The sequence below is a fragment of the Myotis yumanensis genome, unplaced genomic scaffold (genome assembly GCF_028538775.1).
Source record: "Myotis yumanensis isolate MYYU_CA2020_CCGP unplaced genomic scaffold, mMyoYum1.0.hap1 SCAF_2, whole genome shotgun sequence".
Classification (NCBI taxonomy): Eukaryota; Metazoa; Chordata; class Mammalia; order Chiroptera; family Vespertilionidae; genus Myotis; species Myotis yumanensis.
The window spans coordinates 186,466,393-186,538,481 of NW_027223753.1; the positions used below are offsets into that span (position 1 = coordinate 186,466,393).

Sequence of the window (72,089 nt, forward strand, 5' to 3'; positions counted from 1 at the left end):
AGAGAATACTGCCTGGCCCAGGGTGCTCTACAAATGTAAGCTATCATCATCAGCATTAAACCTCCAGGAATTCAAATAGGACCCATTATATGCATCTTTTGATCGTGTAGAGAAGTCCTCCTTAGGCCACATTTATATTAAACAGTTTTAACTTCCTTTGAAACAAAGTGCTTATCTTATTATATCTCTCTATCACCGATCATGAGATTTAAAGATGTGAAAGATTTCATCAAGCACAAAAACTTCCTGCTCAGCACTCTAAGATACGTGTCATAAATCATGGGTACTGAGCTTTCCTATAGCTATCCCCAATGCCAGGGTCAGGGCAAATCACCGTGTCTTCTATTTCTAGGGAAGACTGGCCTGAAGGAGACCCCAAAGAAGTCAAGTGCACAAAAAGAAAAGGCTCTGTAATAGATGACAGAGTGTCAAGTACAAGGGCCACCGTAATCACTAAGGAGAGCCCCAGGGTCAAGAAGGAAAGCCGGGGTGTCTGGGTTCAAACCCTGGCTCCACTGAACTAGCTGTGAGACCAAGTTACTTCACCTTTCTGGGCCCCAATTTCTTCATTTGTAAAATGAAGATAAAAAGAGTGCCTGCCTCATAGGTTTCTCGATGATTATGTGAGTTAATATACAGATAGCGCTTAATACAATGTCTGATACAACGTAAGTGCTCAATAAACCGGGGCTAGCATTATTGTAATATGACGAATCCAAACTCTTGCTGTGTTCTTCCTGTATTCCTACCAGTTTGATTGTGGAAACTATAAGTGAGCCATTCATTGTGTTTAAGAGCATTTTCTCACCAGGGTCTATTGACCTGAATGTTTTCAGATATTTCCTTACAACTTAAAAAAAATTGCTATTGTATTAAGTACAACATAAAATATAAAACCCAAGCAACATCATTTCATTGAAAGGGCAGTTATAAAACCTGCACTCTTGTGACTCCATTAGCATTTGGCATTCTAATGACAAAAACTCAACCAGTGAGGGCGTCAGACGCCACTGTGTGAGACACCATCCCGAGGCATGGAGGGTGGCTACTTTCTTTTCATAAACTTCATTTCATTTTCACTAGCAAGAAGAGAGTCCTCTTTCCATGCCTACTGCAGCCATGGCTCATGGTCCCAAGAAGCATCTGAAGCGTGTGGCAGCTCCAAAGCATTGGCTGCTGGATAAACTGACTGACCAGTGTATTTGCTCCTCATCCATCTACCAGTCCCCACAAGCTGAGAGAATGTCTCCCTCTCATCATTTTCCTAAGGAACGGACTTCAGTATGCCCTGACAGGAGATGAAGTAAAAAAGTTCTCCATGCAACGGTTCATTGAGATCAATGGCAAGGTCCGAACCGATGTAACCCACCCTGCTGGTTTTATGGATGTCATCAGCACTGATAAGACAGGAGAGAATTTCCGTCTGGTCTAGGACACCAAGGGTCGCTTTGCTGTTCACCGCATCACACCTGAGGAGGCCAAGTACAAGCTGTGCAAAGTGAGGAAGATCTTCGTGGCCACAAAGGGAATCCCTCATCTGGTGACCCATGATGCTCGTACCATCCGCTCCCTGATCCCCTCATCAAGGTGAACGACACCATTCAGATTGATTTGGAATCTGGCAAAATTACCGATTTCATCAAGTTTGACACTGGTAAGCTGTGTATGATCACCGGAGGTGCCAATCTGGGAAGAATTGGTGTAATCACCAACAGAGAGAAACACCCTGGTTCTTTTGATATCATAGTTCATGTCAAATATGCCACTGGCAATAGCTTTGCCACCCCGCTCTCCAACATTTTTGTTATCGGCAAAGGCAACAAGCCATGGATTTCCCTTCCCCATGGAAAGGGTATTCACCTCACCATTGCTGAAGAGAGAGATAAGAGACTGGCAGCCAAACGGTTGGTGAAATGAGTTGATGTGACATGATTAGGAGATTCTTGTACTTAATTAAAGGGGGGCGGGGAGAAAATGGAGGAAATGGACATGCCCACTAAGATGCTAATAATTTATAACGTAAATATCATTCCCTTTTCCTATAGGACTTAACAGCTAAATGAGTATGATAGCCCCTTACCCTAAAGTCATTCTCACTTCAACCTCTTCCTTTTTTTATATACCTGAGTTAGTTCATCATACTTTTCAGTTTGTAACCAGCTATCAGCCCCTGAAAAGCTCTTATTTAATTTATTTTATTCCCTTTTAGTCACATTTCTTATTTCCTATCTCATAGCTGCATAGGCAATTACTCATTTTCAACATATATTTGAGTTTGTAGGTTTCTAGCAAAATAAATAGTTTTGTTTTGACTGTTTATGTAATTGCAATTGAAATGCAAATATAGATTTTAGTTCATGGTAATGTATTAATATTGGTTTATTAAATGTAACAAATACACCATATACTGTAGGATATTAGTAATTGGTGAAACTGATGCCAAGTAAATGACAGCTCTGTACTATCTTAATTTTTCTGTAAATGTAAAATTACTTTTAAAAATAAAGCCTATTAAAAAAAATTCAACCAGTAAGAATTCAACAACGCCCAGATCACCCACAGGTCACACACACAGAGGTATTTGTAAAGACAGACTTCAGTCTGGCCAGTGTGGCTCAGTGGTTGAGCATCGACCCAGGAACCAAGAGGTCTCAGATTCAATTCCCCATCAGGTCACATGTCCGTGTTGCCAGCCCGATCCCCAGTAGGGGGCGTGCAGGAGGCAGCCAATCGGTAATATTCCTCTCTCTCATCAATGTTTCTATCTCTCTATCCTTCTCCCTTCCTCTCTCTAAAACATAAAAATAATAATAATAAAGCCAGACTTCAGAACTCAGGCACTGAATGGCAGAAAGAGTTGTCTATCAAGTGGTTAAGATCTTGAAATGGAACCTCCTGCGTTCATATTCTGACTTCATCACTTGGGCTGTCCCTTAACCTTTGCAACTCTCAGGTTCTTCATCTATAATCTATACAGTGGGGATAGCAGATGCCCCTACAGTGTTATTTTGAGAATTAAGTGAGATAATTTATACAAAGTGCATAGCACAGTACCCAGCATTGATGGACACTAATAAATATTAGCCATGACCTAGCCAGTTTGGCTCAATGGATAGGCCGCCTGTGGACTAAAAGATCCTGGGTTTGATTCCAGTCAAGGGCACATGCTAGGGTTGCAGGCTCAATCCCAAGTGCGGGACATACAAGAGGCAGCCAATCAATGATTCTCTCTCATCATTGACGTTTCTATCTCTCTCCCTCTCCCTTCCTCTCTGAAATCAATAAAAATATATTAATTAGTTCATTAATTAACTACTAGCCATGGTTAGTATTATTCATAAGCAATATAGAGCAATTGAAAATGTATGTTGCCTTTGATAGAGTCTAAAGCAAAAATAATTACCTATTAATGGGAGAGAAACCATAAAATGAATGTCTAAATGATCCCAGCACAGATATACAAATGGCCACTCAAAGGAGACCAGCAAAGCATAACCTTTTCAATGAATTAGCCATACGTGGAGAGAGAGTATGTCCATTGAAAAGTAAGTGGGGCAGTCAGGGAAGCATAAGGAACTGGGAACCAATAGCAGACAGAGGCCATGAGAATCCTCTGCTACCCACAGGAGACCGTGCAGTCCCTTTGGCAAGGCTCTGGGTATAGTGGGGAAGTCCTTCAAGCTATCTCAGCTGAGAGACTTTCCCTAAAATCACCCACATTCCTTGGCTGTGACTTTACTTCCCAAGCCCTCCTGTGATTAGAATCTGGCTTCCCACATGGCCTAGTTTAACCAACTGACATTCCAGGTCTACCACCGTCCCAAACACTCTGCTAGAGAGACTGTGCCCAGAACTTTCAGAAAAAGGTCTTTCCAGTCATTTTCTCTCTTGTGTTCACATTTCAACAGCATATAACATAACTAGTAAGTTATACCTGAGACATGACACTACGTCTTCCGACCTGAGGTCCAATCGTCTTTCCATTATGAAAAAAAATATATAAGCATCTTTCCTATGGCTTGAGCATAAATTCCTTAATTTTATTCTTATTTGACGATATTTAAAGGGGAGGCTTAGAGAGCCAGTCGGTGTGTACTAAACGAAGGAAAACACCTGGTTAAATGTTCTCCCATTTGCCTAAAAAATATCTAAAAATGGTCAATCAAACTAATGTGTGACTCCTGTCGCATTGGCAAATGCGTTAGCTGCAAGCCTGGCAAGCCCACGTTGAAAGCAAAGCTTGGGGCAAAGGAGTGGGCTCACAGTGACTACTAGTGGTTGACTTTGATCATTGCATGGCTGGTGAAGCATTTTCTGTGTAAAAGAAACAAGATTAGTGGCAACTTCCCACATTCCACATGTGCAATTATTAGACCCAAATGAAGTGTACATTTCTTTGTGGAAACTTTCTTCATATATTAAAAAAGATGCATCTCTTTAGGGAACCAAACATATGAAAACAGAGGACATATATGAAATTATTTAGGTCAGATTATTCATTTTAAAAAAGTGCTTTGAAAAAGACACCCATTTGAAGGATAAATTTCTCTAGTGAATTTAATATTTGATAATATGAAAATCCCAAATACACACACATTTTTAGAAATATTGTAGTACAAGTTCATAGTGTGTGCAAAGGTATCAAACACAGATCTGAAAAATGAAATGCCCTGTGAGTCTTGGGGTTTTGTCTGTTTTCCTGATCCCTGAAACCCGAGTGTGGCACAGTACCTAGAAAACATAAAAGCAAGCGCTTGGTACACATCTGTTCAATGGACCTGAATGGAAGGGTTCAAAAAAAGAGAGATTGAATTTGCAAGCCTCCGAGTTTCACTAGGCTACTCCCTCAGTTGGTTTCGGCTGCAATAACAGAATACTGCAGGCTGGGTGGTTTAGAGACAACAAATTTATTTCTCACAGTTTGCGAGGCTGGAAGTCCAAGATCAAGGCACCAACTGGCAGATTCCGTGTCTGGTGAGAGTCCTCCTCCTGATTCATTGACAACAACCTTCTTTCTGTGTCCTTACATGGTGGAAGGGACAAGGGAGTCCTCTGGAGTCTCTTTTATAAAGGCACTAATCCCATTCTTGAGGGCTCCATCCTCATGGCCGAATCACCTCCCAAAGGCCCTACCTCCAAACACCATCACATTGGGAGGAGACACAAATATTCAGTTCACAGCAAATGGGAATCTGAAGACAAAGGGTAGAATAAATCAGGAGGTAAGAACTAGAATTGGTCTAGGGATGGACAAGAGACAAACTAAAGGTCCTTTGTGGTCTTGGGTACCCACCTGCTGCCCTGGGTATGGTGGCACCATCTCCAACAGAAGGGGTGTGTGGTGCTCGGGTCTCAAGCAGGAAAGTCTGATCACCTGGAGATGCTGGCCTCAACTGCAGTATCTCCATCAAGAGAAGATCAGCAGCACCTCCACAAATTACTTCCATCTGGAATTTCAAATTCAGCTACTAAAGGGGAAAATGCCTTTTGGGGGTCCCATTTCTTGGCCCTCATGGTGCAATTATAGTACCATTCCTTTAGAGAGCATTTTACTACAAATTTCCCCTCCTTTGCTTGGAGATAAAGCAAAATAACATAAACCTTGTACCTGGAGTGTTAGGTTTGGGTCCTTTCCAGAATGTTTTCTCTCTTCTGCCTTCAAACAACCAATTATTTATCTGTTTCTCTACCAGAACTTTCAGAACACACTGGATGAAATCATGTCTAATTCAACCTATGAGGTCATACTTTTTGAGGAACAGTAAAAGTCCTAGCTTACTAGTAAACGGGAGATCACATTTTCTAAAAATATAATAGTAATAAAGTAAGTACCAAAAGGAAAAAATAAGAAAATTAATTAGAAAACCACACCATTAAATTATCTTAGAAATTAAGAGCAGCTGTTTTCATTCAGCTACCTAGAACATCAAAATACAGAGCAGTTTGTCCAACTTTGTCTTTTACTGAAAATGTATGAATTATAAAGTGATCAAAACTATCGTGTACTCTCGTGTTCATTCAATACAAACTATAAAATCATCAATTATGTTATCAACACTGTACTGCTCCATTAAAAAATGGCTAGAAGCCTATGTCTCCATCATACCAACTGTTATATTTGCTTGTTTCTTACATAAATAAAAATTGTTCTTTATGAAATTATCCTCAATGAGAACATTCTTGGACACCAAGATCCAAGGGAGACATTAGAGCAGGGTGTTAGGGCACTGGGTTGGAATCCTGGCTCCACTACTTACTACTTGAGTTAACCTTGGGCAAGTTATTTAACCTTTTTGTCAAGTACCTCTGTTTAGTAACTAATATTCTATTTCCTGCCAGTAAAATGATATTAAAAATAATTATTTCATAATAGCCATGTGAATTGAATGTATTGTTATATGCAAAATACTTGGAAAAGGGCCTAACACATAGTAAGTCTCAAGAAATATTAGCTTTTATACCAAAAAATAATTAATCCATTGTTTGTAAACCTGTTTGAAACCAACACAATCTTATCCTTCCTGTTACACAGCAATGGAATTCAAGACATTTATAATCTGGTAGCAGATGAACAAGAATTTGAAAGGAAAGCCAATGGTATCTCTTCTCTAACTACAGGATAAGGTATTTCTAGTCACTGCCCTCTTTTTGCCATTAAGATTTAACTAGATGCAATTCCTTTTTAATTTCACTGATAATATTTTTGCAGAAATTAGCTTGGCCACTGGAGGGCTCTCACAGCCTCTCATTAATGCTATGTAAAAATGATTTGCTAAGGTTGTAAGAATGAACCTTACAAAATACTGATAGCACAAAAGTAATCAGCAACACATAGCAAAATAATTTAAAATATGTATATTCTTTGATCCAGCTTCTAAAAGTCTAAGAAAATTTATTATTAAAGTGTTCGTTTTTCAATTTACATTTCAATTAAATGTTCAAATAAAAAGTAGCTGTTATAAAGTATGAATTTCAAAATACAAATTGCTAAATTTTATTTCAAAACACCTGTACAATTGGAGACTGGTTTTAAAATATATATAAATATATTTGGAAAATATACACAGAAATGTTAATAAGCATTTCCTTTGGGTAATGAGATTGAGGATTTTTTTTCTTTTGTTCTTTTTTTTTTTTTTTTTTTTTTTTTTTTTTATTTTTTTTATTTTCCTCTTAAAGTATTACAAAGGGTATTACATAAGTATCCTTTTTCCCCCCCCCCCCGCCCTTGACAAACCACTACCCTCCCTTACCCCCCAGTGTCTTATGTCCATTAGTTATGCTTATATGCATGCATACAAGTCCTTCGGTTGATCTCTTACTCCCCTCCCTCCTGCCCCCCAACTCTCTCTGGCCTTCCCACTGCAGTTTGACAATCAGTTTGAGGCAGCTCTGCCTCTGTATCTATTATTGTTCAAAAGTTTGTAATGGTCTTTATTATCCATGAATGAGTGAGATCATGTGGTATTTTTCCTTCATTGACTGGCTTGTTTCACTTAGCATAATGCTCTCCAGTTCCATCCATGATGTTGCAAATGGTAGGAGTTCCTTCTTTTTAACAGCAGCATAGTATTCCATCGTGTAGATGTACCACAGTTTTCTAATCCATTCATCTACTGATGGGCACTTAGGCTGTTTCCAGATCTTAGCTATGGTGAATTGTGCTGCTATGAACATCTGGGTGCATATATCCTTTCTGATAGGTGTTTCTGGTTTCTTGGGATATATTCCTAGTAGTGGGATCACAGGGTCAAATGGGAGTTCCATTTCCAATTTTTTGAGGAACCTCCATACTGCCTTCCATAGTGGCTGCACCAGTCTGCATTCCCACCAGCAGTGCACAAGTGTTCCTTTTTCTCCACATCCTCTCCAGCACTTGTCGTTTGTTGATTTGTTGATGATGGCCATTCTGACAGGTGTGAGATGGTACCTCATTGTTGTTTTGATTTGCATCTCTCGGATGATTAGTGACTTTGAGCATGTTTTCATATGTCTCTTGGCTTTCTGAATGTCCTCTTTTGAAAGGTGTCTATTTAGATCCTTTGCCCATTTTTTGATTGGATTGTTTATCTTCTTTTTGTTAAGTTGTATGAGTTCCCTATAAATTTTGGAGATTAAGCCCTTATCCGATATGACGTTGGCAAATATGTTTTCCCACGAGGTGGGTTTTCTTGTTGTTTTGTTGATGGTTTCTTTTGCTGTGCAGAAGCTTTTTATTTTGATGTAGTCCCATTTGTTCAGTTTCTCTTTAGTTTCAACTGCCCTAGGAGCTGTATCAGTGAAGAAATTGTTTTGGCATATGTCTGAGATTTTGTTGCCTTTGTATTCTTCTAGAATTTTTATGGTTTCCTGTCGTACATTTAAGTCCTTTATCCATTTTGAGTTTATTCTTGTGTATGGTGTAAGTTGGTGGTCTAGTTTCATTTTCTTGCATATGTCTGTCCAATTTTCCCAACACCATTTATTGAAGAGACTATCTTGGCTCCATTGTATGTTCATGCCTCCTTTGTCAAAAATTAATTGAGCATATTGGTTCGGGCTAATTTCTGGACTCTCTATTCTATTCCACTGATCTATATGTCTGTTCTTGTGCCAGTACCAGGCAGTTTTGAGAACAGTGGCTTTGTAATACAGCTTGATATCTGGCATTGAGATCCCACCTACTTTGTTCTTTCTCAGGATCGTTGCAGCTATTCGGGGTCTTTTTTTATTCCAGATGAATTTTTGGAGAGTTCGTTCTAGATCTTTGAAGAAGGCCATTGGTATTTTAATGGGAAGTGCGTTGAATGTATAGATTGCTTTGGGTAGTATGGACATTTTAATGATGTTGATTCTACCAATCCAAGAACATGGTATGTTCTTCCATCTGTTTATGTCTTCCTCTATCTCTTTTTTCAACGTCCTGTAGTTTTCTGAGTAGAGGTCTTTAACCTCTTTAGTTAAGTTTATTCCTAGGTATCTTAATTTTTTTGGTGCGATGGTAAATGGGATTGTTTTTCTGATCTCCCTTTCTGAAAGTTCACTGTTGGTGTATAGAAATGCCTCAGATTTCTTGGGGTTAATTTTGTATCCTGCTACATTGCCAAATTCATGTATTAAGTCTAGTAGCTTTTGGATGGAGTCTCTAGGGTTTTGTATGTATAATATCATGTCATCTGCAAATAAGGACAGTTTTACTTCCTCTTTTCCAATTTGGATGCCTTTTATTCCTTCTTCTTGCCTAATTGCAATGGCTAATACTTCCAGTACTATGTTGAACAGGAGTGGTGAGAGTGGACATCCCTGTCTTGTTCCTGTTCTTAGGGGAAATGGTGTTAGTTTTTGTCCATTGAGTATGATGTTGGCAGTGGGCCTGTCATATATGGCTTTTATTATGTTGAGGTATGATCCTTCTATTCCCACCTTTCTGAGAGTTTTTATCAAAAATGGGTGTTGGATTTTGTCGAATGCTTTTTCTGCATCAATTGATATGACCATGTGGTTTTTTTCTTTCAATTTGTTTATGTGATGTATCACATTTATTGATTTACGGATGTTGTACCATCCTTGCATCTCTGGGATGAATCCTACTTGGTCATGGTGTATGATCCTTCTGATGTACTGCTGGATCCGATTTGCTAAGATTTTGTTGAGGATTTTGGCATCTATGTTCATGAGGGATATTGGCCTGTAATTCTCTTTCATTGTGATGTCTTTACCTGGTTTTGGTATTAGGGTGATGCTGGCTTCATAGAATGAGCTTGGAAGCGTTCCTTCCTCTTGAATTTTTTGTAGTAGTCTGAGGAGGGTAGGTTTTAGTTCTTCCTTGAATGTTTGGTAGAACTCCCCTGTGAAGCCGTCTGGCCCTGGGCTTTTGTTTGCTGGAAGCTTTCTGATGACTGCTTCAATTTCTTCCATAGTTATTGGCCTATTGAGGTTTTTAGATTCTTCCTGATTGAGTTTTGGAATGTTGTATTTTTCTAGGAATTTGTCCATTTCCTCCAGGTTGTCCAGTTTGTTGGAGTAGAGTTGCTCGTAGTATTGTTTAACAATCATTTGTATTTCTGTGGGGTCTGTTGTTATTTCGCCTCTATCATTTCTGATTTGGTTTATTTGGGACCTCTCTCTTTGCTTCTTGGTGAGCCTGGCTAGGGGTTTGTCAATCTTGTTTATCCTTTCAAAGAACCAGCTCTTGGTTTCATTGATTTTCTGTATTGTTTTTTTGGTCTCTATTTCATTGATTTCTGCTCTAATCTTTATTATCTCCTTCCTTCTGCTCACTCTGGGGTTTTCTTGTTGCTCTCTTTCTAATTCTTTGAGTTGTAGAGTTAGATGATTGACTACCATTTTTTCTTGTTTTTTGAGATAGGCCTGTAGAGCTATAAACTTCCCTCTCAGGACTGCTTTCATTGTGTCCCAGAGGTTTTGGATTGTTGTGTTTTCATTGTCATTAGTGTCCAGGATGTTTTTAATTTCTTCTTTGATGTCATCGGTAACCCAATCAATATTTAATAACATGCTATTCAGCTTCCAAGTGTTTGAGTATTTTGGGTTGTTTTTATTGTAGTTTATTTCTAACATTATGCCATCGTGGTCTGTGAAGAAGCTTTTTATGATTTCAATCTTCTTGAATTTGTGGAGACTTTGCTTGTGACCCAATATGTGGTCTATTTTTGAATATGTCCCATGAGCACCTGAGAGGAATGTATATTCCGCAGCTGTGGGGTGAAGTGTTCTGAAGATGTCAATTAAGTCCATCTGATCTAGTGAGTCATTTAGGATTGCTGTTTCTTTGCTGAGTTTTTGTCTAGCGGATTTATCCAGTGATGTCAGTGGTGTATTAAAGTCCCCTACTATGATTGTATTGTTGTCGATCTCTCCCCTGATATCTTCCAGAAGTTTTCTTATGTATGTGGGTGCTCCTGCATTGGGTGCATATATGTTTACCAGGGTTATATCTTCTTGTTGTATTGATCCCTTTAGTATTATGAAGTGGCCTTCCTTATCTCTGGTTATGGCCTTCACTTTGAGATGTACTTTGTCAGATATAAGTATTGCTACCCCAGCTTTCTTTTCCTTTCCATTTGCGTGAAAGATATTTTTCCATCCCTTCACTTTCAGTCTGTGTGAGTCCCTTCTAATGAGGTGGGTCTCTTGTAGACAGCAGATGTATGGGTCATGTTTTTTTATCCATTCAGCCACTCGATGTCTTTTGGTTGGAGCATTTAGTCCATTTACATTTAAAGTTATTATTGAAAGGTATTTGTTTGTAGCCATTTCTTTTTGTGTGTGTGTGTGTGGCTGTTTTCTTTCTGAGCTTGATATTTCTTCTTTTTACACCAGTCCCTTTAGCATTTCTTGCATGGCTGGCTTGGTGGTGATAAACTCCCTTAGCCCTTTTTTGTCTGTGAAGCTTCTTATTTCCCCTTCAATTTTGAATGATAGCCTTGCTGGATAGAGTATTCTTGGGTTCAGTCCTTTGCTTTGCATCACTTTGTAGATTTCCGTCCATTCTTTTCTGGCCTGATGTGTTTCTGTTGAGAAATCATTTGATAATCTAATGGGAGATCCCTTGTATGTTACTTTCCGTCTCTCTCTTGCAGCCTGTAAGATTCTCTCTTTATCCTGAACATTTGCCATGGTAATTATGATGTGTCTTGGTGTGGGTCTTTTCGGGTTCACCTTGTTTGGGACTCTCTGGGCTTGTGTGACTTTTTTCTTCCCCACCTCAGGGAAGTTTTCTGATATTATTTCTTCGAATAGGTTTTCTAATCCATGTTCATCTTTCTGTTGTTCTGGCACCCCTATTATTCGTATGTTGTTTCGTTTCATGTTGTCCCAAAGCTCCCTTAGGCTCTCCTCCTGTCTTTTAATTTTTTTCTCCATTTGCCGTACAGTTTGAGTGTGTTTTGCTTCCTTGTCTTCTAATTCACTAATTCGGTCCTCCGCTTCTCCCAGTCTACTGTTGATACTTTCAATGGAGTTTTTTATTGAAGCTATGTCACTCTTCATTTCTTCTTGGGACTTACTTAAGTTGTTGATTTTTTCATCTGTTTCTTCTAGCTTCTTGCATAAGTAGTTGAGTTTTTCATCTGTTTCTTCTTGCTTCTTGAACATGTGGTGCATGTACTCTAGGAACCTTATTCTGAATTCTTTTTCCGTCATGTTGCATATCTCTGTCTCACTTAGCTGCTTTTCTGGCGAGTCCTCCTTTTCTTTCCTTTGGGGGTTTCTTTGCCTACCCATGTTTGATCTCGCTGACATATGTAGATGTTGAGGTGTTCAGTGGCTGCTCCCTGGGTGGCAGGGGCTCCTTGGGTTGTGGTTGCTGCTCAGACGGTTGCGGTAGCAGCTGCTTTCCAGTTGGCAGCAGCTCCTCTGGTGGGTGTTGTTCACAGCTGTGTTGGCTCTTCTGGCTGGTGGGGGGAGGCTTCACGTACAGTTGCTGTTCCACAGACAGAGGGTGTGGTGATCAGGAGGCTGTGGTGATCAGGAGGCTGCGGTGATCAGGGGGCTGCTGTTGCTTGGATCGGTCTGGGAAACGCTCCTCTTACCAGCACTGCATGGTCTGGGAAACGCTCCTCTCTTATGGGCACTGCATGGTCTGATCAGTTCCTCAGGATGCCCCCTTTAGTCTCAGTTCTCCGCAATCACGAAATCCAAATCTCAAATCTCCTGGCGCCAGCAAACCCGCGGAACTCCTTACCCCGGTCAGGGTCTGTGTCTGTCCCAAGAGACGCGGCTGTCTGCCATGCGGTCTCCCTCCGACCCTCTGGGCTCAGGTCTGGCAAACTTTCCTGCCCAGATCCCTGGTTTTTAACCTTTCCAGGGGAGGTCTGCCCTTCCAGGCTGCAAGCCGTCTCACCAGCTGAGTAAATTTGCCAATTCGGGGTGGGTGTTATTAGTTTCAGCTGCTTACTCCGTTTGCTCCGGGACAAGACCTGGGACGCGTCTGCCTATATCGCCGCCATCTTGCTTCCCCAATCTTTCTTTTGTTCTTTAGGCATTTTCCAGTTTTCCATAATGAACACGAGTTCATTTTATAATTTAAAATTTTTTAATGTTTTTTAATTTAAAATATTTTCCATATTTTAAAATATTTATTATTATAAGGGTCTATAAAGAGTACTCATGCCCTAGCTCAGTGGTCGGCAAACTGCAGCTAGCAAGCCACATGCGGCTCTTTGGCCCCTTGAGTGTGGCTCTTCCACAAAATACCATGTGTGGGCGTCCATGTACACTGCGATTGAAACTTCGTGGCCCAGGCGCAGAAGTCGGTATTTTGTGGAAGAGCCACACTCAAGGGGCCAAAGAGCTGCATGTGGCTCACGAGCCGCAGTTTGCCGACCACTGTGGTTTGGCTCAGTGGATAGAGCATCAGCCTGCAGACTGAAGGGTCCCAGGTTCAATTCTCATCAAGGGCACATGCCCAGATTTCGGGCTCGATCCCCAGTAAGGGGCATGCAGGAAGCGGCCGATCAATAATTCTCTCTCATCATTGATGTTTCTATCTCTCTCTCCCTCTCCCTTCCTCTCTAAAATCAGTTAAAAAAAAATTTTAAAGCTGATAACACAACAATTGATTTTTTTTAAAAAAGAGTACTCATGTCCCTATAAACAGTAGGCCATTCTTATTGTTAGGTCACCATCTCATTGGCAGTCCTCTTCACCTTCAATGTAGTTCAACCCCTTTAGGATCCCAGATCATACAGGCCTTTTATGACACAACTCCCACAGCGACCCCTCCCCTCCATTGTGCAGCCCACTACCCTAAAGCAATGTCCACAGCAGTCATGATGAACTTCTCGGTAGTTCCTCATAGAAAAACGCCACTCTTTCTCATTCCCTATGCTTTCCACCTGCCCTATATCCTCAGGAAATGACTGTCTCCACCCAGCTACTTTCCAGTCACCCAAAATTAATTAGCCCAAGAACTTCCGATGACAGGATCTTCCTGTGTCTTCCTATGAAGCTCTGAAGGGTTCCCACGGTGCCTTAGGCATGCTTTTCTCAAAACAGGAATTACCCAAATTGTACTGTTTAGTTTCTCATTTAACTGGGTGAATTATTTTCTCGGAAAGTATTATATTGCATTCATTACTTAGCCTGCAACCTATCCTCATGCAGTTCCTTCTGCCTATAATGCTTCCCAATAATTTCCCCTCCCCACAGCTCACATCTCTCAGAGTTCTGTTTTGGTGTCATTTAGAACAGGAGCACAGCTCGCCCTTCAAGTTGAGCTGGATGGACTCTTCATATTCCCCTAGCCCTCTGTTAAAAAAAAAAAAAAAACTTAGCCACGCTGCTTGAAATAATCTGTTCAGGTGTCTGGGAGTTTTTCAAAAACAGAAACTGTGCTTGACATTCTGGTAAGTCCAGTTTCTAGCTGAGTGTCAGTGTCAGGCCAGGGCAAATAGTAATCATTGTCATTGGAGCTAAACGCCTTCCCGTAAAGCTTGCCAAACTGAAGTTCTAGCTTTAAGGTCGAAAACTCTGGATCTGGTCTGGTGCAGAGCCGCTGGTCCTGGAAAACAGGGTGCAGCTGGAAAGGGAGCCGCCCCTCCCGGTCATGCCACACTTGTCCGTGCCACAGGGAGCCTGGCGCTCAGCCATTCCTAGACGGCCTGCTTCTGGGCGGGGTGGCTGCAGAGCAGCTTTCTCACTGCCAACTACTGACACTGCCAACTACTGAAAGTCAGTCCTCGACACAAATGTCAAGAGAATTTTTTTAATTAAAAAAAAAGAGTAAGATAATAATAATAAAGGATAAAAGAAAACAGTATGAAAAAAAGAACAAAATTGACAAAACTTTAGTTAGAATGACTAACACAAAAGACTCAAATAAAAAAATAAAAATGGGTAATTTCTACCAATTGTACAGAAACAAAAAGAACTTTAAGAGAATACTATAAACAAGGATATGCCATCAAATTAGATAACTTTGATGAACACAGAAACTATCAGAAGCAACTTAGGAAGACAATCTGGATAACCTTATCACTAGTAAGGAGAGTACATCAGTAAGCAAAAACCTCCCAACAAAGAGAAGCCTAGGACCAGATGGCCTCACTAATTAGTTCTACCAAACAAAGAATATTTAACACCACTTTTTCTCAAACTCTTCCAATAATCAAAGCAAAGAGAATACTTTCTAACTAATTTTACGAGGCCAGGAGTATTCCAATATCAAGACCAAAGACACTACAAACAGAAAAACTTGACAAAACTACAGACTAATATCCCTTATGACTATTGATGCAAAAAAAACTCAACAAAAACCTAGCAAACCGGATTCAAACTACAAAATACTGCTGAAAGAAATTAAAGAAGACATAAAGAAATAGACCTCTCGTGCTCATAGGTTGGAACACAATATTAAGATGACAATTCTAGCCCTGGCTAGTGTGGTTCATTGGTCGAAGCATCAACCTGTGCACCCTAAGGGGTCATGGGTTTGATTCCACATCGGGGCCACACATCCAGGTTGTGGGTTGGATCCCCGATCAGGTGAGTGGGGGAGGCAGCCAATCGATGTTTCTCTCTCCCCGTCTCTCTCTTCCTGTCTAAAATCAATAAAAACATATCTTTGGGTGAGGATTAAAAAAATAAAAGACAATTCTATATAGAGTGATCCACAGATTCAAGGCAATCCCTATCAGAATCCCAATGGTGTTTTTTGTAAAAGTAGAAAAACCCACAGTAAAATTTATATGGACTCTCAAGGGACCCCCAATTAGCCAAAACAATCTTTAAAAAGAACAAATTTGGAAGACTCACATTTCTTTTCAAAACTTACTACAAAGCTACCATAGTCAAAATAGTGTGGTACTGGCATAAGGACAGCAGACAGCCCAGAAAAAAGTCAGACACAAAATGAAAAATATCTTATGATTCCACTTGTATAAGGCATCTAAAATAGGCAAATTCAGGGGCAGAAAATAGAATTGGGCTATTAAAAGCTGGGGCGTAAAGATGAATGCAGAGTTATTTCAGATAATGAAAAAGTTCTGGAAATTGTGGTGATAGTTACACAGCATTGTGGATGTACGTACTGCCACTGAATTTTACACTTTGTTTATTTTGTCACAGAAAAAAGAATGGGGAGGTCTGGTAATCAGACTTTAAGATGGCCAGCAATGATCCCTAACTCCTGGACTTCATGCCCTTGTGGAAGTCCCTCCAATTGAGTATAGGCAGGACTTGAATGACTCACTTCTAACAAATGGGATAAGGCAAAAGGAACAGTCTGTGACGTAAGGGTCTATGTCATCAAAGGTTGTGACATCACTTTCTCTCCTTTGTAACACTCATTTGGGGGAAGCCATCACCATGTTATGAAGAGCTCCGTGGACAGGTCCACACAGTGAGGAGCTAAGCGCCTGTCAATAGCCCTGGGAGTGAGAGCTTAGAAGCAGATCTTCAGCTGTCCAGCACACAGATGACTTCAGCCCAGGTAACATCATAACTGCACTCTTCTAAGAGCTCCTGAGCCATCACACTAACCTGCCCCTCGGGTAATATGTGAGAGATACTTGTTTCAAGCTGCTAAATTCTGTTATACAGTAATAGGTAAGTAACACCAGAAGTAGGGGTAGAGGATATGGGGAAATCATTCAAGCAGGAGTCCAAGCATCATGAAAGAGGATAATCACTAAAAGCTAGTATGTTCATGTGCTTTATATTTATATATTTTTTAAAAAGTTTCTTAACTCAGTCACTTAGTGTGTAATGAATAATAGATTTTAAAGTAAAAAAAAAAATGTCAATTTTTAAGGGATAGGCTTGCACAGGATACTAAAATGGCTTGAAACAATTTTATTGGCATTAAAAATTTTTATTTGGAATTTAATCCACAATCTATACAAGTTATTTACAAGGCATGAAAATGGAAAACAGCACAAAATACAATTGAGGTATGTATAAGCTAAGAGCACAGTATGTCATGTTTCAATAAATATAATTCAAAATTTGTAAACTAAGTGACCAAATAGATGAGTCTTGTTTTATAGTAAAACCATATAAAATATCTATTTCACGTGAGGTAGAGGACAGTTTTGTGTCATGTAATACAACCAACCACAGCAATTTTAACCATAAAACTGTACATCATTGGCAAAATTTTATATTGAATTATGGTTAATGTAGTCATCAATTTGTTTCGACAGTTGCAGAACAGGTATTTCATTTACTGCCTTCACAGATTTAAAATTCAGAAATAATTTAAGACTACAGTGTTGGCTTAATATTATCAGGATAAAGAAATACTTCTAACAGGATGGTTAAAAACAAGTATATTTTATTTCTCCCAAACTATAATCCCCCAAAAGGTGTCCTAGATGTAGTAATTTAGGTAGGACATTTCTACTAGAACTACTTTAAGTATGCTGTGCTTTATTTTCAAGTTGAGGTATCTATATTGAAGAAAATCTTGTAAATTTTACATTCAACTAATTTAATACACTTTTGTTTTCTGGGCTTAACTTTTAAATTTGTTATTACATTTGATCACTTTCTAATTCAAAAACAGTAGCACTATATAAGACATTTAATTATATTATTTAAAAAACAGGCCCCAATTGCATTATGTAGTTTAAAGCCATTTAAAATTGATTTTACAAACGAAACAAAAAGACTGTCCTTTTAAACAAGATGCAATATAGAATACCTATATAAATTTTCCCAACGGAAATGCACAAGTATTCTATACTAGAAAAAAATTAAGCTGCTTATTCAATCCCACAATATATAATACATCAGTAATGTGTCCCTTATTGCTGACAGCTTCAATTAAAAACTATTAACAAGTAGTTCCAAGCACAGAAATAGATGTATAGTCTGAGCACATCTTTTCATTATATTATTTTTTAATGTCCTGTTGTGCAGATTAAATGCATAAAACCAAATAAAGATTGTTCCCTAAACAATCACAACATAAGTCTTTTTGTTGAGAAGAAAATTTTAGAGCTGATCAAAAACCTTCAACACCAGCTTTACAATTAATTTTAGGGAACTACCTTAAGCATGTTACTCATTTATCATTTTACTTTCCCTCAGAGGCCACAGATGTGCAAATAAATTGGTTGTTCCGTCATGACTTCAAATAAATGAATAATCTGCAAATTTGTACTCAGTCTATTTCACCTACTTTAGTAATTGGTTTTTAATTCAATATGTACAAATGATTTATATTCCAACTGGTAATATATTAAATAGGCTATAAAATTAGTTCAAGAAGCATGAAACATCCTAATTCTCATGGACACGGAAATTCAAGCAAAAGAATATGCTTTACAAAAATAAAGCACAAGCCAAACTTACGTTGTCAGTCAAATCCTTTCATAGTGTTTACAAGTTAATTTGTGAAATCAGGGTGGTTTTGAGCTTCCTCAATGACAGATTTTACTTTACTACCTTTATAGATTTGGTACCTTTTCCTTATAAAGTACAGAAACTATCATCACCCAAATTAAACATCACCTACCACCCAGTAAGCTAATATTGTTCCCTTCCTTCTAAAGATGCTTTAGCACTTTTAATAGGCTGTTCCTTTAATGCAGCTTTTTAAAGTAATAATTTTTGTATTTTTTCTAAATAGAGTATTATAAAATCTGAGGGAAAATCTGCTTGCTTAATGAATTAGCACGCAAAAACAACACCAAAACAAACTTTAAGATAGCAATCAACACACAAAATGAGCATGCAAAGAATAGAGTAAGTTTATATGGGCAAGATAATTTAGCAGAGGCCACTTTTAAAGTATTACAAAATCTCTGTATTTTCAAGCTATGGGGTACAGTTTAACTTAAAATTACTTTTCACCAGAATAGGTACATTTACAATTGACTAAAAAAACTATATTCAAGGAAGTTAGACAGAAACCTATGGCAACATCAATGTATCTTGGGGAAAATGAAGACTATACATGTGACAAGTTTTTATTATGTGAAGGACCAGAAAAAAATATTTCACTCAATTCTAAATTAAGAGTTTATGATAATTTGAAGGTATTTAAGCACTATTTAGGTTTTTAAAGTAACATATTTCAAAGATTAAGCAATTTAGAAGTTTTGGGTTGAAACTTAAGCAAGCTTATCATTTACTAAGTAACATGAGTAGAAAGATTTTGAGTGATTAGAATAAAAGAAAATTATAAGAGCTTAAGTTAAGTCACCCAAAAAGCTTAGCTGTGACACTAATTCACAACTAAAATGAAACTGTATCGTAGAATGTCTCTGTGATTTTTCTTTCTCCAATTTAAATAAAAGGTATTAGGAGGGTATGTCATTTTTAACATTGTTCTCGTATGTCATTTTTTAACATCTGTTCCTCCTTGAGGAGATTCCAAAAATCAACAAATTAAATTGCAGGATTAATACAGCAAAATTTAAATGGTAAATTGAAAATATACATTTAGTTCACACTAGTGAAAAAACTATACTTTGAGAATTATAAAATCCTTTTAGGATACATTAGTACCATTAAGTAAAATATGAAAATAACTGGTTAAATGATAACCTACTGATTTTTGAAGTTCTATACCATTAGAGTACCTATCATCTATGCTGGGAATAGTACATAACCCTAGCTAATTTATTTTAAAAATAGATTTAGCTCAAGTAATTTCATTCAGTACCTTAGGCAAGAACATGAGAAACATAAAATTCATGGGCTAATAATGTCAATTAATAGTAGCTTCAGGAAACTTCCTTAAAAAAAATGCATACTAAAAATTTCACCTAATATCTCTTAAGCCAAGAATTAACTAATATGAACTTTGCCATTAAAAAAATGACACTTTTCTGTGCAAAAGGAAAAAAAAAGTGCAGATGTTGCTCTCTCCTAAACTATAAGATTCCTATCTCCTAAAAATTATCTAAAAATCCTTTAGCAGATAACTAAACTTTCCTATATTAATCTATCACACACTCTATCAGTTGACTGTAAATTCCTGACTTTGATATTAAGTAGTAATTGAAATGGTCCATTTGTGCAAATTTTGATAAGACTTAACATTTAAACATACAAAAGTCCAAAATAACCTTTAAGACATTTAATATTTTACAACTTAAAGGAAAACAAAGGCAGTAAGGAAAACAAATCCATTATATAAATTTCAGTAAGCCCCATAACTACATATAAAAACTGTACAGGAAGATTATGGACTGTATAGAAATCAATGGTATCAGTTTTTCTCAAGAACAGTAACATTTCAACACCACTATTTAACAACATAAACATTTAACAAAGAAATTTTTACATTTTATTCCCTCTCCTGAAGTTGCTGCATTAAAAAAAATATCTAAATATAACCATATTTAAAGCAAAAAAAAAAATTACAACTGTTTCTTGCGTTTAGCAGCAGGATTATAACAAAGCATATTATCCATCCCCATTATGCCCATGGGGTGTGCTGTAACCTCATGAATGAAATTTTTCTTTTGACAAAATGTCTCTCAGGAGACATTAAGAAGAGAAATGAAGAAAATTCATTCCATAATAAGAACAAAATAAAAGCAAATTTTGTATATAATAATGAGTATAGCATATCAACTTCAAAAGGAGATTGTAATAATGAAAAAAGGAGATTCAACCCCTTGAATATCTCCATATATTTGAAATATGACAACCACCATTGTATCTAAAATTGAGTTTGAAATATGGATCACAAAATTCACAACTATTTTTCATCACACAATGCAGCTTTTAAAAAGTATACAACTGTTAAATTTGCATTAGAAATATAGGCAGATTATCTAATAGTTGAAACCATAGAGTATTGTTACTGAGCTGTTTGGGAAAAAAAAGTACAAAGAAACACATTTTCATTCATTTGGAAATGTAAAAATTTATGTACTAATATATAATCTCTCCACTTTCTCTGATCTACAAATGGATAGAATGCCTAGTTATCTTCATGCAAATAAGCAGTTCAGAATTCAATTACCAAAGCAAACAAACAAAAATAAACTCTGTCAGGAACACACAGATGAATCTCTTCAAAGGTTTCTATACTTTAGCAGTCTTTGATTTCAAAATTTGCAGCTTTAGCTCTTTTATCATCATCTCTAACTTCTGCCTTGCCTCCCGTTCCTGTCTGAGTTCATCTTGGAGCTCTTGCCTATCAGCCTCGGCATGGTCCAATCTCTGTCTTAGTTCTGCCAGCTGTGTGATTTAAAAGACTGTGTCAGTTTTCATTGTTTTGTGTTTCCACTTAATCCTCACATCACGGCAAAAATTGCCCTTCAAATTACTCTTTACAAAATGAACAATTTCATGCATATACAAACCTTGATTAGCTAATACTATTGCTCTGACATTGACTGAGGGAAAAACCAAGGGTAAGGAGGACTGAACACCTAGCGTACTTTCATTATGCCCTACACTTTAGCATACCTCTCATCATCACAGCCTGCCCATGTCAAGTATTATTTGTTCATCTTTCCTAAGAAGTAAGCTACTATTCATTTTTGCTCCCGTGCTTTTGAACATAGTGGTCAACAATTCATGTTTGTTAATTTTTTTATTTGAAAGCCAATATTTTAAAATAATGTAACACTTGATATTCAGATAGCTAGAAATTATCAATTTTGGCAACTACACTACAGAAACCCAATAAAAGTTTCAAGAAATAAATCAAGGTAAAAAAATCATCTTGAATGATATCGCATAAAGTTGTGTTTTTGAAAAGAATTATAAGTTTTGAAATCCCAATGAGCTTGACAAAAAATAATTTATTTAACAGAGAAGGTAACAGCTTCAATTTCCACACTGAAAGGGCAACATTATACAAACTGAGTAATTCTTACCTGTGCTGCATATTCAGCCTCGTTGTCTTTTTCTAAATTTGAGTCACAGGTACATTTTTGCTTCATTACCTGCTCTAATTTTTTCTCTAAGTCTTTCTGTTCAACATAAAATTCTTTCATTCTTTGAGCATGCTCATTCTGCAAAGATTCAAGCTCTTTCTGTAAATTCTGCTGTTCTTCAGTAAGTTCCTTCATTGCTTTTGAACTACTCAACATTTCAACTTCCTGTAATATACAAAATCACATTACAATTTGTACTTACTTCCATGTTAAAAATTTCAACTCAAGAAAAAATACTACATAAAATATCTAAAATTCAGCTGTCATATCAATTCTATGTGGAGGTAATTATCTTGAAAAGGTTTTCTCTAAAAATTTAAAAGTATATTAAAACTGATTATGAGTGTAAAAAAAAATAATCTTAAATTTGCAGCATCTCATCTTGACTATTTTTAAGAATATGCAAAAGTATCTTCATTAGGGCTATTAGTTAGATAACAACTTTACCATCTCAAGTTGTTGCTTCTTCTGCAAAATTGAGTTCAATTTTTCCTGTTGTTTTACATAAGTTCTCATTACTTCTTCCATGATCTTTCCTTTATCATCTTCACAAATGACATCTTTGACAAGTGGAGATGAAGCTGCTGCATCATGGTCAATTCCCGCCTTGCTTGTGTCTCTGATTATGTTACAAGTGGTAGACTCAGGTTTCTTTTTACTTACAGAGTTATTTGAGATTGATGGATCTTTAAGAGGCAAAAATAAAGTAACAAAGTATGAATATCACTCTGCTAAAAGTCAGTAGGACAATCCATAAATGAAATTAAGGAAAAAAAAAATCCATTTACAAATGAAATAAAAAAGAATAAAATACCTAGGAATAACTTTAACAAAAGTAGTACAAGACTTGAAAAACGAAAATGACAAAACATTGAAATTAAAGACCTACACAAATAGGAAGGCATCCCATGTTCATGGATCGGAAGACTTAATACTGTTAAGATGGTGTCATGAACTGAATGTTAGTGACCTCCTCGCTATCCCAGCATTCATATTGAAATCCTAACCCCTGATGTGATGTATTAGGAGATGGGGCCTTTGGGAGGTAATTATAAGGTCATAAGGCGAGAGCCACCATGACAGGATTTACGCCATTATAAGTGTCTCCAGAGAGCTTTCCCATCCTTTCCACCATGTGAGAACCCAGTGAGAAGATGGCTATCTGTGAACCAGAAAGTAGGGCCTTGCCAGGCACCAAATCTGCTGACCTTAGACCTTTCAGCCTCTAGAACCATGAAAAATAAATGTTTGTGGAATAAGCCACCCAGCCTATGGTATTTTTATTATAGCAGCCCAAACAAACTAAGATATCTGGTAATAACAAATTAATCTACTTTTTCAATGCAATACTTATCAAAATCCCATTGGAAATGGACAAGCTGATTCTAAAATTCATATGGAAATGCAAGGAATCCAAAATAACCAAAATATCTTTAGAAAGAGTAACAAAGTAAGAATTCACAATTACCAATTTCAAAGCTTATTACAGAGCTATGGAAATCAAGACGGTAAAAGAAGCCAGACAACAAAAGGCCTCATGTTGTATCATCCTTTTTATATGAAATGTCCAGGATAGGCAAATCCATAAAGATAGAAAACAGATTAGTGGTTGACAGGGGAGAATGGAGAGTTAACTGCCAATGGATTATAGTTTCTTTTGGGGTGATGAAAAAGTTCAAATTTAAATAGTTGTGATCATTGCACACTTTGTGAATTTACTAAAAAGCCACTGTACCTTACATGTTAAAAGTGTAAATTTAAGGTAAATGAATTATATCTCAATAACTTTTTAACAATCACTAGAATTCACTAATTTGGGAAATAAAATATAATGCAAATAGAGTTTAATGGTACACTAGTAATTATGTACCATATTTAAATCCAAAAGAACCTAAGTTTTAAAATTCTCAAAATTAAAGTACAACCCCCCCCCCCCCCAAAAAAGAATCTCAATTATGTATGAAAAGTTAAATGACTACAGATTCTTCAACGGCTCCCACAAAGCTGAAATAACTGTCACATTTCCCTAAGCTATAAGCAAAGCTCTGCTGCTACATGGAGGGTAACGAGGCAGCATTTGAGTGAACATATCTTGCTTGGTCCACAGTGTTATAAAAGGCACTGTAACTAGGCAGCTTTTTTTTAGATGTCCAGCCAACATTCTGCATTTGTGCCATCTGCCTGGCTCCCACAGCTACAAGTTTTCAATCCTTCTTTATTCCATGACTAAGTTTCCCTGAGTCCTATACCTAAATACACTTACATATACTTCTTGGCATTATAAGTTAAATGGTTTCTCAGTTCACAGAAAATTAAAAAGAAAAATAAGGACCTTTTGAAGAAATTTGAAAGCAAAGAAAAGGCAGGAAGGGGAAAAAATAATCAGACAAAAGTCACTTGCAAGCATGAAGCTGTGTAACCTATATATCTATCTCATTAGCCGCTATAGCCATCACCATTCTAGAAAAGTACAGCAATTGATGTTCTAAGAAGTCACTCAACATTTTTTACAATAAAAACCTCAATTATCTGAAAAAGTCCCTTAAACAGAAATCCTCTTTGAAAAATCAAATACCTAACACTTTTTAATACTGAATTTAAATATAGAAATACTTACCTAAATGTCTACGTACTTCTCTACTTGTTTTTAAATCCATTTTCTCCTGTTCCTCCAGTGAGACTTCTGGATAAGACACTGTTTTTTGATGTCTTCCACTACTGTAAGGCTTCTCTGGCTGTCTTGGTATGGATTTTCCTGCCTCTGTCTTTGTGACCTCTTTAGACTGGGATACAGCCGAAGTGAGTGACACATTTGGGGCAACCACTTTATCACACATGTATAAGTAGTAGCTGAAAACAAAGAAAGGCATAATAAGACACATTACATTTAGGTAAAACGCAAAATGTGTTACATCTATTTCTATGGTTAAACAATTTTTTTCCCACCAAAACAGGCAACATAACAACTAAGAAAATAAGGGTCACAGAAAAGAATTCTTGAAAAAGTCAGTATTTTAGGCAGTAAAAGCAAAATCATGGAGAGATTTTTGTTATTTTGCAAAAAATAATTTCTAAGAACTAAAAGGATACTCACTAGGAAAGAAAATCACAGTTTCTTCTCCTTCCCTCAAAACCACCTGAGAACTAAAAGCACAAAGCGCTTTAACAGAGCTATTTACAGCCCCAAGTAGGTAAGGTTTACTCAGAAAGAAAACACTATATGCTACTTTGGAGGACTGTTTTCTTGCCCATCACTCCTCTAAAAAAACAAATCCTTGTTCTTTGTTATGGTGAGGCTGATTCAGCCCTACACTTCTTGGCTATGGCCTGTTTCACCACAGACCAACTGCTCCCAGGGCCCTTCCATCTTAAACAGCTCAGAGAGAGAACAGGCATTCTGAACGTATCAAACCCAACAGAGCAATCTTCTAAAATACTTTTGTACTTCCTATGTATTTGATAAAACAGTAACAGTAAATTGTGCAAAACTAAGATCAAAGGGATATCTACCAATTTTGCTTGAAGTTCACATAAAATTGTTCAGTACATTATCTGAGACTCATGGAACAGAGACGAGCTAGATATTTAAGTATCATATGATTAACTACAATCTTTATGACCTTTAGCCAAAAGATGCAACCATTTAACTGACATAATACTTTATTCTCTAAACCAAACATGTCAAACTCAAAGGTATCACGGGCCAAATAAACAAGGTTTAAGTTTATGTGGGCCACAAAGAAACAAAAACTTCAATTTTCATAGAAACGTAGGTTTATTTCGATAGAGACATGCTTAATACAAAGGGCCCAAAATGAGTAATTGTTAACATAAGATAATAGGACATTTTAATAAAAATTAATATTTTTTCTTGAACATTAACTTACTAGACACTGAATAACTGCACAAATTAATAAGCGTAACTCAAATAAACCTATTTTTCTTGTTCTCCAAAAGCGAAATATTTTCTGTTGCACACACCAAACAAGTCAGTCCAAGACTAATGACATGGCAATCAGCTGCTAAAATATTCGCTGCTAGTATTAGTGGAGAGAAATGGTGCGCCTGCGCGTAAGGCACGTAAGGGAAATGAATGCAACGCAATTATAATAATCAGTCATTAGCGAACGTTGTAGTTCGTTATTATTAATTATGTATATTGTAAATATTAAGTTATGGAATTTTTATTAAAATGCTTCTTACATACTGTTATTTTGGCTGGGCTGCAAAAATATTCGTTGTGGACCGCATGCAGCCTGCTGGCCGCAAGTCTGACATGCTTGCTCTAAATTCTAAATAATTTCTTACATCTCATTGTATAGGACACATCTATTTTGTTCTTTTTTTTACCAATTACATTAATTCTGAGGATGAAAATTTAACATTCTGCTAAGAAAACTGACAGGTTTAATACTACCCAAAGATTTCAAACGCAGTAAGAATATAGGAATTGTGCAAATGAAAATAAGACTAAGATTCTTCATCACCATGCTTGTGGAGAATACTAGTATATATTTATAGTAGCAGATAAAACTTTAGGACTGAATAAATAAGGAGCATTCTTATTGAAAATATGAAAACTTTACTTTGAGGGGTGTGGTTACTATGAAAGCGTCTAAGTTTCAAAAAGATTTCTTTTTAAAAATCAAAGTTGCACACCAAACTTTTGAAGAGTGATTTACCTCTTGAAGAAAGGTAAGGAAATTAAAAGAAAACTTTTGTTTTTACTTCAGGGCAAAAATGAAAAGACGCATTTCTAGAAAAAAACATAAAAACCCAAGAAAGGTTATTTTGGACCTAGCTGGGTAACTCAGTTGGTTAGAATATCATCCTGATACGTCAAGGTTGCAGGTTCGATCTCCAGTCAGGGCACATGCAAGAAGCAACCAATGAATGCAAAAAAGTGGAATAACACATCAATGTTTCTCTCTTTCTCTTTCTCTTCCCCTCTCTCACTAAAATAAATAAAAAATTTTAAAAGGTTAATATAAATGTTCAATACAATTTACAATTCATTTCATTGATTAACAAGAAAGCCTAAAGCTATATCATGAATTCCCAGGGTCTAGAATAGTACCTGACATATAGAGGAAGGGAGGGAAGAAGGGGGGAGGGAGGGAGGGAGGGAGGGAGGGAGGGAGGAGGGAAAGAGGGAGGGAGGGAGGACAACAGAAGGGAGGAAGGAAGAGTTAGTGAGACAATACTCACTCACCTAGGGTGTAAAAATGAATGTGTCTGAGAAACATGATCACTTTCCTGCTTTATAATAGGATACCATGACGGTAATTCCATTCCTGATGGTGTATCTATCTGTAGAAAAATGTAGACGGGAAGATTATTGAGAGAAGGTGTGATGGTTAAAATTTTAAAGTGTCAACTTGACAGGGTCATAGCGTGTCCCTGGAGAACCTTGAGAAAGAAGAGTTACATTAACAGTCATCTTCTAATAAAACAATCTTTCCTTAAAGTACCATGCCTGGTCACTTGAAACTCAGGGACTGCTACATGATCTATCCCACTGCAAACAGTTTCAGTGTGCATGTTAACAGGGATTACCACAAGTGATTTCATCCAATTTCATACTTACAACATCTATTTTAAAAATCCATTTTAGCCCTGGCTGGGTGGCTCAGTTGGTGAGAGCACCATTCCATATACCAAAAGGTCATGGGCTCCATCCCCAATAGGGCGAGTACAAAAGGCAACCAATCAATGTTTCTGCCTCTCTCTCCCTCTCCCTCTTCCTCTTTCTACCTCTCTCCCTCCCTCCCTAAAATCAATAAACATATCCTTTGATGAGGATTTTTAAAACTTTAAAACCCATTTTAAATAACAGTACCCTGCAAATGTATAGAACTGGTAAGTTCTGATTCTTCTTCACTGCTACAACCAGCTGGAATATAACCCATCCATATCCATACAGTATTTGTTAATACTGTAATAACAATCTACAGTAATAAATACCTTGCCAAACTAAGCGTGAAATTACTTTGTCTGCCAACACCTATCAGTAAACCGTATTTCCTCATAAACTGTATCTGTAAATAAAGGAAAAGGAGAATATAACTGACTACTTATTGAGTATCTACCTGATAAGAAATACACACACACACACACACACACACACACACACACACACTTCTCATATATATATATGCATCCTGCTTAATTCCAACAAATACCTCATTAAGTAGATATTATTATCTCTATTTCACAGATTAGAAAACTGAGGTTCAGAAACTGAAACAGAAAAGAATAACCTGTGTTACTAATTTCTCTCTTATTCCGGTTTGCTTTGTAGTCTTCCCTCCCTATTTAATATTACAGTAATTACCCTGCTCTTTTGGGAAAAGGGTTCCTTGAAAGGGGGCAAGACTCACTAATGGAGAAGAGGAAAGAAGCTGAGAGAAGCCCTGGTTCAAGTGAGCAACAAAGATAGGAGGTTAACAGACAAACCTAGTGGAGTGAGGGAGAAGGAAGCTGGGGATGAAATACAGAAGGAAGGAGGAGACAAAAAGGAGAACTGGATATTCTGACCCTCCCTAGTTAATTCTGCAACTAGGTAAGGTATGTGGAGAATGACACCTCATTTGAGAATGCATAAACACAGCACTCAGGGGATAGCCACTAAATACCAAGAAAACTTGGAAAACTGTTTTGCCTGACATCCTAATATTCCAGTTCAGAACCAAGAAACTAAGTAAGGAATGGAAACATCTCCAGATGCTAAGCAGTTGTGATTAAAGCATAACCAAATTCACAAATTGTCCATGGTTTGGTTAGGGAGATCCTGCTAATAGGGGAAACCAAAGCAGATTGAAGAGACTCAGGAAAGGAAAGGCCTGACAGGTAACCCACTGCCCCAACACAACTAGCTCAAAACAGAAAGGAAACAGCTTTTGGAGCACACATTATACAACTTGACCAATAAGAAGATGATTTAACGCCAATTAAAAGCCACAAACAAAAATATGGTGATTTGTATTGGTAGATCAACATTTTTGTTAAGAATTACTGGGCAAGCCCTGGCCGGTATGGTTCAGTTGGCTGGGCATCATCCCATGCATCGAAAGGTTGCCGGTTTGATTCCCAGTCAGGGTACATGCCCAGGTTTCAGAATCGATCCCAGGTAGGGAGGTGGGGGGGGGTGGGGGGGGCACGGAGGAGGCACCTGATCGATGTTTCTCTCTCACCATCAATATGTATTTCTCTCTCTCCATCTCCCTTCCTCTCTCTCTAAAAATCAATTTAAAAACCTTTTTTTAAACATATTTTATTGATTTTTTTACAGAGAGGAAGGGAGAGGGATAGAGAGTTAGAAACATCGATGATAGAGAAACATCGATCAACTGCCTCCTGCACACTCCCTACTGGGTATGTGCCCACAACCAAGGTACATGCCCTTGACCGGAATCGAACCTGGGACCATTGAGTCCGCAGGCTGACGCTCTATCCACTGAGCCAAACCAGTTACTGCTTAAAAATCTTTTAAAAAATAATAATAATTACTGGGCAAGGAATTTGAAAGACTAAGACCATACGATCATAGGGAAAAGAATGATTATTTTGAAAAGATTTAAGAGTTACGCATTCACTGAGGGTCTCTAGACTCTATATAAGAGTAGAATTTTTTCTAAACCCACAATCCTGATCAAATACTCTAAAAAAGTTCAGAATCTGAGGCAAAATCAACTGCTTATTAATAAAGTAAGCCAATCACTTCTTTACAGTTTCTTGGCCTACAGCTTAGTCCTACTAGTAAGTCAGAAAGGGATCAACTGCTGGCAACAGAAATACTAAATGATAGATGCCTGGTGACAGCTGACAGCCCAAAGAGATGAATTACAACATAATGCAAACATAAAAACTATTCAAAAAGCAATGCAATTTGAGGGCTTTACCATAGGCCAGGGCAAATAATTTAATGTATCTCAATTGGCCCTTACCCTCATCACAACGGAGTATAATAACTGATGTTTACAAAGTCGTGAGTCAACATGACATAGTTAAATTATTTTATATTTTATATATATATATGCCTAAGCGACCGTTACAACCAAACAACGGGTCGACCAGTCACTATGATGCGCACTGACCACCACAGAGGGACACCGCTCAGCTAGAAGCCAGGCTCATGGCTGGCAAGTGCAGCTGCAGCAGCAGGAGCCTCTCCCAACTCCACGGCAGTGCTTCTAAGTGGTGGCCACAGGTACAAGTTGGCCAGGATGAGCGCGAGCATCGCCAGCTTGGGCTCCTCCCTGGCCACCTGCCACTAATATGCAAACTGTCCCCTCAACCAGGAATTTGACTGGGAGTTCGACCAGTGGACGGGGCCGGCCAGCCAACTGCCCACAGCCCTCCCCCCCTCCACCCGACCCTGCCCCAGCCGGCGGCAGCAGGCAGCCGGGGGGAAGGGAGGTCCCAGCCAGCAGCCATTAGGGACCCTACCTGTGCACGAATTTCATGTACTGGGCCTCTAGGGAAAAAATATCCTCAGGTGAGGATTAACAAAAAAAAGAGAGATTTTCTTCTCTAGAAGTCACTTGTTAAACTCATTATTTAGAAAATAAAGGAAGCTCTGTTCCACTTTTGTATTTGAAACAATCTTGGATGTACTGCTCAAGGAATCAATTGTTACCAGACTTTTTAAATTAAGATTACTAAAATTGATTTACATATTCAAAAATTTTCCTATTATGGATATCTAGAATCTCCAATCTTCAGAAAAGCAAATTCTAAACTTCTTCAGCCAAAGATCTTGACTTGAAACCTAACTCAATTTTGATCATTTCAAAACTCTACAGCTTGATTTGTATACATTTTACTTTTACTCATGACCCAAACTCAGTTTATCTTTATTTCTATGATGTCTCTACACTTCAGATGCCACCTTAAGTAATTGTGCATTCATATACAGGGCGGGGCAAATCTAGGTTTACAGTTGTTCATATGGGAACTAATACAAGAATAAACTTTTGTATACTCACAACTATAAACCTACTTTTGCCCTACCCTGTATTTTTAAACATCCATCCCTCTCTAGTTTCTGTTCTTAGCCTGGAAGACTGTCTTATTTGATTTCCCATTCTCACACAATCCCACAAACTAGGGGTTCTAAAAAAAATCTTCCTTAAAGATCACCTAGTGCAGTCCCTCAGCCAATGTCTGAACTCCCTATTCAAAATCCCTCATATCCAGTCTCTGCTTGGTCCAGTCCTTGAGGCCAAGGACTGTCTTATTTACTCTTCTACTTCAGTACATAGCACCATGCCTGGCATGTAGTAGGGATTCAATAAGTATTTGTTGAGTGAATTCTGAATGACAATGTAGCTCATTAACTTCCAGGGTGGCCCTATACAAGGTTACTCTGCTACCAAGAAATTCACAAATAGTCCCTTTCACATTCTATATCCTATTCCATGAAGTACCAAAGAAGCCAAAGGTCTCGGATGTATTTTTAGAGATCAGATCTACAAATTAAATCATATAAACGATGGGAAAATGGACAACATTAACCACAATAAAATGTTGGGAATTAATTTTCCCTAATATGCTGCGATAAGCCATAAACACATTTATAACAAATTATCCTAACTGCGTGTTAAAAATAATTAAGAAAAGCACATATTATACAACAGAACATTCACAGTCATGCCAGATTTTTTTCATCTATTCTGCATTTGTTTCAACATACAAATTAGATCTTCAAAAAAAGAACAATATAATTAAATGGCACAGCAGTAATGCTACTACTGATTAGCAATAAAAATTAAGATACCAAGAGAGGAGCATCTACTGCCGTTTATCTTACCTTTCAATATAGGAATAATTCATTCCTTTGTGTATTTAAACATTAAAATAGAATACATTACTCTACTTAGCAAAGGAGAGATGTAGATCATTTAGTAGCTTAACTTGAAGCCCTAACTGTTAGGGCCTAACAGTTTTAAATGTTTTTATCACCCAACTTTCCCACCATTATCTACCACAAAATGAACAGATGGCATCCTTACCTGAAACACATAAGAAAAATTTCAGACAATTTATTTCATTCTAAAGGTTCTTTTTCTCTAAGTCATAAAACAACCAATAATATCTATAAAAGCAAAATTAAACAATCCCAAAATGTATGGAAGAGGTCATTTTAAATAAAAATTAGGGAATGTTTAATGAAAGTTTCTCTAAGTTTCAACTTACTGTGTTATATATACATGACCCTTTGATAATCAGATTTTCTAATAAAGAACCATTGTATTTTGGTAGTACAATGCTTACTAACTCACAATTGAAGTAATTTAAAGAACTTGACTTCATTTACAAAAAAAACCAATAGGCATTTTTGCCACCACTTTCTAGATACAAAAGTAATTCCACCCAGTCAGCACTATTCATATACAAGCATTTAAATGTGTACTAAAAAAACTTTAAAATTCCTAGACTTATCTTCAATAATGAACTCGTAGGTAGCACTCCAGTTTTTAATTATAGGAACAGGCTAATATTTATGACTTTTAGTTGTGTCTAATGACAAACATTGATGAACTAAAAAAATCAAGACAATGCTTCAAAATATTGGTGGGATTTCCAAAATCCCCCCAAAATTTAAATCAGAATTACATTTTTTAAAATATGTGGAAAAATATTTTTTAAAAGATAAAAAATAAAGACTATACATTGTGTGTATTTATAAGACAGTAAGCATAGGAAGGACTAATCCCCGTAACGGTGTGATTACACAAGAAATAAAATATAATGTATATTAAATGCACATCACAACATACTGGTAAATCATTAGCAACCTTACTAAACACAAGACTGAATACACAGTTAAGCAACAACTCTCTAGGTATAAAGTGAATACAACCTGTCAGGGTCTTTTTACTGTGTACGACAGTAAGACATTCAAGTGGTCAATAAATGATTTCAGAAAGACACAAAAGACGCTCTGCCAGACAGCTGCCCACAACTCTTACTCTGACGGAAAGAAATGGAATCTTTCAGCACAGGATCAAGTTTCCTCAATACTCCAGCATGCTGTGAATGAGTGTTTCAACAACCGAAATAGGGATAGGATTACAAGGTAGCAAATAGCTATTTAAGAGATTGTAAGGCTTAGTCTTGTGCCTCATTTCACTGTAATTATTAGACTGTATCAACCTAATGCAAAACTGGAACAGTATGATTTAAGTATCTCCACTAACTTATCAGACAGAGATCTTCAGGAATTACAGCAATGTCTGCTGTTCCGCACACTGGAAGATCAATCATACCACCTACCTCACAAAGCCAGTTTGGGGTTTACAGTGCTTAAAATTCTTACAATGTGCAACTCTTTTTTTTTAAATATATTTTATTGATTTTTTTACAGAGAGGAAGGGAGAGGGATAGAGAGTTAGAAACATCGATGAGAGAGAAACATCGATCAGCTGCCTCCTGCACACCCCCTACTGGGATGTGCCCGCAACCAAGGTACATGCCCTTGACCGGAACTGAACCTGGGACCCTTCAGTCCGCAGGCCGACGCTCTATCCACTGAGCTAAACCAGTTAGGCACAATGTGCAACTCTTAAAACCTTCGTGGAAAAAAGCCATGTGAAGTCAGTAAGTACAACGTGACTCCCTTTACAATTTGAAAAAACAACAACTGATTTTTAAAATCCTGTTAACTCCTGGGACTTCTAAAAATGAATTCTTAACTTTATTTTTTATTGTTAACACTATTACAGATGTCCCCATTTTCCCCCCTTCGCCTGCCCCCATCCAGCTCCCACTCCCCCTTCCCTCTGGCCATCACCACTCTGTATCTATGGGTAATGCATATATGTTCTTTGGCTAATCCCTTTACCTTCTTTCATCCATTCCCCCACCCACCTCCATCCTCCCTGACAGCTGTCAGTCTGTTCCATGTATCCATGCCTCTTTCTATTTTGTTCATCAGGCTATTAAAAATAAATTTTTGTACTGGAATTATGTGGTGCCCTATTCATTTAACATTGCAAACACCAGAAATCTCCATGTCATATATATCTTTCACTGAAGTATCTACTGTCAAGTTTCAATCTGTACAAATCTAAGGTTTTGCTATCCCACTTCAGCATATGTGCTTTAAAAAAAATTATGATCTCAGATTATTTGGCCTTCAAATAATGTAAATTGATTATAGCAAAATGTAGATTAACTAATTTTACTATATTCAATGTGCTCATTTTTTATTCTGTCATCTGGTGTTTTTTTAATAAATACTGATGAGCCACTAAATTGATTTTATGACCCTTCTGGCCCTTTCTCAACAGGGGTTCTCAAGAGAATTAAGCCCAAATGCCCCAATGAATCCATTGTACACAATGAATTAACTACTCTCCAAAGCATTTAGAATGGTACTATATACCATCCCTGGGAGAAACGACAAACCACCACTCTGGTCAAGTCATTTTCTGCAGGACTTAATTCTCCCCTCAGGGAACCCCCGGTGAGAAAGGCTGCATGGGTGACAACTACAATTTGAAAAACACTGTTTTAAGCAAACTACCTTAAAATTGGTCCAAAAATATTACTGTTTCAACAACTATTCCTGTATAAATAACATTTGTGCTCTATAGATGCTTTTGCACTAACTTACAAAGCATTACTTATGAAAAAGGAATAAATTCCAATACTGTCACTTCATTTTTAACATTAAAGAAAACCCCTAGTATTACTTACCAAATGATCTTTACTTTCTTAAACATTTTTTTTTATTCGTTGGCCCCATAAAATAAAAAATAAAAAATATGTACTTTCAACACTCTTTGAAATCTCAAAATTAATTCATTATCACAAATAAAAACAAAAGGTTAGCTTTGCTTTAAAACTAATCCTATTTTCCTCCTTGAAAATCACTGGTAAATTTACAGGACTACTGAGATTTTCTTCATTCAGTTACCCAATCTTTTATTAAGCATTTACCACATTCTACATTTGGAAACTAGATGAATTTCTGCCTTAGGGGACCCTCCACGTAGTCTTTACATACATATTTCTGTGACCCACTTCTAAGTCTAGAAATCATAATGACTTAAATTAATTGTATACCTTTCCTAATCATTCCTCTTTCTGCCTACCATGGGACTATAATACTTTATTTAGTGACTAAAGCAAACTTCATCTTTAAAAAAGCTTATAGTTTAATTATATATTCTTTTTGTTTTTTTGTAGTCTAATAATATTCTTAAATTATTTTAGGTATTTGAACCCTCAATAGACCAAAATTCTGTATGTGGGCAAAATACAGGTTTCAAGCCATTACTAAAGCTATTCCCAAACTAGTTTTACCTCTTTACTTGAACAAATTGAGTTCTGGCTCCACAATCACTTTCCATTCCCAGAATTCTATGGGGATTGAAATTAACCCAATTCTTGATTACTTCCTTATTTTCCCAGTGGCATATTATAACATATGCACAGCTATGAGAACACCATTGGCTGACTACACACTGATTCAGGCCTATCCCTCTTTTTTTCTTCCTTGAAGTTAATTTTTTTCAAACCAAAAGAATAAATTTCTAAGTTCTTTTAATCATAGACCTTTTTTAAAACATCAACATTTTTTAATGTTTTACCATTTTTTAATGGTAAATGAATATAAACCTAGACTCTGTATTTCCCAGACCATAAGGGGGCACTATTCCCAAAGCCATTCTAGAGATTTCATTGAAACATTCTTCCTGTAACATAATTCTCTCATAAACTGTTTTACACTTTCTTCTCGCACATTTTATTCTAATAAGTAAACAAATATCTAACTAGTGTAATTACTGTGTACAAACAACTAAGAGGAGATACATTTGAACCCAATACTCAGTTATCATATGTCTTAGAAATAATCTTCATATAGCTCTAAATTAAGTCAAGATGTTTTGGGAAAGGAAAAACCCCCAAATACACAGTAGTAAATAGTTCAATAATAGTTTGAACCATCCTGCATTTCTGGACTCTTAACATCCAAAATACTTATCATCAGTTCTCTCATTTGATCAGTTATTCAACAGTTTATTCTCAAATTATGTATGTGTTCATTGAAGATTAAAACATCATTTTTCCAGAAAATTCCAAACATTTTAAAATAAACTGTGGTGGTGGTGTTTTTCAAAAATGTATTCAGTTAAAAAAAAAAATTTTTTTCACTGAGTGCCTCTGATGTGCCATGCGCTAAACTATATTCTGGGAAAACAGGAAAAAGATAGCCACTAAAGTCAAGAAGATAATTATTAATTTTAGAAAGTTAAACAAAAATATTCACATTGGTCTCTCATATGAGCACAAATACTTCATAAGATTCTGACTTATCCCCAACTTTATCAAAATTTATGCTGCTAACAAAATGCAAACAATACCACTAATAAAACAAAATATCATCTAATCTACCACAACACATTTTGTCCCAACACTACCCTTTATCATTGCTCATTCTCTGTAGTGTATTTCCTTACTTCTCAAATAAGGAAGTGTATTTTCTTCCTCAACAAAAGTATAGTAGCTTACCAGAGGGGAGAAATTTTTTGTACAATTATTATTACTCCAATCACCTCTGCAGAATGAACTGAAAAATGTAAAATTAAAAATAGTGAAATATTTAATAAGCTTTAAGAGAAAAAATTTTTTTAAGTTTTTTAAGTTGGTATCTTTAGGTCATCTATTTGCATCACAGATAACTTATAGTTTTTTTTCCCCTAAGCAGAGTAAAAACTGTATTATTTCAGTTACCTAATACATGTTTAGACACTAGAAATCTAAATTTTAATTTAAAAATATTTACTGCCCGACCGGTGTAGTTCAGTGGTTAAGCACTGACCTATGAACCAGCAGGTCAGAATTCGATTCCCAGTCATGGCACATGACTGGGTTGCAGGCTTGATCCCCAGTAGGGAGCATGCAGGAGGCAGCGGATCACTGATTCTCTCTCACCATTGATGTTTCTATCTCTCTCCCTCTCCCATCCTCTCTGAAATCAATAAAAACATATTTTTAAAAAATAAATATACTTACAGACCATACACCATCTATAACTTAGTGAAGATTGTCATCTATGTGCTGTAACAGTCAAGAATCACCTATAATTATCTACCAATTGTCAGCTACATACTGTAGCAGTAAAGAATCACCTATAATTATCTATCAACTGACTACAAATGGGCTTTTCTAATATGCTTGAAAATAATCTGAAGTAAATATCACCCTTCAAATATTATTTACAAATTATCAATTTGCTTAACAACCTTTTCCCATAGAGAAAAATGTAAGATTCAACAAAATTAGAATTAGATCAAATAAATAATACCTACTGAGGATTTAAAGAAAAATCAGGAATATAATATTCTTGCATATATTTGTTCACTTTTAAATACTTTTCTAACAAAAAAGTCAAATGATAAAAAGAGAGTTTTATAATGCCATTTTGCAAAGCAACTTAGGCATATCTAAAATCAAGTATATTTCTTGTAGTGATGACTTGAGTAAGAAAGTTTAAAATATAGCTTTAGTTTCCACATAGAATATAGTCAGTTCTTCACTTAGAACACTGACCTTATACCACTTACTTCTCCCATCTAAATATAGCTATTAGCTATGCAAATTAAACATAGCTATTAGCTATGCAAATAGCTTGGTGATCATTACTAATATAATTTCCATCCTTAGAAATAATTTAACAGTCGCTACATTTCAAAAACTTGCCTATTGAGTTTCAGGGGTATTTTTAATCCAAAAACAGTACTTTGACTACAAAAACTACATAAATTACATAAACATACAAAATCACACTGGTATTCACACTAAACATAGAGTGCTTTATATAAGGTTAATATATTTGGTATATTCTTTTATTTAAAAAAGAAAAAAAGAAAAGCCTGCCAACTTTTTAAAATGAGCTTCTTCTAGATCTAATTTGGTTTGTTTGGCAACCAGCTTACTGTCACAGAAGACGGTGAAAAATGTTCCCCAGTCAAGGACTCTCTCCTTGCCCCCTTCCCAGTTAAACAGCTGAGTATATATATACAAGTTAATACAGAGTTTAAGAACCATTATACAAAACTAAATTATTTTTTTAAGTTAATGTTTCTCAAAATTCAGTTTCTGCTATTAAATTAGGGGGGAAAGTTAAAATTACTAGACTTCAAGTCAGAAGACCTGCATTCAACTCGATTCCACCATCTACCAGTTATACAACCAAGAGCATGTGACCCATCTGGGACTGGTTCATCTGAGAAAACTTGTTCAACAGACCTTCAAAAAGAACCACCTCACAAAGTTTTAAGGAATAAATATTTAAAATACAAAGTGGCAAGCACAACGAAACAACCACTCAAGTATGTATTACACACGAACCCCCCATAACGCTCCTTTTTTAAAAAGCTTTATAATAATGCTGGAATTTTAAATTCCCTTAAGTAGCTTAAAATTCATATAAGCTTGGAAACAATGCCAAAATACACTAGTAGGAAATACTGCAAAAATAATAACAGCAAAAAAATCTCACATCTTCCAAAAATAAAAAATGAATTCAAATTATTAACTTCTGAGACAATAAAAGGCTACATCCAAATGAGGGATGATTTCAGTTTTAACCAAACCCTAGCACTAGCACATTCAGTTTCAGTTAAGTAAATTCATCGTGTGGCGTGTTTTTTTAACATTCATCATGGTTCTCAGGTATTTTTCTCACAAACACAGAGCAGGAATATTAGACAAAGTAGTTTATCCCAAAAATGCTGTCAGAGTAACAAAAATTGGAGCAAGAATATCTGGCAAATAATGTCACTACCTTATGACTGTAACGGTAGAGCCCCTAAATATCAAGACATCATAAATACCAAAAGGAGCAATCCACATTTTGAGAATATAGAGACTATCTAAGCAGCAGCCTTATCATGGGAGCAGTGCAGCTGTAAGCAAGTCCAACGATTTGAGAACTGGCTTGAATTCAATCCTGCTTCAAAGTAAGTTATAACTGCACCTGAACAATATGAATGCATCTACCCTGGCCAGGTAGCTCAGTTGGTTAGAGTGTTGTCCCATATGCCAAGAATCTGGGTTCAATCCTCCTGCCAGGTAAGATACCAGAATCAACCAATGAATGCATAAATAACTGGAACAACAAATCAATGTCTCAACCAACCTCTCTTCCTCGCTCTCTAAAATCAATAAATACATTTTTTTAAATGAACTTGTCTTGTAGCGTCAGGCAAGGAATTTTGAAGGCGTGCTGACCCTTTGAAAGCAGCAAGTAGCAAACTTGAATTAAGAGTTTAAAATTCTCTTCATGGGTCTTCAGGAGCAAATCACTGTCTTCAAAGTACACTGCAATTAAATTTCCCTCAAAACCTTAATTGCACCATAATAAAGCACCAGACACCAAATCTTATATTCTAGCCCAAGTTCTCATGTTGCTGTGAATAACCTTGGCATTTAATATGCTTCATTCATTTCTTCTGTGAAGTAGAAAGGGCAGAGATTGTTTCAAGGAATAAAAACAGTGGAAAAACTAGATTCTTAAAATGAAACATGGCCAACCTTAAAATTACACATGTAAAACTGCTCAGGAACAATGCCTGCCATCTTAAACACCTAGTATTAGCTATTATATTGATTTTAATCAAGCAGAAAAATATATTTAAAACCAGATCAACAGAGTATTTAATAACCCAAATCTTGCCCATTACCCAGGCATTCAAACTCTTAGAATATATCAGTTTAGCCTACCAGATAATGAAGTGGGAAAAATAAGTTTAAGCTCTCTTTGCTGATAGGTTTTCATGTTAACATTTACTCTTAAGTCTTTTATTTATTCTAGTTGTCACAATTTTTTTTAATTATTCCTTTCTTCATAAAAGAATCTTGGTTACTAGAGTCACAAATTCTTCAGACAAATCTTTCACTTCCATTTGTTTCCAATTATGATCAAGCTTAAATATCCAAGTATATTAACAATGTCAGAAATCCTAGATGTACCTTAGAAAAACACTGTTTCAAGCCCATCACCAGAACTGTTTTGACTAGCTATTACACCATTTGCAAATGGAGATAACACCAAAGTGTAAATTATCTTGAATCCTAGGAAAACAACAGATTTAGTCATCAAAAAGCAGGATGTGTGAAAGAGAGAAGTCAGGACTGGAGGAAAAAGCCCCAAATCCTCCACTCCCTGGCTATATAATCTTGGCAAAGCCACTTGATCTCTGAGCCTCAGTCTCTACCTGTACAATGGGAATCATCTTACTCCTCTCACTAGGTTGTTTGGAAATGCAAGTGAAAACACACACACAGAAGAGCATTTTATAGCCTAAAATATGTGATACAAACATATTACATACATCAGGATTTTTCGTTGTTGCATGAGCATAAACAGTTCCTTAACACACATATTTAAATATAAACTTCTGATCTCAAAGTAAACCATTATTGCTATTCAAAACTACTATTTTAAAAAAAACACTTGCCTTAGATTGTGTTCTCTTTCCATTTCTCATGCTAAACTTCTCCTTCATTTCTTCTAAAACTATCTTCAGTTTCTTTTCTTCAGGTGTCCCTAAGTATTTCGGGTTCACATGAAGATAGCAATGCCATTTGGCCGACTCAAAGCCCCAGTGGCAAGTCCTTTTGTCAGGTGACCTGTGAGAATGCATCACAAACGTCTGGGGTGCAAACATTCCACAGCACTCCAGACACTGAATACAGGGAGCATCAGGCTGGACATAAAACTGGGGTGCAAACAGACCCTGACATTTGCCCAAGCATTCATGTTCCACTTCAAAGGCACTGCCCGTTTCCTTTAACTGAGCCAATGAGTTTTTAGCAGGAAGTATGCTACCATTTTGAGGAAAAGTGCGGGGTCGCAGTAAAGCGTTACATAGTCTCTGTGCGTCCGTTAATGTAATCAGCCCACAGGAGGGGGCATTGAATGGAAGTATTCCCAGGACCTTTAAGATATGAAGTTGGTCTGAAGTACATCTTGAACAGTAGATGTACAATTCATCACACACTGTATTTATTTGCTGAAGTGAGAATTCTCGGAGAACAGAATTTAAGACTTGGGGCAAACAGAGTCTCTTTTCTCCTCCAACCTGAAAACAAGAAATAGACTCCCCTTCCAACATAGTCTGGGTGAGTTCTGTGGAGCTATCGGAAGGGATGAGCAGTGGACCAGGAAGAACCTGAGGAGACGGAAGAGGCAGAAATACAGTGGGTGACATGCTTTCTTGGGAATACCGAGCGGAAAATGCTGCTGGTCCACCCAGAGAGCTCTGACTACTTAAATGGAATTGTGCCAAAGTGTGTTTCAAACTGGGATTTAAATGTAAAGGTTCAGGCACCGAGGTACAGGTTCGTTTGACATGCTCTCCATCAGTTTCCATTGGTGCTTCATAGTCATCCAAGTGTTCCTTCTTAACTGTTGGCATCTTGTTTATCATCATTTTTCCATTTGCATGAATGTCTGTCATCATTTTTTTCACTGGAGGGCTGCCATCATCATCCATCCCATTCATTTTTTTATTTGAGCCCTGAACCAAGGAGAAATTTGTCTGTAGGTTTTCCATTGCTAAAAACTATTATATTAAATAAGTAAGTCTGACACTTGCATTGTTATTTAGCTGCTTATTTGGAGAAAATGTATACCAATACGTATGGTAACTCACATATGGTATGTTACAAAAAATTTCTATTGGTAACTCATAGAAAAATGAAGCTTCCAAAGAGAGGTCTCCCCAAGTTACTCAATAGATTTTGCAACTGTTTTGATTCTGCTAATACTCTAGCATAATTTCACTGCAAGTGCTATAAAATTTGTCTCCAATAATAAAGAATTTCAAGAGGCACACCTCTGGAAAAGCCTTTGCTTTTTTTTTTTAAGTCTTCAGATAAATGTATTAAAATAAAGATGCCAATTCTCTCAATTCAAGATTTCCAGGTTCAATGCAATGGTTTGGTTGGTTTTAAGCAAAACAAGTCAAAATTTTATTAAATTACTTGTGTTATAAAATCTAGACACAAACACAAGTCAAAATGATGCCCCCAAATTTAATTTTTGGCACCAAGACACCAAAAAAGGCGGGGGGGGGGGGGGGGAATGTCTTCTCTAAAAATGATGAAGTTAGTCTATGCTGACAAACTGAAGACTTGTATAAATCCTCACACCAGTAAGAGCCTCTGACTCCACTTGAACGTCTACAATAAAAGATGATTTAAAAAAAAATGCCCAGTTATCTTCAAGGACTGCTATTCATTCTTCTTTTAATTAATCTGGAAGAGAAGGGGGATGGGAGAGAGTTACATTTGAATTTGCTCCAGAGGCCAAAGGGTCAGTTTGAAACCAGTTTCTTAATCTTAAGCTGAGTTCACTTTACCAAAGGTGACACCCGAGTGACTTCTATAACTGTAACACCATTTAACGAGAAGAACCTTCACTTAAATAGGACAGCAATCTGGAGAACAGGTAAAGGGAAATATCACCCCTCAAAGGGGAGAGGGCTACTCCAACTCCGAATAGGAAGAACCTTAAACAGATCATCTCACCCAAAGCTCAGTACCAGAGGCTTCACAATTATGCCATTTTAACTAAAATAATCCATTACTTCATCTCATTATTTAAAAAAAAAGAAAAAGAAACACCCAGTTTCATCCAAAAAAAATCGGATACAAGTTAACATATCTGCCACATGTAACAAAGTTACAATCTTAAATACATTAATTCACTTTGTCAGTGTATGCTATTTTCCTGGGATGATTGTAGGCAAAAATTAACTTTCCTTTAACAGGTTAGCGAAAGTGCTGAATGGAAGCCAAAAAGCTATGGCCTCCATGCCTGGGAACCTCCATCCCTGAACAAGTCTAATCCAGGACAAAAAGCACAAGGCAGACAGACCTCACAAAGAATGCAAATGGAGGAGAAGGGGGAAAGAAAAGATTCTTCTTCCACTTCTTTCCCGGGAGAAAACCCAAAAGCTATCCAAGACGTCGAAAATTCCGACTCCCAAACTCCCAGCAATTTACCGTAAAACAGAACCAACGGGGGAAAAGACCGAGGCCACTAGCCAACGTCCTGACTCTCGCCCGCCGCGGGAGCACCTCCGCCAACGCACACCGAGGACCGAGGAAGCGGGCAGGAGGCGAGACCGCGGCTGGGGGAGTCCCCGGCGCCCCGAAACCCTCCGCCCACGCAGAGCCACCCACCCATCTCAACCCCGAGGAGGAGTGACGGACCAGGACCCGGCACGCCTCGGGGTGCGCAGGGCGTGCGGGGAAGCGGAGGGGAGCAGCCCCTCGGAACCCCGACCCGCTGGCTCGGGACAGCCCCAAGTGCCTTTCCAACACGGCCCGGCGCGGCGGCCGCGCGGAGGGCGGCGGAAATCCCCCGCGCACCCCCTCCTCGGGAAGTTCTCGAGTGTCACCCCGGCACCCCGAGGCTGCGCCGACGCCCGCCCGGGGCCAGGGGGAGGAGAAGGGTCGGCGAGCGGGTGGGGCGCCGAGCCGGGACCCTCGCGGGGATCCGCACGCCGCCGGGGGCCGGCCGGCCGGGGTGAGCCCGGGGCATCCCCGCGGAGCGCAGACGAGCGGCGTGCGGAGGGGGGGCGGTGACGGGCGCCCGAGTCCCCGGGATCCCGACGGCTCGAGTCAAGTGCAGCGCCCCGGCCCGGCCCACGCCCCCCGCCGGGGGCAGCGAGGCACGATCCGCCGGAGGTCACCCGCCCCGCGCCCCCTCCGGCCCCGACCCCACCCGGCACCCGCGCATCCGGACCCCCGACTCCGGCCTCCCTGCCCCCGGGAAGCTCGACGAGCTGGGTGGACTCCCCGCTCCCCCCCGCCGCCGCCGCCGCCGGCTCCCCGGGGGTCGCGTGCCCCTGCCCCCCGCCGCGTCCTCCCCGGCGAGCCCGGCCGCACCTGTGCCCGCCGCCGCCACCGCCGCCGCTCGCCCGCTCCCTTCAGCTGTGCCGGCGCCGCTCCGAACCCCACACACATCGCTACACACAGCCCTCTGACGTCACCGAGCCCTCGGCCCGCCCACGTCACTGCGGAGACACACGGCTTCCCGCAGACGCCGCCGCCGCCGTCTCCGGCCGCCCGGGGGGGAGCGAGGGCGGCGGGGGGGAGGGGAGGCAGGGAGCCGAGCCAGCGGCGGCGCCGCGCGCGCGGGCCCGCCACCCCGCCGCCGCCTCGCGGCTCCCAGGCCCTCGGGGGCGCGCACGCCGCCCGGCCTATGGTGGCTCCTCAGGGCTGCCCGCCCCGTCCCGCGCGCGCGCACTCCCTCCCCTCCCCCCCCGGGCGCGCCCCCGCGCTCCTGGCCCCGCGCGCCGTCTGGGCGGCTGGCGCGCGACGCCGTCTGCGGTGCGCCCGGCGCAGACAGGATGTTCCCTCCCCGCCCCACCCCCACCGCCGCCCGCCCTCCTTCCTTCCTCGAGTCGCCCAGCCGGCTGTCTGGGCCGCCCGCGCCCCGCCCCCGCCCCACCCGCTGCTCTCGGGTGACGGGCCAGACCCGGGGGCGCCGGGGCCGCTCGGCCGCCGCGCGCGGGGAGCGAGGGGGCGGGGCGGCCCGCGGGGCCCTGGGCGCGACCCCAGCAGCCGGCTGGGCGGGGGCCGGCCCCTCGGGGGAGCCGAGCGCCGCGGCCCGAGGTCAGGCGCGGGCGACCCTCCCCCCGCCGCCGGCCGCAGCTGGGCCGCCCCGCCCCGGAGGCAGCCGGGTGGCGGCGCCCCCTGTGTGGGCCCGGCTCCCCGGGGCGCGCCGGGCTGCTCCCCGCCCCCGCGGGGCCTCCCGCCTCCCGCCGCGCCGCCAGCTGCCTGGGCTTCTCCCCTCCCCGCGGCCCCCGCCTGGCCCGGGCGGCCTCCGCCCAGACGCCTTCCCCGGGCTGACCTCCCTGCGCCACGGGGCCGCGCCGGAGCGCTGGCTCCGGTCCCGATGAAACCGGGGGGGAAACTGCTGCCCCTACTTCTCCGCCGCCCTCCCCACCAGCCTGCGCTCTCGGTTCCAAAAAGCGGTAGAAATGACATGTTTCCACCGGGCACGCGGGAGGGGTTTTGTGTTTTGTTTTGGAGGGAAACTCGAGAGGAGACGTGGAAAGAGACGACCTCAGAGCCTCCGCGGTGGCCCTCGGGGTGGTCGGGCCGCGTTCCCAGGGTTGGCGATGCGCACACAGAGCTCTGCGGCGCTGCCCCGGCGGGTTTCGAAACCCCGAGAAATCCCCTGCCCTCCACCCGCCGCGAGATCGCGGACAGAAATAGTCCGCCGTGCGCCGTGCGCAGCTCGGAGGACTCGCGCTTGAACCCTTGTTCCTTCCTGCCCATTTCTGAACAATTTCTCCTGGTGTTCCTGCTTCTACGTGGCTCGTCTGGGGTCCGCATTTGGAGGCAGCCGTAGATTCCACCTGCCCCCTGTTCTTCCCAAAGGCTCGCAAGCCTCTCGTTCACCCACCCACACTCCCACCCACACACCCTCCCAAGTTCCCGTCCTTGCGCCCCCGACGAGGTGCTCCCAGGTCGCGCCCCCTCTCCACCCGCCGCCTTCCCCGCCTTCTCCACTGCCTCCTTTCGTGAACATGAATAATGCCGCAGCACTTCCCATCTGTTATTGCCATAGAGACAGAAGCTCGGCAAAGATAATGATGTTCTGTGCCGAGCCAGTGGGGGGAGAACAGCATCTGTGAGTCTGGGGGATAGATTTTCCAACCTCGAGAAGATTCAGAAGGCTCCGCTGAACATCTGATAAGGGAGACTGGACAGTCCTGAGACTTGGCATCCGGTCAGCTCCCAGCATCTGGCTTGTGTCTAGCGAGAAGAAACAATTTTTAGAAACCAAAATGACATTTGAAAGAAAGAAGAAAAAAAAATACCTATTTCATACTCTATCAGCCATTAAATAATTACTTGCTAACATGTCCAAAGGCCTAAGGACCAAAATAAATTGGACATAGACTTCTAAGAAGTCAAACACATTGTCCCCTCCCTGCTCGTTTTCTTTGCTTTCCCCAGGAATCTGTTTTTTGATGGAAGGATCCTTTGTGCCAGTGATTTTATGTACTGTGGTCTGAGAAATAATGACAGGCAAATGTGGCAAGAACTAATCAAGCTTTGAGGGCTTTTTTTTTTTTCATTATTCATCAACGTGCAAGATGTAGCAAGTTAAAATTCATTTTGCCCTTGAATTCCCAAAGTGTTGGCCTCAAAGGTACAGGTTTGAATTCAAGTAAAGGACGTTTCATTTTATACAGATCTAATGCAGATAGGGAGTCTCACACTAACCCACATTTGCAGGTCTACTTAAGCATTTTCAGAAATTATCAGTAAAATTGATTGTATAGTATGACTCTTGAAAACACCGAAACAAATGATAGTGGTTCTTTATCTCAGAAACAGAATCGAACGGACACAGAGAATTTAGGCCTTAGGAAAAAATAAGCACTGTGACGTAATGAATATTGTGATTCCTACACACTGATGGTCTTCATTGGTGGTTGAAAAGTCAACCTACATATAGGTTAGTTAAGTACATAGCTCTCAGATGGGTTTCCCATGCACTCTTACCTTCTTGACTGCCTGCAGATACTGAGCAAGGCCACTGAGAGTGTGTGCCTGTGTGCATGTAAGAATTCCAAATGAGCCGAAGCCAGTTTGGCTCAGTGGATGGAGCGTCGGCCTGCGGACTGAAGGGTCCAGGGTTCGATTCCAGTTGGGGGCATGTGCCTGGGTTGCGGGCACATCCCCAGTGGGAGGTGTGCAGGAGGCAGCTGATCGATGTTTCTCTCTCATCGATGTTTCTAGCTCTCTGTCTCTCTCCTTTCCTCTCTGTGAAGAATCAATAAAATATATTTTAAAAAAAAAAAAAGAATTCCAAATGAGTGAGGGAGTGGGGCGACCCTACCCATTGTCTCATCTTCCCCTCAGGCAGTACAGTAGAAAGATCCACATTAACTGGTACTAGGTAGTCTGAAATGTCTTCTTCCGTAGTTATGGCCATCTGGTAACCACAGAAACCAAGAATTTGGAGGTTATAAATTCCAAGACCAATTCTGCCCTGTGACCTGAGAAATGGTTTGGGGCAAATGCTTTCCTCTTGTCCCTATTCACTGATCTATTGAAAATGACCTACTAATGTTTTTTAATTTATTGGGGTGACATTGGTTATTAAAACTATATAGATTTCAGATGTACAGTTCTATAACCCATCATCTGTATATCGTATTATGTGTTCACCACCCCAAGTCAAGTCTCCTTACATCACCATATATCCCGCCCCACCCCCCATACCCTCTTCTAGCCCCCCCCAACCCCCTTTCCCTCTGGTAATCACCATATTGTCCTCTGTGTCTATGAGGTCGTGTGTGTGTGTGTGTGTGTGTGTGTGTGTGTGTGTGTGTGTGTGTGGTATTTAGGGGTGTTTTTTTTTTTTTGGCTTAATCCCTTCACCTTTTTCATCCAGTCCCATAACACCCCTCCCCTCTGACAGCTATCAGTCTGTTTTCTATCTATGAATATGTTTCTATATTGTTTGTTAGTTTATTGTGTTCATTAGAGTCCCCATATGAGTGCAATCATATGGTATTTGTCTTTCTCTGACTGGCTTATTTCACTTATGACCTACTAATATTAATTATGAAGACTATGATAACAAAAAGGATAGGATAAAGTGCAAACATTCAATGTAAAGTATTTTTATGTGTATGAAGGAAAGAGGAAAAAAAGTCAAATAAATGTTAATGGAGCATACAAACACTGGCTTGTGTTTTGTTTACACCTTCTGCTCTTTTCCAAGGAGGAGAAATCATTGTAGCTTGGTGTACTTCCTTTCTTCCCCTCTTTGGTCCTCAACAACAACAAAAAAATTTTTTTTTACTTTTTTAGCAGCGAGTCAAATACAAAGTCCTTCAATTTCACAGAAGAATCTCAACTATTCTCTTTTTCATTTCATTTTTTTCTGTTTTCATTTATTTCTACTTGTCAGAATGATGATGATGCTCCTTAACTTTCTCACCACACCTGAATCTTTTTCCTACCTGTCCTCTTCCCTGTGCACTTCACTCCCTATGTTAGCTTAATACTACTGTCCTTGCCAGTGCAAAGTTCCTCCCCCTCATTGACCAGGCTTTCTCCTCAGAGCTACTTTCTCCTCTGCCAAGTCAATACTGGGTTTACAAGATCCCAATTCCATTTTCATGCTTTCAATAAGATGAGAATGAGATGCTTAAAAACTATTAACTTCCTCTTCCTGAATAGTGTCACACAGCTTTTGTTCAGGTTTTAACTTGGGCTCTGTGAAATTGGAAGGGAAGTAAGAGGAAGAAAGCAAAATGGAATAGCCAGAAAGGGTAAAATAGAGGAAGAGCATGTTAGAAATCTTTGAATTTTCAATGTTTAAATTTCAAGAAAGTGTAAAATCAATGTAACCGACATATTAAGTGTATTTCATTGTCAATTCTAGGAATTTCAATAGTGTTTAGAAAGTTTGGCAAAGTTTGATTTATTGCAAATCAAAGACCTTTCCTCTGTGGGCCCACCACCCCCCACCCCCGCCAAAAAAATGGGAGGAGTCATAATTAGTTCTGATGTTACCAAGTTATAATTCAAAACCTGCACGTTGAGAGGTGTTGCTTAATATGCAGTGCTAGACTATAAGTAGCTCAAAGTTGTTCACACTTTCCTATGAGATATTAACAAGAAATTCCCTTTTAACAAAGAGAAGTCCAGGCAGAGTTTAGGTCACGTGTCAAACCACTGTGCTGTTCAGCGGCAGAACCAAGTGCATTTGACCCACATCAGTGGAGTTTCTGTTCTTTATTTCCTCATTCCTCTTGGTGTTCATTCAAATAAGATATAAAGACTGATTCAGATTTGCTAAAACAGAGCAAATATTGAAACTTATAGGGTTGGTAGCACAATACTTAGCACTCACTATGTGCAATGCTCTCTGATATTTTATTCTGCTGTATTCTGTCTCTTTGTATTTCAATTCACTAGTAGGGCAGTGCAACCTATACTTAAACAATGCATAAAAGAATAAGAATGTTAACATTTATATAATGTTTACTATTGCTAGGCTCTATTCTGATCACTTCACATATAATAACTCATTTAGTCTTCACAACAATCCTATGAGGTAGTGGATATTATGACCCCATTTTATAGAGGAAGAAACTGGCATGGAGTTGTGCTAAAGATCAGATAGCTAGATAAATCCATCCACTTGGATTTTGAAAAAGGTTATACATGGTTTTCAAATCTGAGTTCTATGTAGGCTCAATCTGGGTGTAAAAAACAGGATTAAAGTTCATGGTTTTTTTTTTTTATATATTTTATTGATTTTTTACAGAGAGGAAGGGAGAGAGATAGAGAGTTAGAAACATTGATGAGAGAGAAACATTGATCAGCTGCCTCTTGCACACCTCCTACTGGGGATGTGCCCGCAACCAAGGTGCATGCCCTTGACTGGAATCGAACCTGGGGCCCTTCAGTCTGCAGGCCGACTCTCTATCCACTGAGCCAAACCGGTTTCGGCATAAAGTTCATGTTTTAATAGACTCCAATAGCCAAAAAAATTATAAGAAAGAAGAACAAAGCAGAAGGTATCACACTTCTCGATTACAAGCTATATTATAAAACTACTAGAGGCCCGGTGCACAAAATTCATGCACAGGAGGGGAGGGTCCCCTTAGCTCAGCCTGCACCCTCTCACAATCTGGGACTGCTGGCTCCTAACTGCTCACCTGCCTGACTGCCTGATCACCCCTAACTGCCCCCCTCCCCCGCCAGCCTGATCACCCCTAACTGCCTCTGCCTTCAGGCCTAATTGCCCCTAACTGCCCCCCCTGCCGGCCTGGTTGCCTCCCCCCCCCCCCCCCCCCCGCTGGCCTGGTTGCCCCCAACTGCCCCCCCCCCAGCAGCCTGGTTGCTCCTAACTGCCCCCCCCTGCTGGCCGGGTCTCACTGCCCCCCCCCCCCCCGCCGGCCTGGTCACCCCCAACTGCCCCCCTGCCAGCCTGGTTGCCCCCAACTGACCCCCCCCCATCAGCCTAGTTGCCCCACGCAGCCTGCTGTTCAGTAGTTGGGTCATCCCTCACTAACCCCCCTGCCAGCCTGGTTGCCCCACGCAGCCTACTGCTCAGTCGTTTGGTCGTCCCTCACTAACCCCCCTGACGGCCTGGTTGCCCACTGCACCCTGCTGTGTGGTCGTCCGTCCGGTTGTTTTGGTTGTGACAGCCCTTGGCTTTTTATATGTTAGGATAGTAATCAGAACAGTGTGGTTCTGGCATAAAAACAGACACATAGTCTAATGGAACAGAATGGAGAGCCCAAAAATAAATATATAAGCATACAGTCAACTAATATTTGACAAGGGAGCCAAGAATAATGAAGAAAAGACAGTCTCCTCAATAAATGGTGTTGGAATAATTGTATATTCACATGTAAAAGAATGGAACTGGACCCATAGCTTACACCACTCACAAAAATAGCTCAAAATGCATTAAATACTTAAATGTAAGATCTGAAACCATGAAACTCCTAGAAAAAAACAGAGGAACAAAGCTCTTTGACATTAGTTTCAGTAATAATTTTTTGGGTATGATGCCTCAAACATGAGCCTCAAAATAAAAAATAAATACAAGTGGAGCTACATCAAAATAAAAGATTCTGCACAGCAAAAGAAAGCATCAACAAAGTAAAATAAACAACCTACAGAATCAATAAAATATTTGTAAATCATATATCTGATGAGGTGTTAATCTCCAAAACATATGAAGAACTTATACAATTCAACAGCTATAAATAATGTTTTTTTAACATCTTTATAAAATTAAAGGCAAAAGAGCACCTGGAATTTTATCTCTCTCTCTCCTGGATTCTAGCCTCCCTAACAGCAGTCAAATCCTAACCTTTTCTTGAAGTAAAAAAACATTCTAGAGATATAAATATTTCCCAAAATGACATTTTATTTCATAAGAAGTTTCACAGCAAAACAAGGAAAAGAACAGGTTGTAAGGCACAACTATTTTTGTGAGCTGATTACAGAAAGGAAACCTTTTATTACTAGAGGCCTGGCGCATAGATTCATGCACATTGAAAGGAAATTAATTAGAAGAAATATTTTAATATCATTATTTGCCCTTTCTCTGTGATAGAAGTGTCAACCAAATTCACGATCGACAATGACAGATCAAAACACACACATGCGATTGGCACCAGCAAGAGCTTTATATGTATTGTGCATGCACAAGTCAACTTACCCTTTTATAGATAAAGAATAAACTTGCTTAATTAGACCTGCTTTCTGATTTAGCTAAACTTTTCCAGCCCAGTGAAGCACCCCAACTTCTCTTTCAGGTAATTGTCAGCAACACAGCAGTAAATATCAACATGAAGCACATTATTATTGTAGATCATGCAGGGAGAACAAAGGGTAAAATATTTCACTGCAGCAGTGTTTGACTACATTCTCTGCAATGAGAAAACCGGAAGTCATTTTCAAGGCCCATCATTTTGTACTTCTTTTGAGTCAGGTCAAGTTTCTAAACTTTCTAAATCTCCATTTTCTGGCTAATGAAAAGAAAATAAGATTCTACCAAGTCTCTATCTACCTACTCCAAAACTTCTGTGAGGATCAAATGAGATGAGGCATGTGAAAATGCTTCACAAACATTTGGTTAAAGTGTAAAATGTTTGCACCTGGCTATAAAGCAAGTCGTGTTCCTGGGCTGAAGAAACTCCAAGGAGGCTAGTTGCTAGGGAGAGGAAGCTGGGCATTGCTATGTGATGTCATTACCCGGCACCCACAGTGACCATTTCCAGGCTGGGCTGGGCTGTGGGCCGCATTTTGCACCATGGGGCCTTGGCAGCCTTGGCTGCGATTTGGTGGGGTGTCGCTCAGGGTGGTGGCGGGGCCTGTGTCCCACTTAGGAGAAGCCAAGTGTTGGTTTGTCAGCACCAGGTCTGCAGTGCTGTTTCTTTTTAAATTGTCAGTGCGCATCATGCAGCTCCTGCGTTGAGCATCAGCTCCCTGGTAGTCATTGCGTGTCATAGCTACCGGTCAGACGGTCGGACAGATACTTAGGCTTTTATATATAGATGCTTATCCATATGAAGAGTAATATATCCTTGGTGTTCAGTAAGTGAACTATTACAAGGATTCAACAGTAGAGGGTTCTGAGAATCAAATAAACTATTTGGAATATGAGGAAGCAAAAAGGACCCAATCAGAAGAACAAAAAGAATCCAAAAATATGAAGATAGTGTAAGAAGCCTCTGGTACAACTTCAGGTGTACCAACATTTGCATTATGGAAGTCCCAGAAGGAGAAGAGAGAGAACAAGATATGGAAAACCTATTTGAAGAAATAATGACAGAAAACTTCCCTTATCTGGTGAAAGAAATAGACTTACAAGTCCAGGAATCACAGAGAGTCCCAAACAAGAGGAACCCAAAGAGGACCACGCCAAGACACATCATAATTAAAATGTCAAAGGTTAAAGACAAACAGAGAATTTTAAAAGGAGCAAGAAAAAAATCCGTTAGTTACCTACAAGGGAGCACCCATACAGCTGTCAGCTGATTTCTCAACAGAAACTTTGCAGGCCAGAAGGTAGTGGCAAGAAATATTCAAAGTAATAAATAGCAAGGACCTACAACCAAGATTACTCTACCCAGCAAAGCTATTATTTAGAATTGAAGGTCAGATAAAGAGCTTCACAGACAAAAAAAAAAGGTTAAAGGAGTTCATCACCACCAAACCAATATAACAGGCAGTCCTGGGTTTATGTCAGACTCGACATATGTTGTCGTTTTGTGGTTATGTCACCATCTCCCATTTATTTATTTAAAAAAAAAGTTCCATCATTTCGACATATGGACATATGTGCTTTATGTTTTTTATTATTTACTTACCACAAGTAAAGTTCAGGAATTGTTATCTTTCTTTTAATTTTTTTTTTACTGTTTCACTTCATTACGTACTGCTGTGTATGTGCTCCATGTGAGTGACGTAATTGCTTATGTAGGTGCATTCCAACTTACAGTGAAAATCACTTTACATCACACCATAGCAACGGATCTCCAACATAAACCGAGTACCTACTGTTTATGAAATGTTGAAGGATGTTCTATAAGGAGAGGAGGAAGAAGGAGGAGGAGGAGAAGGAGGAGGCAAAAAAGAAGGGATAAAAAACATGAACAATAAAATGGCAATAAACACATATCTATCAACTATTGAATCTAAAAATCAAAATAAATGAACAAGTAATCTAACAAACAAAATAAACTGATGAATAGAATAGAAGCATGGAAACATGGAACAGACTGACAATCTCAGAAGAGGGGGAGGGGGTGGGGAGGGCAAGAAGAGATTAACCAAAGATCTCATATGCATATATGCATTATTTATGGACATAGACAATAGGGTGGTGAAGGCCTAGGTGGAGTGGGAACTAAGTGGAGGAAGGAATGGGAAGAAAAAAGGGGGACATCTGTAATACTCTCAACAATAAAGATTGTTTTTAAGAAAGAGACTAAGAAATGTAATGGTAAAAATGTCAGCATAAGTAGCAAGATTAAATTTTTTCATACCCTTTGACCCAACAGTTACTCTTCTTGAAATTCATCCTAACAAAGTTAGCAGACAAAATGCAAACATATATATAACAAGGTTATATATCAGTGTTGTTTACAATACAGGAAGATTAGAACCTTCTAATATGAAACACATCAATCATGATGCATAAAACTCGTTCATCCTCTTCTAACAGAATCCACCCTGCTCACAGTCCCTTGCTGTGGCCTTAGACTATTCTTTGAGCAAAGGGTAGTCACAGAATGGATTGGGAGTGGGGAACTGAGCCATATGCTAGCCAACAAACCGCACTGAGCCTGACCCAAAAAGCCTGGTCTAAGGGGATTGATACTAATTAATTAGACCAATGAGATTTTTCTTGTTTTGCAATTTAACAGAAAAATACAGAATTAGCCAATTGGAATTGACATGTACATTTTTAAATAAATAAATTATAAAGTTATATTAAAACCTCAGGAAGTAAAAATGATTATTTGCAAATATGCCCAATATATGTTTAAAAGTTATTTTCCTAAGAAAAATACTAACTACACTGTTGTTTTATCCGTTCCTGTCTCAACCATTTACCAGTTACATTAGTTACAGTAGGTGGTCAACATATTCTTTCAAACAACCGCTTGGGAAATAAGTGTTGATAATAAAGCCTTATATTCACAAAGTTAAATATCTTGCAATTCAAAGCTCACTAGAATTGCCTTCTGTGGGATATGAATATTGGCTCTGTTACCAAAATCAGAGACTGTATTTCCAGTGAATGGATTTTCTTTACACAGGTAATATAGATTTTAAAGAAACCACATGGGCTCATTAAAGGTTAATATAAATGTGAAATTACTGCCCTAAGGTTCCATTAGCCACTTTTTGTTGAGTTTAAATAAATCAGCTTGTCAAATAAAGCTCTATATAATGCTTTCCTCATGTGCTTTAGTCACTTACTCCAGGATGGACAAGTGCCAAGCATTCAGTATGTTTTACACATTTAAAAATAAATAAAATAGCCCTGACCGGTTTGGCTCAGTGGATAGAGCGTCGGCCTGTGGATGCAAAGGTCCCAGGTTCGATTCTGGTCAAGGGCATGTACCTTGGTTGCGGGCACATCCCCAGTGGGGCATGTGCAGGAGGCAGCTGATCAATGTTTCTCTCTCATCGATGTTTCTAACTCTCTATCTCTCTCCCTTCCTCTCTGTAAAAAATCAATAAAATATATTTTAAAAATAAATAAATAAATAAAATAAATACTGCATCACCATAATTTTAGGAAAATGGAGAACAACTAGCCAATAAATGTTACAAAATCACTTAATTGTTAACAATCATCCATGTTGAAGTAGACTCCTAAGACCTTCCATGAAACATGCATTGCAGAGATGATCATGGTGGGCCAAAATAAATAGGAAATAGAAGTCCAGTCTCCCACAGCCTCTAAAACTCCACCAGCAGCTCCACACCTGTTTGGAAGTTCAGTTGAGATCTCTACCTAAACTGGAAGATTTGGTGATACCTCTCCTGGCTTGGGTCTTTGCTTCCAAAAAATTACGTCAATCGTTAACACCATTAACACCTGCTCCATTGATTATCCACATATCAACGTGTCAGAAATATGCATCTGCTGTTAACCAGCTGTATCCAATTTCTGCCCTGCAGAATATAACCTCTTGGCTTTTTAATTCTTATCAGAGCACAGTTATGAAGAATGCTATCAAAGATTGCCTAGAGGACTGGAAGGCAATTATTCTTTCCCCTTTTTCCTTGGATCAAATCAAATTGTTATCAGTGGTGTGCCCTCTGCATCCCCACCTGTTATTGGTGGAAGTGGAATTCTTGGGGTGCCTGTGGAAAAGAATTTACTGAGGCCCCCACAGGAAGATGTGAGAAGATGAGGTACTGTGGAAAGCTTTATTGATGATGTAAAATTAAGGGGGTTCCCTTCCAAGTTTCTATCTCTCTCCATCTCACCTCAGAAAAGTCCAATGTTGTCTTCAGCCGGGCGAGGCTTAAAGCCCCTGCCCAAAGTCTCTGCTCCATATTAAATTACAGTCCAGTCCTGCATCCGGCTAGCGTAGCTTTGTTCCCAGTTGCAGTCCATTGTGTGTGGAGTCTGCATGGCCTATGCTTAAAACCACAGGGTGGGAGAGTATGGGTCATGAAGCAAGAGAGTGCAAGGGAGCAAGAACAAAGCAAGAGAGAGAGAATTCCTTGTCTGGGGATTATAACCAGGAGCTTAACCAATTAACCCTTCAGGATTTCACTTATTTGCAGTGGCTCCACCCCCTTAGCCAATGATCTTTTTCCCAAGGTAGACAGACAGACAAGTACCTTCCCTATGTTACCCTGACGTCACTTCCCAGGTGTCCACTTCCTCCTTTGTTTGATTCATTCCCCCTCTGCATGGAATGGACGGGTGGTTCCCTGGGGAGCGTGAAGTGTAGCTTCCTGGTGAAGCTGCCCAGATGACTACGCTTATAATGTCTGGCCTCCCCTTTGCTTCCTTCCTATATTAATATTAGCTAGGTAATTATGATGATAACAAAACCAACAGAAATGTTTATGCTTAAAACAAGGAGAGTTCCCTTCCTTAGAAGGATTCTGGCATTAGGCAGAATCTGCATAAGAGATTTTCTAAGGAAGGGCCACCTGTCATTTGTTGGTTAAGGATGACATGGTGTTCACTTTATGAGAACCCAAGTGAGAAATTTCTGTTGGGCCACAACTGCATTATTTCTGCCTTACAAATACTAAGAAGGTTGTCATGAACTATGTTTTCCACCAGGTCCTTAGGAGCTCAGAATCTAATTTGTAGACTACCTCTAGCTACAGTTGTGTGTTGACTCTACGCCTAGTTTGATTTTATTGCCCACCTTTATCACTCATTGCTCTCATTTCATCCGTGACACTAGGAAGGAGGGAGGGAGAGAGAGAAGTTGGAGGTAAGAAAGAGAAACCAAAAGTTCTGGTTAACCTATGGCATTTGTTGATTACTCTCACATATTAACATAAGGGCAATGACCACCTTATAAACACTAAGATGACTTTCAAGGTATCTGTACAAAGAGTCTCAGAGCTAAGAGAGAGAGAGAGAAAAACAAAAACCTGTTAACTATTCCCATTCATTGTGTCCATATAATTTAAGCAGCTCATTTGGTTAAGGAACAGATATCCATTTAATTTACTTCCAGTCACTTAAAGGTGGAGGATTACAAGGAGACCTGTTAATGAAATCAGGAAGTCCTCAAGCTCCTAGGTAGCCTGGTACCACCTTCTTTTCTTATTGCTTTGACTTACACTTGACATCCTTTCACAGGAGCTCTTTCCATGCCTCTGCATTTAAATTGTCAAGAAGTATACTCTCATAATCTCAGAATATCTTTCTAAGCCTGGCTGTGCTGGTCAAGCCACACCTGGGAGTGACAGTCCTGAGTCAGGTAACCACCACTTGCCCAACCTGCTGGAACAGAGGGTCATAGACGTTAAAACATGACTCCCTAGAAGAGCCTTTGGGCAAGGCAGCTTTTTTGGAAGGAATACAGACAAGCAGACACTGGAAACATCTAGTACACCATGAAAGGAGTAGATAGGAAGAAGGCTCTCTCTCCCCTCAACACCTACTGATATTTGGGCCACCCTTCAAAGCTGGTCAATTCCCAGATCTTCTGTGAAGCTGTGTCTGTCCATCTCAGCCTTTCCTAATCTCACAATCATTTCCATGTATGTCTTAGAATGTACTTTTAGGGTCTTAAGATCTTCATCTATATTGTAAGATCTGGTAGGGCAAGATCTTATTTGTGTCTGTATCCCCCACAGGGCTTGGTATAGCTCCTAACATGGTACTATCAGTAAGTATTTGTTCTTGACAATGCAGACGCTGATACAGTCAGCCTTCCTGATAACCCACCAAATAAATTAATTATCCTGTCTGGTGAATGAGATAGTGAAATACACCAAAAGCCCTGTTTTGTTTGTTGTTGTTGTTTTGTAATAGTTTCCTAGCACATTCTGATATTTTCTCTAGTATTTAGGAATTCTTTTTAAACTGAATAAAAATCAACCAATCACAAGGAGGACAGGAGAAGTAGGTTCCTAGCCTCTTTCTTAGGCCCTAAATACCCCACTCCCTTTTAGTGCCCAGGAAAGTCTCTGATGACTGGGAAGTCTAGATCTGCCCTTTGTCTGAATGTATAAAGGATGCCCTTTGGAGCCAATCGATGTGGCCACAGTCCTGAATGGGGCACTTCTGAGTCTCCAGCAGGATGGACTTCCTGTGCCGCTGACACCCTTGGTGTACAGATTCTTATCATTAAATCAACACAGTCAGGCTCCCCAAGGGACTGCTTTTTTCCTGGTAGTGCATTTCCTACACATTCTTGCTTTGTCAGTTTGATAAGCATAATATTTTTAAATCCACTCTGACTAGGTGCTAACGTTTTCTGTTGACAAAGACATGGATATGGCCAAAAGTTGTACTTCCAAGAAAAGTCAAGATTCAGCTTAAGTATAGGTTTAGGTCTACTGCAGGGATCATGAATTTTGCTAAAGGAGATAGCCTGAAGCTGAGCTCTTTGTGTTCTCCAGGCTTCACTAGCTTCCCCCGCGCCCCCACCACAGACATTGAATGCCTTCAGGTAGTGCTTGAATTTTCCCTGGCCCCACCACGCCCTGTAGCTGGCCCTGGCACACATGTTCACCCTCAGTGATTACAAGCATTCATAGTGGCCAGCTACCCTGAATCTTCTTTGGCTCTGAAGACCTAGACTGACTCCAAGGTCCCACACAGAGCAGGCTCTGTGACAAGCCAGAGGGGTCCTAGGCACCTACACTAGCTTTCCGACTGTTGTCAAGAGAGCCAACACCGTGGCATAACAGTTTGTGGGACAAAGAAGGCAGGTGAACTAAGCCTCTCTTTCCTTAGGAATGTATCTCTAAACAACAAGAAGTCCTTTTAAGACACAATCACCACACCAGTGTCATACCTTAAACAACTAACAATAACTCCTTGACGGTACCAAATGTTTGGTCAGTGTTCCCATTTCCCTGGTTGTCTCATAAAGCGTTGTTTGTTTGTATAGTTGATGTGTTAGAATCAAGATCCACATTCAACATCTGCGTGTGGATCCCAGTCTACTCATCTGTAGCTACTCCCTTTTCCTTACAATTTATTTGTGACAGGAACCGTGTCATTTGTCCCGTAGAGTTTCCTATATTCTGATTTTTTTGGTGATTGTATTTACTGCATCCCTATAATGTCAATGCATCATGTGCCTGTTCCCTCTATTTGTTTTGAGTGGTAGTAAAATCTAGAGACTTGAATGGGTCACATTCAAGTGATGTGTTGGCAAGAATATTTTATTGGCAATGTTGTATACTTCCTCTTTACATCACATAACGTGTTTGTCTCTCTTTTTTGTAATATTAAGATTGATCAGTGTTTTCAGCCTGATCCATTTACTAGTATTATAAAGTTTTCAGCCAATGATTTCAGTAGATCCATTATTTCAGTAGGGGTTGTAATATAATTTATTCCATCCTCTTTTGTTAGCTGGAAATTTTTTTTTATGAAGAACTTTCTCTCTCTTACCATCTATTGGTTACCTTTAGGGATAGTTTGTTTGTTTTTCAAAAAAGGCAAGATGTTGATTCCCCCCCCCGCCGAACCCCAACTTTATTTTTATTATTTTTTTTTACCAGTTTTCAGAATAATGAGTATCCTCCAAAGATAACCAAAGAGTTTTTTTGGATTTTTTTTTTTTTATGTCCTGATGAGCCCCTGAATTTAAGCATATTTCACATATCTCAATCCATTATAGTTTTGTTTTGCTCAGAATGTTCCACTTTGGGCCACAGGAGTTGCTTTTGGTCTTGGAATGGATGACCCACAATCACATGTGTTTACTTTCTCATATGACTAAGAGCCACTTTCCAGAACTTACCAAATGATTTGTTCTGAATTATTTAAATCCAGTATTTATAGAACAAAATCAGTGTGTTACCAGCATTTAAGAGGACTACATTCTACCATGAAGTCCAAGTGCCACACAGATGGGCAGAGTTGGCTCCGGTTGGCAGAGGCATTTCCCTTCAGTGTGTCACTGGTGTGGCACTGGTCATGGTTTTCCGACACTGTGGTTTCTATGAGCTGCTATGACTTTTACTCCATAAGACTGAGGTTGGAAAATGTCCTGTTCCTACCACCCCATAAGCAGCCCTCCTGAAAAAAATAATGTCTGTATCTTCCTTAACCCTCATAAAAAAGGAAGTAAATGAATAAAGTAATCATGAAACCACAAGAGCAAAAAAATTGCAAAAGATAAGGCCAGAGGGAAATGTGAGACTGCTGGTAAAGGGAAGCCCCAGGATGACGAGTTTATTCCAGTCCAGATGAGGGCAGGAGGACGGGAGTCGCCAGAAAAGGGACACATTTCCGGATGCGTGAGCATGTGAGAGAGCCCTGCTGTGGAGTGAGGAAGTTTGAAGATGAATGAGTGATACATCAGCAAAATAGAAAACGAAGCAAGGGTTTTTAGGGTGCTTATTAATTCTAGAAAAAAAAGTAAGTCTTTCAAAAAAGGGAAACATAATACATGATCTGGCTCTGCCATGAATAACGTTGGCATAGTTGTAGTAGTGTACTCTGTTAATAACCAAAACTATGAAATTGGGACATAACTAGGAGTGGGGTAAAGTGTGTGTGTGTAAGAGAATTGAACTTTCGTCTCCCATAGTAAGAAGTCCTTAGATAATATATAAAACTAAAGATTTTCAGAAGCAGTAAGAGTACCTTACTGAAAATTATGGAGGTAAATGTGAGAAAAAGCAGCTTAAAAAGTTGCAGGTTCCTGGGAGGTGGGAATCTGGAGAGTGGAGGAGGACAAGGGACTTTTATTTTCGTTTCTATTTGATGTTTAAAATGATATAACTATGGACATTGATTGATTAAGAAATTTTTGATTAAAGCTTGTCACATTTCTATGGTTCTCTAATTCAGATAATTCTACTGCCAGGAAATTGATATCAGTCATGATATTCTCCCCCTCCCTAAGGTCATGCAAGAGATGGCCTCATGTGTTCTAAAATAGATGGGGCAGCGTGGTTTCCAGCGTGGTTTCCAATGCATGTAGATCGCCACACTCAAGCCATAATCTCTTAAATTCTTGGACCAAACTTGGGCAGAGGAGTCTTTCACTGCTGTCCTCAAATCCTAGCATCTTTCAACACCTCTCATCAAAAAGGTGTTATGACCTCTTCGGGCCCCACATCAAGTGGACTCCATGCCCCTGCTCATAGAATCTGAAAATAGGCAAGGGCCCCTTCTCCACTTCCTTATTTCTTGGCACTTTCCTTTCCCTCTCCTCATATAAACGTTTAGAAACCCGGAGCCTGTCCCTCTTCACTGTCATGGGGGTTGGTGGTGAGTGAAGAAGGTACCAAATAGCACCGAGGGCATGCCTTAGTCCCACCCCTGTAATCTTTGCTTCAAACAATTGACATCTTCCTATCCTTCTGTAAAGTTCTATGAAGAGTTAGCTTCCGGACTAGATCTCATTGTCTCCCACTTGGTCCCTCCTCCACTTGCCCACCCTCCAGTACAGTTCTGCAGCTGAAACTCAGGGGAGCCTATTGTTAGCCTTTTATATATTTTTTTAACTTGTGTTATTATATTTGTAATATTTTACTTTGGTTGTACTTGTGTAATCTGAATATTGTTACAACTTTCCTGGTAATTTTGTTTCTCTCGAATTATAATCATCCAGTTCCCTTACTCCCGAAAGGAGTGTAGGAGTGTGATAAGTGGGTCCTTTGCCTCAAGAACTACTTTTTGTTTTTAATTGATTTCCGAGAGGAAGGGAGAGGGAGAAAGAGATAGAAACACCAATGATGAGAGAGAATCACTGATCGGCTGCCTCCTGCACGCCCCCTACTGGGGATTGATCCCAAAACCCACGCATGTGCCCTTGACCGGAATCAAACCTGGGACCCTTCAGTCCGCAGGACGACGCTCTATCCACTGAGCCAAACTGGCTAGGGCCAACAGCCACTTCTAAGGTAGCAATTTCCAAAGGGGCATGTACACACCCTTGGAGTACATGTGGTGATCATTGGGGTATGGGAAGAAGATGCTAGAACCTCTATTCATATGTTTGTTTTCTATTTTTGTATGTTTTATAATGTATATAATGTGTACTTATAAACAAGAAAAATATGTATTTTGGGGGTGCATTCTCAAACTTTTAAAAAACCGATCAAGTGTGTGAGCCAAGATATATGAGAGCCATGTTACATACTGAGAATTATGGAGGTAAATGAAACATAAATGTGAACCACAAATGAAGCTCAGTATGTAACTTTAAGTCTCTCATAATCACATTTTAGAAAATTAAAAAGAGGTAGAATTAATTTGAATATACTTCATTTAACCCAATATGTCTAAAGTATTCTCATCTCAATGTGTAATAAACATTAAAATTATTAATAAAATATTTTAGACTTTTTTATTGATTTCAGAGAGGAAGGGAGAGGGAGAGATAGAAACATCAATGATGAGAGAGAATCATTGACTGGCTGCCTCTCACATGCCCCCCACTGGGGATCCAGCCCACAACCTGGGCATGTACCCTGAACTGTGACTTCCTGGTTCATAGGTCAACATTCAATCACTAAGCCACGCAGGCCAAGCTAGACTCTTTTTAAAAATGAGATCTTCAAAATCTGGTGAGCAGCTTACAGGGACAGCTCAGCTCAGAAGAGCCACACTGCCAGTGCTCAATAGTACATTCGACTCATGGCCACCGTGTTGGACAGAGCGACCTGGGGCTGTTAGAAGGCCTCTGACATGCGTCCTGACCCCAGAACTGCTTCTAATGGTGGCAGAACTCCTGGGGGTGAGACCGAACTGTCCCTGCCCCATATCTGCAGCGTGCCTGGGGTGGTCGGGAGACAACTACAATCCACTGAGCATTTACTCTGCACTGAAGCACTTTTGTGTCCATTTCGTTTTCTAGCACCGGCTTTGAGAATCGCAGTCTTCTTCACCCAGAGCCCTAAACCGAAGACTCCTCTGAGTGGCACCCCATCCCCTCCTCTCAAAGCTACTGACCGGATCCCACCCATCCAGGTGTAATGCTGATACCTGTTGAGACCTCTTTCCTAGAGCAGGTGAGCAAAGCCTGCGCAGTCGGATCACAGGGCAGACACCATGCCCTCCCCGACCCCTAAAAGAACAAAAAATGGCCGATGGCACCACTGGCCATTCGCTGCCTTCCTAGGCTCTCCAGCGGTGCACTGTCCGACTTCCCAGCATGGCGCGTTCCAGGCTGGGGCTCCTCCATGGGAAGTCAGTCTGCAGTAGATTAATTAAACACGGCATTGATTTCCTGTTCTCTGAGGTGCGTCTAAAAGGGTTATATCCTTGAAGCCTGTTCTCTGCTTTAGTAGAACATTTCCCCTTTGCAAATGTGATACTTAGAACTTCATCTGTGTTCTCCCACCCAGACATCTCCCCACCCCCACCCCCACCATCACTCGGCACAACATCTAACTTCCTGCCTTTCCGAAAAGACAGCCCTGGCAAGAAAAGGGGGAGGGAGCCCCGCTGGTTTTCAGGTCATGTTGATTTAACACTTCATGATTTATGCATCCTGGCTGCGTGGCTTGTAGGTTTTCATCTCTGCGTCCTGCTAAAATACCTCGCAGGGCTGTGGTGCCTCCTAATTAGCTGATGTTTGAAAGGCACAGTTACAGACGAAAGTGCTGTGTCGGTGCTAAATAGGGACACCCGGTATCCTCGAGCTGTCCTTTGTCCGTCTACACAGGGGTTCTCAGTCTAGCACAAGTCCTGACAGGTCTGCCTTGGGAAAAAGGCTTGGGTCTTCCCCCCGGAATTGTAGATTGTTAAAATAGACACACTTGGGAATTAAGGGTGGCGATAAACGCGGGGTGTTTTATATTCACACAGGTTTCTGACTCTGATATAACAGGGCTTTCCCCCCATTTACTCCAAGTGCTATGATATTGGGGAGTGAAAAAAAGAACCTTCCCTGTGAATTGTGCTGCCTCTGTGGTACACCCTTCACCTTTCTGATATGTAGCAAGAAATGTCCTTTGTTGTTGTTGTTCAGTGAGCAGGCGATGGAACAACTTAGCTGCATTCCCAATGTGTCTGAGTAGGGAAAGAAAGATTCATTTAAAATTACAGCATGTAAAATTACGTGTTGAGAAATGTCTCACGCAGAAAAATGTTAAGTACCAGTTTCATTTTGCTTTCGTTAACAATTTCAGCAAGCCCGAGTTTATCAAATTGCTAAATGTGTAGAGTCAGGCTAAGCATCCTTATTCAGGTGTTTATTTCGATGGCCCGTCTTTGAACATAAGCAGAAAAGTTTTTCTTTTAGAAGAGCAAGTGGCTTTCTGTTCTTTGTTGTTTTCTAATCCTCTGCTTTTAAGCCAGGTTTATATTTTAAAATGAGAAAACCGCTCCACATGGAGCAGAGAACATTTCAGGCTTCTATGTTAACGGGTTTATGAAAAGTGTGACATGTTTAGTACCATTCGGTTTTTTTATGAACAAAAATTAAAATATAAACTTAGAGTTTAAAACACTTTGTACTTCCTCTCATGTCCACAAAATGGCTGTTACCTGCAAGTAACTTACTATAATGTTAATAATGCTTTTTTTGGGCTGATCCAGACGTCATTCTAAGACTATAGCAAATTAGCATTCATCTTTTCATTGCTTTTGAATGTAAGAAAGTCCTAGGTTTATTCTTAATAATCAAAATTCCTAAGTGCTCCAACAGGATCCTCAGTCAATGTAAATTTACATAATTCATCTTCCACTCAACTTGTCTTTCTATACTTAGTGCAGCGGTCTCCACGGAGCCACATTCTGGTGGGTAGGTAGCTATGGGTACAACTGTGCAGGCTTCAGTCAAACCTTTCCTTTGAAACCATCCTGTAAAGAAGAATTTGTTTCCTACCTAGTGGATCTTCCTTTTCAAATTTCGACTATCATTCCTTAACTTACCATTCCTTCTTCGGGTCTTTGCCAAAAGATATAAATAAACGCGTCTCTAAAGAATTTCTTGGTCAGGCCAACTTTTAGCCTGCATACATGATATTTCTCTTTATAGCTGCCATATTTTTCTATGAAAACAGATCCTCATTTCAAAATGTAGTTATAATGCTCTTAAAAAGACGGTGAAGCCACATTGTAGGTACAAGGACAAAGCAAGCTTCAGATCAATATAGCAGATATCTAGCTTTATGTTGTTCTAGTATGTGTAGCCTTTAAACCACCTTTCTCTTTAGTTTTGGATATAACCTCCTCACTAGTGCTATGTATTTATCCATTCTATCATTGCTTCATTTGTAATACTTACTGGTAGTATAAGGGCCGAGTAGCCAATATTTTAAATCATCTAAATCTTTACTATAAAAAAAGTTTCCCTTAAAATAATTAGTGGATGAGGGAACAGCTAGTATTGATAGTGAGTGCTTTGTTTGTGCTAGGTGCTGTGGAGTAGACAAAGAAGTATATATGGGCCAGGATACTTAAGACATAATAAAATATTCATTAAATCTAGACCAAGGATTGTCAACTTAGTTGGGGAAGGTGGTGGCAAATCACCTACATAAAAAATTCTATTACATGGCTGTTGACATACATTAAGTGACAAGTGAAGGATTCTTACTGAGTATGTTTTATCTGTGTGTTTTCTGAATTGCCTGAGCCACAGATTTCCAGCTTAGAGAGTTCCACACAGGGAGGAGAAGTTGAGATCCAGAAAATGAGGCCCCAGGCCCTTAACATAGATGCAGTCTGGAGTTTGGGGAAGCAATAGGTAAGTATCTTTGACTATGAAAGGGACGGCTTCAGGAAAGCCAAACCAGCCATCAGCCAGGAGGAAGGAAACATGGAGTTGAGAGAAACAAAAGAGGAGACCAACGTGCTAAAGCCAAGGGAAGGTTATAGAAGGCAGTGGCCTGGGCCTGGGGCATCAGGATGGGGACTCCAAGCCCCACGCGGTTGTCCACATTAGGAGGAACCAAAGAGAACTCACAAAACACATGAGCCAAAAGCGGAGGAGTCCAGCAGGCAGCTGCATAAGGAACCAGGAAGCCTGGTTGCAGATCCTGGTAGCAGGATGGACCGTGGCCTGAGCAGGGTCCTGCTGACTGGGAGGAGGGCACAGGAGGGAACAATGGAGGGAGCTGGAGTCCAGCTGAGCCAGGAATCAGGGGGGATGTCAAACCAGGCCGTGGCAGCTGCAGCCCCCAAGAACCAAGAGGAGAGTGTGGTGGTGACTCCCTGAGTGTTGGCTCAGGACTTCCCGCCTGATCCATCTCAGCCTGAAACAGATGCTGATGCTCCTCCAATGGTCCCTCGGGGTTTCTCATCTGATTAGACTCAGTCTGAAGGAAATTCTGCCCGCAGCACAGTGGAGGCGGCTGCTGGGCCACCACAATCTGCCTCTTCTTCCTGGGCGCACAGCGGGCTGAGATTCATTCCTCAGCCTCCTCTGCTTTAGGAAAGGCCACAGGACTGAGTTCTAGCCAAACCACTGTGAGTCTAAGTGAAGCGATTTACTCCCATGCACGGGCCGTACCACCTCCCACACAACTAGGCCTCCCAGCCTTTCCCCTTCCTGTGGTTTGAAGATGGCAGAGCCACCATCAGCCTGGGTCCCTCCCAACTCCGGACTCAGAGCACCTGTCCTGGACTGTTAGGAGAGGAAGACCAAAAACCACCATCATCTTACAGGGCTGTTTGTTAGAGCGGTGTAGCCTACCCTAAGTAATACTTAGCGTGGCCAGAGATTTACCAAAGCCCCCAGAGGGTTATTATGGAGAGAATGCCCCAGGCCATTGCCTCTGTGTGTGTGATGTCTATGACCACTCATGCATACGCATAGAGACTGTTTCCATGGTAACACTAAGTCCACTGGTTTGCATATATGTCCTTTGTTTGAAACATAGAAGATATTTCTATAGATTGTATCCATCTTTCATATGAGTAGATGGTGTTAGAAATGACAGTTAGGTCCTCGCACCTACACCTGCTTCACCTACAATACCAAAAGCAATAGTGCAGTACACTCCACTATCATTTATAACATCTCTTTGCCTGATGCCAGAGGGTGAAGCAAACAGGAAATTGGGAAGGAGAAATCAGACATAGGCTCTAGCCAAACAAACTTAATAGAAGGGGACTTTGCAAGGTTTCAGAAGGAGACAGATGTTCTCATAGGTCCCAAAGGCCCAAGAATCGTGCTAGCAGGCAGAGCATGAATCTTAAATGTAGACCTGGAGTTGTAGCCAGAGGATATTAACCCTCACAATGCAAGCCGTCTGATTGTATTAAAAGAAATTTAGAAATAAACACATTAAAGCAAAACAAACAGAAAGCAAAAGCAAGGCCATTCTGATTCTTTCCTTCCTTTCTTTAACCCCAGAAGGCCTCTGTTTCCTTTATCCATCTTAGCAGCAGAGATGGTGTGAGAGATTAAAGTAGTAGTTACTCCTGTGGTAAAGGAGTTAAGCACGGATTAGGTGGGGAGAGAGGAAGGAGGAGTCTGCTATGAGGACTCCCAAAGGCCTGGGGGGTGAGCACCTGCAGTCATGTGAGCTTCAAGGGCCAAGGATTCTAAACCAGATGTGCAACACCTCTCTTTTCATCCCCACTACTCCAACCTTAGGAAATCCTCTCACGAAGACCTGGAGTACAGAACTCATTGATTCTTCTTCTGGGTTCTTGGAAGCTTGGAGGAGCTTTAAAACTAGACCCTCCCGACCCCTGGTCCGTAGCAAGCACCTGAGTTACCTCAAGTGGGCTCAATGCAGACAAAGGGCCCAGCATAGGAATGATGGTGCTGGAGGGGAAAAAAATGTTTTCTGAGTCTTCTACCCTGAGAAGAACTAAAGTCTTCCTCTGTGGGCTAAAGAGAAGGAGCAATATGTCCTGTTGACCTCCAGAAGTCGTCACAAGAAGTCATCCTGTCAAAGGCTCTTCCATCAGGGGGTGGAGGTTGGGGGAAGAAAGTTCATAATTCTAGAAAATTGTTTCCCAGATTTGCCACCTACATTAAACTTGACTCTTAGTGGCTTTTGAGTATTTCTGAGAACCAAATCCATCTTCAAAGTACAAAATGTGCTGCCATTGAGGATTTTCAATAATGTTCACCTGGTTAATGTAAGAATTGCCTTTGTCTTCAGGCGAATCTGCAATTCTCCTGCCCAGAAAACTAACAATCAACTAAACCAGTCTATGCTTTTCAGTCTCTACAATATTTCAGGAGGCTCCTTTCTCTTGGTTTACATCTATTACCTGAGTAACTGGGGCCCTTCTCTAAGAGCTTCCCTTTGCATCAGGGCTGGGGAATCCCAGAAAACCCCAGGATGACTCACCTTCCCGACTACAGCAAAAAGTTTCTCTGGCCTACGCCAGCATTTAGTGTGTGGGTGAAGGCCTTTCCCTAGTGAAGTTTTCCAAATTTTATTAGAGCATGAGAATCATCTGCACGGTCTATTAAAAATACCGGTTCCTTAGCCCCAACGCTGCTGGAGCAGTGAAAATTTCCCTGCCAACCTCTACTCATGGGGAAGCCACAAACCCATGGGAGCTCTCTTTCCAAAGTACAGAGCCAACGGTCATTCATTCACTCATTTATTTATTCATTTATTTATATCTATGTGCCAAGCGTTGCTCTAGGGGCTGGGACTGCAATCGTAAATGAAATCGACGGGTCCCCTGTTCTCATGGAACACACAGATTGGTGGAGGGGACAGATGATAACAAAACAAACCAGCAGATCCATCATTACACATTGTGAGAGATGCTGTGAAGAAAATAAATAAAGGGCAATGACAGAGAAAAGGGGAGGGACCCACCAGTTCATGTGGCCTTGAGTTGTCCTCTCTGTGCAAGTGACGCACATGCCTGAGGGATAGAAGCTGCCCTCCCTGAGACAGGAGGACGGGGGGGGGGGGGGGGGGGGGGGGGGGTACTACAGACACGGGGACAGCGTGTGCTGAGGTCCTCAGGTGGAAACAAGTGTGGCAGGAAAAAAAACTGACGAGAAAGAAGGGACAGGTTTTGGTGCTAATTTGGATGTTAGATCCCTGGTCCACGGAGACACGGAAGTTGTCACAGAGAGCAGGCCGTAGGGGTGGTGCAGTGAGCTAGGTGCCACATCTCCCTCAAATGACAGGGACTCAGCAGGAGTATGGTGAGTGACAAAGAGGCCACGCCATACAGCATGGACCCTGAAGAAGCTGGGTTTGCATACCCGGGTGGAGTAACAGCAGTATGTGGAGGCATTCAGGACCCAGCAGGAGGCTGAGTCCCGGGGACCACCAGGAGAAAGTGCAGCCTGGACTCGAAAGGGTGCAGGAAAAGCAATGTCTTCAGGGGACAGTCAGAAGGGGAAGGAAAGTGCAGTGAGTAGGCTGACAACACCGGTGATCACTTACCCAGGAAGGGGGTCCCAGTGAGCACAGGAAAGGTTGAGTTAGGGAAGGTGAGAGCAGTGGAGAACGGGAATGGCGTGCAGGGCAGGCTACCTTCCCGCAGTCCCATCTGCATGGTCACCAGCGTCTGGGTATGACTCACTCCAAAGTGCCTAAAATAACTAGCCCCAGCAGTCACCCAGTGAATTAGAGGTGCTTGTACATGTTACGGAAGACATCCCAGTTCCCTGGAAATCAGCAGCATCCTGGACTTTTGGGGAGGGAGTCATAGTTAGGTGAGGAGGCTAGCCACAGGCGTATTTCCCTGGCCAGCCTCACACCAAATGCTGTGTGAGGACCCAGGGGCACCTTCTGATAGGCAGCTCTGAGTACTTGAAAGAAAGGGGCCCTGGACTGTCCACAAAAATGTATTCCACAGGTCTGTGAGGGGGTGTTAACTAGCAAGACTGAGCTTATAAAACCGCATCAGTTGTCATTTTTCAGGAGCCTGAGATTTTAGAGCAAACTTTATATAAACTGTCTTGAGAGGCAATAGACACTGAAGCCATATGGACCTTGTTTAAGTTACTTAACTGCCCTACATCTTTTTTTTCTTTTCATTTGTTGGATGGTGATAATAGTACATATCAATACGGGTTAGCAGTTCTCAAGATTTAACTTGAAACCAGCCTGAGCCGCTGGTCTCTGGTCCCACCTACGAAGACTTCAGTTCAGCAGCTCTGGAGTGGGAGAGTCTGCCAGAGGTTTGTTAGGATTAAATGAGACGTGCAAAATGTTCAGCACGTGCTGGCCTATGTCGGCTATTAAACTCCACACGTGGTATTTCCCTTGGGCTGGATCTACCATCGAGGTGCAACTCTTGGGGGGAAACTTAACTTGCTTTGGCATCATTAAAAATCAAACAGAAGTAAAAATACCAAACCTCACAGTTATAAGGTCCAAGCTTCCCCCTTATTTCAAAATACAAAAAGGAACTCTTATATTTTTAAGAATACTTTATAAGCCCTAATCAGTTTGGCTCAGTGGATAGAGCATCGGCCTGCGGACTGAAGGGTCCCAGGTTCGATTCCGTTCAAGGGCATGTGCCTTAGTTGCGGGCACATCTCCAGTGGGGGGGTGTGCAGGAGGCAACTGATCAATGTTTCTATCCCTCTCCCTTCCTCTCTGTATAAAAATCAATAATATATATATATTTTTTTAAAAGAATACTTTATAAGTGGACACATTTCATACTTCCTAGCTACTCTCGCTACCAGGTTACAATGCACAGATTACAAAGTGGTGTCAATAGCACAACAGATCTAAAAAAGTTGTTGATGAAAAACCTGTGAAGGAGAAGGTGTGAGGTTTAATGCAACTTGCAGCACATTGTACAACCAGTTATTTTGGGCAATGAAGTAAATTACTGCCTGGAATTGAGGCATGGTGGAAATTAATTTTCAACGGGATTACCAAGAAAATGTCTTTTCTTGGTAAACTGATTTTCAACTATTTACCTCCAGTACAAAAGTGTATTTGCAATAGCAATGTGGGGGCTATAAAATATTAATACTTTTTCTCCTACCTTCTAAATTCCTCTATTCTGGTCTAATAACCAAATGAACAGAGACAGATTAACAGGAGAACATCAAAGTTTACATGAGCCTGGAGAATTCACATAGGCATGATAATTCCACAAAAAGTCCAAAGCCAGTGAGGCAACATTAGGTATATAAGAAATTTTGGACAAAGGAGAAATGGAGGCATGGGGCATTAGATTTCATAAGTGAGACCATTCAATTTACAGGTAGTTGAGGAAGAGCTGAATACACATGGCAGGAAAATCCTTGCTAGGTGACTCAGAAACTGGGCCAGGGGTTACCTAGGGCCCGTGGTCGGCAAACCGCGGCTCGCGAGCCACATGCGGCTCTTTGGTCCCTTGAGTGTGGCTCTTCCACAAAATACCACATGCGGGCGCACACGTACAGAGCGACTGAAACTTCGTGGCCCATGCACAGAAGTCGTATTTTGTGGAAGAGCCACACTCAAGGGGCCAAAGAGCCACATGTGGCTCGCGAGCCGCGGTTTGCAAACCACTGCCCCTGCCTGAAGCCCTCTTGTTTACCAGACTTAATTCAAATTGGACTAAAGTGAACATCCTAAGATCTCCTTCCTAAAGCAGGTTTCCCTGTCTGAATCTCGGGCAGGAAAGAGTATGTTTATCAAAGGCTCTTTCTGAGTCTTTTGTTTCTTAAGAAACAGTTTAAAATCAATATCCCAAAAAACAGCTTCAGGGAGGTGGCAAAATTTTGGTCCCGTCAGCAACATAGTCAAAACTCTTCTGAAATCATGTTTTTAATGGACAGTCCGAGTGTCTACAAACATTGCTGGGTTCAACCTGTGAAGGACACTTTTTATTGCCATGTAATATGTAATATAGAAAGTCCCACAACTAAAGAATGTGGACAATTTCTTCGATTTTGTTTTAACCGAATTCCTCTATATTAAAATGATCCATATCAGCCCTGATTTTATTTGCAGCTAAAGGTATCCTTCATAGATGGAAAACTGCCCAGACAGCATGAAATATGACATGACTAGACTCCTGCTTGTTATATTCCCACTGCAGGGCACACAGTAGGTCCTCATTTGTGTTTTATAAATATGGAAGGTCTAGCACTCAGACAGTTAAAGAAAGCAAAGCGATTCTATGAGAACTTGCCACACTCACAGATAACACATTTAATATTTCTCCTTCAGAAGAGCAATTCAAATGGTATATGGGCTTTTGATAGTTCTGTAAAATCAACAATATATTTTAAAAGAAATATAACAAATAAATACATTTTTAAATTAAAAAATAGTTCTGTAAAATCAAAACACAGATGATCAACCTTAGTAAAAATCTTGGAACCTCTTGGTAACCGGCCGGGCGTGAATACACTGCCTCCTAGAGGACTAGGTACTGGCAACGTTGACCTTTATTACAGCAAGACTGGCCCCTGGTGGTGGTGAAGCAGATAGAATCACCATTCCGAGAGAAAACCAGATACACTATGCTCGCCTCCCATTTCTATGTTTTTCAGACCCCACTACTTGGGGGAGAATGTTAATTTTTATTTTATTTATTTAAAATAACTATATATTTTTATTGATTTTAGAGTGGAAGGGAGAGGGAGCAATAGAAATATCAATGATGAGAATCATTGATTGGCTGCCTCCTGCATGCCCCCG

At 40.2% G+C, this 72,089-nt stretch overlaps 1 protein-coding gene and 1 pseudogene across 2 annotated transcripts; one reads left to right on the forward strand and one right to left on the reverse strand.

The window, feature by feature from the left end:
• Nucleotides 1-1,119: 1,119 nt before the first annotated feature.
• Nucleotides 1,120-1,917, forward strand: LOC139002264 (small ribosomal subunit protein eS4, X isoform-like; annotated as a pseudogene).
• A 15,338-nt stretch (nucleotides 1,918-17,255) lies between these two features.
• Nucleotides 17,256-43,905, reverse strand: SKIL (SKI like proto-oncogene). 2 transcript variants are annotated; one of them, XM_070406812.1, is made up of 7 exons: nucleotides 43,758-43,905; nucleotides 40,319-42,119; nucleotides 27,058-27,155; nucleotides 24,463-24,695; nucleotides 22,293-22,531; nucleotides 21,786-22,010; nucleotides 17,256-21,141 (listed from the first exon to the last, which is right to left on the reverse strand). In XM_070406812.1, exons 2-7 carry the CDS (start codon nucleotides 41,414-41,416, stop codon nucleotides 20,986-20,988), a joined length of 2,049 nt encoding a protein of 682 aa, XP_070262913.1. In that variant the 5' UTR covers nucleotides 41,417-42,119; nucleotides 43,758-43,905; the 3' UTR covers nucleotides 17,256-20,985. The 2 variants fall into 2 exon arrangements, with proteins under 2 accessions (XP_070262913.1, XP_070262914.1); XM_070406813.1 differs by lacking the exon at nucleotides 43,758-43,905 and adding an exon at nucleotides 42,870-42,993.
• Between the last annotated feature and the right edge of the window lie 28,184 nt (nucleotides 43,906-72,089).

What these genes read in the sequence shown, in the direction of transcription:
- SKIL (XM_070406812.1), bottom strand. Translation starts at nt 41,416, where the DNA reads ATGGAAAACCTACAGACAAATTTCTCCTTGGTTCAGGGCTCAAATAAA. An exon ending in AGAAGCAACAACTTGAGATG is followed by an intron (nt 22,011 to 22,292) that starts GTAAAGTTGTTA and finishes TGTATATTACAG; the next exon opens with GAAGTTGAAATGTTGAGTAG. An exon ending in AGGCTGAATATGCAGCACAG is followed by an intron (nt 21,142 to 21,785) that starts GTAAGAATTACT and finishes TAAATCACACAG; the next exon opens with CTGGCAGAACTAAGACAGAG.